Below are 72,089 nucleotides of genomic sequence, written 5' to 3'. Positions count from 1 at the left end.
CTGAATGGCTTTGGAGCTGCTATCATGGTGGAACCGTGGGATCGAACCACCGACTCCCCCACCCTCTCTGTCCTATACTGCGCCGCTAGCTCCACAACATCATCATCTCCAAGCGGGTCCACCCTGACAATCGCATTTCCATCTTGGGCCATTTCAGTGGTATGTTTGCGAATCGCTTCGGCGGCAGGTACAAGGAAATTGAAAACGTGTTGCAGAGGTGTATTGTGAGCAACAAAGGAATTCACACTTGGAATATTTTGATTTTTCGTAAATAGGTAGGTGAATCGAATAATGCCAAAAGCCCACGGTTTGCCCGTATTCCAAGGATCCCAATTAATTTTTGCCATTTTAAAAACTTTTCAAAATCATCCGCCAAAACTGTCTCTTCAACCCCCATAATGACTTACCGTTTCATTTCTGATCCAACGCCTAATCTTCCCCCCTACGGGATGTTGCCATGTGTACGTCCACGATCCCCTGTCTCCTCTCCTTACCTTGTCTTTTCTACTTCAACTCACCACGTGACACGCCGCGTCTCGAGCCCCACGCCCCTCCACCTCACCCTTCACGGTCGGCCCTCCCTGCTGCCGACCATACCACTCAGCCAACACCGCGGTCGGGCCCCCTCGCGGTCAGCCCTCCCGCTCGGCCAAACGCAGCGGTCGACCCTCCTCGCTGTCGACCATCCCACTCGGCCAACACCGCAGTCGACCCTCCTCGTGGTCAGCCCTCCCACTCGGCCAACACCGTGGTCGGCCCTCCTCGCGGTCAGCCCCATGGTCGGTCCCCCCTTCCCCCCTCACCCTCTGCGGACGGCCCTCCTTGCTATCGACCATACCACTCGGCCAACACCGCGGTCGGCCCCCTCGCGGTCAGCCCTCCCACTCGGCCAAACGCCGCGGTCGGCCCTCCTCGCTATCGACCATCCCACTCGGCCAACCTTGCAATCGGTCATTTCCGTGATCAGCCCTTCCACTTGGTCGCCCTGCGCAGTCGGACCACCTCCCGGTCGGCTCACCCCCCTCGATCACCCCTTCCGGTCGACCTCCATCCTGCCAATCCCTAACACACTCATCTACATCATTAATATTCCCTTCGTTGGACTAAAGCGGCACTCGGGACTGGGGGACTACTGACATGCATAAGCCCATAAAGGCCACGAATCACCTATGGACAACCCAAGCCCATCACTTGGAGCCCAGTGCATAACCCAGCTGGTGAGGTCCAGGACAGCTGGAGTCTAACATGGCATAAAGAGCCAATGACATTCAGACACATGGCAAGAGAAGGACAAACCACATCAGCAGACAAAGATCTGTAAAGTTATTGCCACTGCACATCACCATTAATGCAGTCCATCACAGCATTTGTTACGACAACACCTCTCCGCCGGAACAGGACCGCTTTACCCTGAGCAAGGTAAGCTACAGCATAGGCTTTCGGCGAGGAGAGCAAGTCAGAAGGGACAGCGAAATGATTGCCAAAGGATATAAGCGAACGTTGAAGACAAGAAAAAGGTTAAACTCTCTATCTCTAATCTCTCCCCATATACTCTACTTCTCTTCCTAACTTGCTCGTCAGAGGATTCACTGGGGGACTATCCCGTTCCCCGTTGAACTTGCTTGCAGGTTATCCAATGGGCTCGATCATTTGGGCTTGGGCTTGGGCTTGGGCTTGAGCTTGGGCTTGAGGAGCTTGGACCAGTTCGCTCCATTTACTAGGATAAACTGTATCAACACATACAACTTTATTTTTTTAAAGAGTACAACAGTTAGCACCACGTTACGTGGCTAACAATATATATCGTATCCCCGTGACCATGCAGTTATCTTCCCAAGGAGCGTTACATGATGAGATCGATTTTGAGTTCTTGGGCAACTTGTCAGGAGATCCATACATAGTCCACACCAATATTTTCACCCAAGGTAAGGTGAACAGAGAGCAACAGTTCTATGTCTGGTTCGACCCAACAATTGCCCTTCACACCTATTCCATCGTCTGGAAACCCCGACGCATCATGTACTGTTACTATTAATTTGCCTTCCTCGTTACCTAATTAATGTCGATTTATTTTTTGTCTAATATAATCTTCTCTTCTTTTTTTTCTTTTTTTTTGGTTTGTCAGTTTCATGGTGGATAATATTCCGTTAAGAGTGTTTGATAAAAACGAAGCAATTGGCATTCCATTCCCGAACAGCCAAGCAATGAGAGTTTACTCCAGCATTTGGAATGCGGACAACTGGGCAACACAAGGCGGTAGAGTGAAGACAGATTGTACTAAAGCTCATTTTACAGCCTCTTACAAGAATTTCAATGCCAATGCTTGTGTTTGCACTACAACAAAAACATACTTTAGTGGCACTACACTAGTGGCATATTTTTAGAAAATGCCACAAAAAACGATATTTAGTGGCACGTTTTTGAAAAATGCCACAAAACGACAAACATAAAAGGCTCTAGTGACATTTCAATGAACAAGTGTCACAAAACTACAACAAAAACATACTTTAGTGGCACTACACTAGTGGCATATTTTTAGAAAATGCCACAAAAATGATATTTAGTGTCATGTTTTTGAAAAATGTCACAAAACGACAAACATAAAAGGCTCTAGTGACATTTCAATAAATAAGTGTCACAAAACTAAAACAAAAATACATTTTAGTGACACTATATTAGTGGCATGTTTTTAGAAAATGCCACGAAAAAAATATTTGGTGACACATTTAGAAAAATGCCATTGAACCACAAACATATAAGGCTTTAGTGGCATTTCAATAAAGAAATGTCATATCAATTTTATGGCATTTTATTAAAAGAATGACACAAGAAATTTGTTTAGTGACATTTATCAGCAGATGTCACTAAACTTTAGTAGCAATGGCATTTCCTAAAAAATGTCACTAAGCTAGGTAGGTGCAATTTACTTTTTATGGCATTAGGCAAAAAGTGTCATAGACAATATTTATAGCATTTTGAAAAATGCCACTAAGCCAAAAACTTTCCAAGCTATATAATGGCATTTTTTAGAAAAACAAAAAATGACAATATATTTTCAAAAAATTTAAAATGAACAAAATAAATTAAACTCAATATAACATATTTTTTTAACTGTACTTGTTACATGTATAAAATTGATCAACGACTTTATATGACTAAACAGGAAAAAAAGAATCCAAATTGCTCTCTTGTACAATGATAAAGTTTCATGAATTTTAGTCCCTCTAGTTTCAATTAACTCGATTTTCACTCTGAAATTACAAATTTATCTCAATTTCTTTCAATTGCTTATAATTGTTGGGTAAATTACATCAATAATCCTTACATTTTGTTCTTCCATATAGTTTTAATTGATTCACTTTTGACACTTAATTTTAGATTTTACCCAACAATTTACATTTATAATTGTTGGGTAAATTAATTATTTTTTATTTCTTAACCAAATTAATTTTTAATTTTTAAATTTTTTTTCTAAAAATCAAACTATACATAGCCTAAGAATCTTTTGATAAGTCATTTCTTATGTTGGTAACTTATTTAATTATTTGTTAATTTTACGACATTTTTATCATCTGAGGCCTGTTTGGTAACCATTTCATTTTCAGTTTTCAATTTATATTTACAAAAATTTTAAAAACTGTCATAAAAACTTGTTTGATATTTTTTTTTTGGTTCATAAATTGTTGTCTCAGTTTGTAAATTTGAGAAGAAAACGTAAATTCAAAAAATGAGTTTATGTTGATTTTTAAACATAAATTAAAAAAATTTACTAACAAAATTTTTTTTCAAATAATTTTTTTTGACAAATAATTTTTTTCCCAATTAATTTTTTTTTTCCAACTAATACTAAATGAGGGGGCAATTGGTAATGCTACTTTAAACCTTAGGGAGGGGATTATAATTTCTAAAATGTGAGGGGTGTTAATGTAATTTACCTAGTGAAGGCAAAGATGGTATTTAAAAAAATTAAATTGTTGAGGGGGAATCTGTAATGAAACTTTAAATCTCAAGGGGAAGTGTAATTACCAAACAGTGAGGGGAAACTGTAATAAATATAAACTTCAGAAGGGTGTCAATGTAATTTACCCATATTTTTAAATGACAAATATACATATAAGTGACATATGTCATACTTTAAAATAATAAATTTGCTCAACTTGTTAAGTTAACCACAACAAATTCAGTGATAATTTTTTATTAAAAATATTAACAGTATTATTAATTACACTAAATTGACACAAAATTAAAAATTATAAGTTACAACTGATTCAATAAAAAATATAAGGACCAAATATTTACTTTTTAATTTAAGATAAGTTTTTTCCCTTCTATGTTATACAACAAAGTTAAATAACGAAACTGAAGAAACAAACCAAATTTGATACAGCAAAATCTGCATACCAGATTGACATAGAGACAGAGAAGGAAGTCCAAAAATTCTGAAATTGGTGAAGTAAATTTGATTTTGGCGGGTTAAAGAGGCGGGAGCCAAATCATGAAGCAAGGGTTTATCAAATGCCATCCTTATCTACCATCTACACCACAAATTTCCTGTGTTTTCATCTTCTACGATCAGAGTTCATTAGGTATTCTTTCTCTCTTTCTCATTCTCATTAAACACACACAATACCTCTATCTTTCTTACTTATTTATGATCTTCTTGTTTTAGGCATATAACGTGATACAATCTGAAAATCTAATTCTGTAACTCATGAATTTATTAATTTTCATCTTTTAATATAAAAGGTTAGTTGTAATTTACTATTATTGTTTGTATGTTGTGATTGTATATAATGTCTTGTGAGTGTTTGTTTAAATGCTTCAGTGGGATTTTGCATTAGGTTGCTCTGTTTATTTTTTTTTTTTTACCAAATTACTCAGTCAAATCACATAAACAAGCATTAGTATACTAGACTATGTGGTCAAGTTTCTTAGTTTAACCCTCAAGGTATACTTATAAAGTAGTTTCGTTGATGAACTTATTATTGTTTATTAAGATTTATGAGTGGTAGATGTCAATGATTTGTGAGATTTCTATAGGCTAGCTTATCATTAAAATGAAAATAATAATAACAATGATTCTCTTTCTTGTGATTGTCAAGGTGAATTATTAAATTTCCAATCTACATTATCTGTAAATAGTATACGAATTAAGATTATACATTGTATGGCCCTGTAAAAAATGAATTCTATTAGATCATGGAGTCATTATTGCCTGTTGGGTGCAAAAGATATATTAAGTATTAAAAAATGGAATAAATTAAAGAGAGGCACATAAGTGAAGTATTGGGTATTTGATTAGACCAAGAATTGAATTCCATTCAAGATAGGAGCATGTACCAGTGGACACAATCAAATTTAACAAAGATGCATTGACTAATGGATGCAATCAGAATTCAGAATACTTCACCGAAGGGAAGAGAAAAAAAAAACAAAAAAAAACTAAAAAACTAAATAATAGATAATAATAAAAACTATAGCAACACTACATTAGGTAAGGGTTATTAGAGCATGCATAATAAGATATATCTTTGTATTTATCTCCTAGATGTTGCTGAACTGAGGTTTAGAACCTTCTAAAAGATGCCAAGCAGAGAGAGAACTTTGGCTATTGAAAAATAAAATAAATCACTGATGTACACAGGGCATTTGTTCTGTACAACAGTGATTTACAAACTACAAAAGCCATGAATATAGATCAAAACAAAAAATTAAAGGAAATAAAATGCATAAAAAAGGGAAAGGAGGAGGCCCACTAGCCATGGGGGATGGCGGCGCGGGTGGGGGTGTCGAGAATATTGCCCTCCATAAGAAAACCAAACAGCAAGTCAACTATCATTCAATGTTCATCAAACATAGCAATTAAATATGAGTTTGGAAAATTAAATCGTTGTGTTAAACCTATACTCGAGCCACAAATGACCCAACAAAACCATATGCACCTTACAAAACTAAATCATAAACGAAGTCAAGAAATTGATCCGGGTTTAGTCTAATCATCAACAAAGCCATGCTCTTCTTCTTGAATCTCTTCCCCACACAGCCGCCCCTCCACACATGCATGAATTTCACCACTCCGGAAAAAACCTAAGAGATCCAAAATATCAAGAAGCTCAAGTCCCATAACTCTCTTGCCACTCTACAATGTAAAAGAACATGGGCCTAGTTTCTCATCACTTTTGCACATGCCACCCTAATTAACATAAAGATTCCTACACAGAGATCAGCATCTGCACTGCACTAGGCCATGACTATAGCTTTCTATTAGATGCAGTTGTATAGAGCCTTAGACCATTGACAATTTGACAATGTCAACCTACCTTGACCAACAAGACCAGTTTGGGTTATCATAAAATAAGATATATACCTTATAGTTCTAGTTAGTTCTTTTGATCCACCAAACAAACCTAAAAAACAGTCACCAAAACAGCCACCAAATCAAATAATAGGATGCTTGGCAGACCAACAGGTGAAGCAGAGATCAGCACAGATAGATAGACAAGCCAATTCAGATAACAGCCACCAAATCAAACAGAACAAAGTAGACCAACTTACCAGACCAACAGACCACAACCTAAGCAGCCAAGAAACAAAAGGTAGCAGAAGCAGAATTAGCAGAATCAGCACATATGGATAGGAAAACAAAGATCCACCAAAATCAGCAAACCCAAATCAGTCACTGGCCTCAGCAACCAGACAAGGCCACACCAAAGCTGAGGCAAAATTTGACCAAAGAGACCGAAGAAAACACGTCAACAACAAAAGCACAACAAGATCTACCCATAACTTAGCATATCAAACCAGCAAATCAGTTAAGACATCTATCCTGTTTAACAATCACAAAAACTTCCAGCTAGCTGCTTCCATACAGAATCTGGAACAAAAGCAGCAGCAACACCACAATCAGCAGACTCAAAAGTAGGTAGCTGCTTCCATACCTGACAGCAGAGCAATACCTCAATTTCTGATGCAATACCTCACTTGCTGCAGGTTAAATACCAAATCATTTATAGATACTCAACTACTTTAAGTAAGGTCAATCACAGCACAAAAATCAACTACTTAATTCGATTTGATTAAATCAGTTCACCATACAAGCACAAAACAAATAGCCTCATGACCATATATCAATACAGCCCAGTATATCAGTAGTCCACAGCATTTCAGCCTAAGATTACTTGACTTGTATTGGACTGTTGAATTGTATAATAATCCTCACATTGGTATAATGGATTGATTTGTTGTAGGTGAGCAAGCATGAATGTTCTTGAGTCATTTGCAATTCCCATTGCATATGGTTATTCTCTTGAAAAACAGGGCTTTATTCCATTGACATTATAACTTATCATCTTACCTTGCTGTATGCAAAGATTGATGACTCTAGTACACCAACCTGACATGCCATCCATATTTTGTACTGTACACTGCTCAATTTATTGACACTTGCTATGCTAGTTGAAATTTTTTAATTTTCTGGTTTGAGAAGAAGTCCTGTGTACTGTGTATCTGTCTAACAGACCTTTCAAATTTTTAAAGTTAAAAATTGAAGTCTACAATAGGTTTGTACTAGTCACTTGAGTGCATATCCTCTCCGTTTGCATTACTCTGCACAACCGCATCTCAAAAACAATTAGAATCAACTGAATCATCTACTGGGTCAATTTGATTACATTGAAGCCTTGTAAGGACATCTTGATTGAATTTTTCTTTTATTACAAAAAAGAAAAGACATTTAAGGACACTCCAAAATTGCCCCAGAAAACCAAAAAGCTTTCTCTGACAATAGCAGGCTAAAAAATATATCCTATGCAACGTTCTAGAAAAGGAAACTCTCACAACCCGAGAGCCTAGGAAACAATCAAACAAAACAATAATTCTCACAACTCGAGAGGCTATTTTTAGTGGTTTTTTAATTTCTTTTACAAAAAAAGCGTGTAAAATAGTAGAAAGAATGGGTTGACTTTTTGAAGTGAATTTTTGATTTTTTTGTGTTGTTCCCTAACAACACCTAACTAGCCTTTAAAATTTACCAAGGTTGGCACCACAACTATCCACAGGTACAAGGTTTTAAATGGCTAAGTGAATACACATTTACAATTTGAGAGAAATATTTTTGCAATTTTTTTGGAGATGTTGATGTACCTGCAGAGCAGCAACCAATCACGTGGCCATGAAAATGTTTAGGAGTTTTGGTGATTTTAACAAGTATCCATCCAAGTGCTGAACCAATAATAAATGTGAAGAGGATATTCAGAGGCATGAACCACCTACACATTAAACCTAAAAATTAAATAGCAAAATAAAGAGGTATTTTTTAAAAAAAAAAATTAAGAAGAAGAAGAAGGTAAATAGAGAATATACTCACAAAGAAACTAGATCGGTTGTTTTGATTGTATTGGACAGATTGCTAACAATAAGTGCAGGGGGTGAACACATAGAATACCAGCTGTTCACAATCATGAAGTAATCGGATTAAAAAACCAAAATTTTGAATCAATCCTAGCTTCAATAGCAACAACATGTGCTATTTTGCTAATTTACTAGTTACTAATTAGATGTAATCGGTATAGAACCTTGATGTCATTTTCTTACACTGTTATATAGAATGAATTGCTATTGAAATAATGTACAATGCTTTCTTCACATTCCCAATGCTCCACTACCATATGATTGCTATTGAAATAATGATATTGCATTGATTTTGTAATACTTAAATTCTTTTACATGTTTTCTCTTGACATGAGTTGGCTTATAGTCATGCACCAATATATTATTAGAGTTTTGTTCTACATTGTTGTTAGTATCTTATAGTTCTTGCAAAATAAAGTTTAGTTGTTTTTGTCAATCATAACTTACAAATACTTGTTATTGATATATTCATTTTTTAATGTTCTAGAAACACGTTGGACATTTGTTTAGTCGAGATTGTTTACTTATGGATAAGACATGGATGTATCGATCAAGATTAAGTGATGCATACCAGAAAGGAGTTGACATGTTTTTGGATTTTGCATTTACTAATGCAAGTTATGAGGATAAGATCATATGTCCATGCATCAAGTGTGGACTTACACTTCCCGTCACTCGGTCAGTTGCATATGATCACTTAATATGTGATGGCTTCACAAAGGGTTACACTAAATGGGTTTTACATGGTGAAGCATCATCTGTTGCTACAACAGTTGTTGATAGGCACATGCAGAATAGGCCACAATTAAATATTGATACACATGGATTAGTACACGAGGCATTTGGAATCTCAAATGACGATGATAGAGTCGATGGAGACAACCCTGAAGATTTGGGAGATAAACCAAATCCACAAGCAGAGAAGTTCTACAAGTTGATACATGATGGACAAAAAGAGCTTTATCCACAATGTAGGAATTTTACAAAGCTCTCATTCATCCTTCAGTTATTTCATATCAAGAATTTAGGCGGATGGAGTAATAAATCGTTCACCATGTTATTAGAGTTATTGAAGGAGGCATTCCCAGAGGGTGTAACACTGCCTAATACTATTCATGAAGTTGAGCAGATAGTCATGGAGTTAGGACTTAGTTATGAGAAGATTCATGCATGTCCCAATGATTGCATGTTGTATAGGAATGAGCACAAAAATGATTCTGAATGTTATGTTTGCCATACATCTAGGTATGTAACAGAGCAAAATGATTCAGGCAACGAGGCATCCTCTAAAAAAGGCAGCTATAAAACACCTTCTAAAGTTCTACATTACTTTCCTTTGATACCAAGGCTACAAAGGTTATTCATGTCATCCAAAACAGTATCATCTATGAAGTGGCATAAAGAAGGTCGCACCAATGATGGTTGTATGAGACATCCTGCCGATTCTCCAGCTTGGATGACTTTTGACCACCTACATCCTGATTTCGCAGCAGATTGTAGAAATGTCAGACTTGGGTTGGCGTGTGATGGTGTGAACCCTTTCAGAACATTGAGCAGCACGTATAGCACCTGGCCTGTAATTCTTATACCGTATAATTTGCCTCCATGGATGTGTATGAAGCAGACCAATTTTCTATTATCATTGATTATCCCTGGTCGTAGTGCACCTGGAAATAATATTGATGTGTATTTGGAACCTTTAATAGATGAATTAAAGGAATTATGGGTGGATGGAGTAGAGACGTATGATGCATCAATTAAACAAAATTTCCAATTGCATGCAGCATTAATGTGGACTATCAGCGACTTCCCTGCTTATGCTTATTTGTCAGGGTGGAGTACTAAGGGGAAGTATGCATGCCCTTCATGCCACAAAGACACATGCTTTCGGTGGTTGAAGCATGGCCGAAAACATTGTTACATGGGTCATCGTCGATTCTTGGACAAACATCATGCATTTCGAGATGATGAGCGATCTTTTGATGGTACTAAAGAAAAAAGAACTGGACCCAATCCTTTAACTGGTTCTATGGTATTGGATATGTTACATGGCTTCAATATCACTTATGGAAAGATGAGTACTAATCCAGAATTACCATATAATTGGAAGAAACGAAGCATATTCTTTGAATTACCATATTGGAAGGATAATCTAGTGCGTCACAATCTTGATGTGATGCACATTGAGAAAAATGTATGTGAGAGCTTGCTTGGAACACTACTGAATTTAGAGAGGAAGACAAAGGATAATCTAAATGCACGTCTTGACTTGAAACTTCAAGGTATAAGGCCTGAACTCCATCCAAAAGAAAATGCAGCAAATAAAACCATCTTGCCTCCTTCTTGTTTCTCATTAAAGAAACAAGAAAAAGATGTTTTCTGTAAATTTTTGAAGACTGTTAAAGTTCCTGATGGTTATGCAGCGAATATTTCACGATGCATTGACTTAAAGCAACGTAGAATCTTTGGACTTAAAAGTCATGATTGCCATATTTTGATGCAACAATTACTCCCTTTAGCAATTCGAGGAATGTTGAGTTCACATGTAACTTCACCTTTGATTGAGTTGAGTAATTTCTTTCGAGAGTTATGTTCTAAAGTTGGTTTGGCACAAGACTTTATGCGTCTTGAAAGGCAAATTCCGATAATACTTTGTAAGTTTGAAAAAATATTTCCCCCTAACTTTTTTGACATTATGGTGCATTTGGTGGTTCACTTAGCATCTGAGGCTAGATTAGCAGGACCTGTGCATTATCGTTGGATGTATTCTGTTGAGAGGTAAAGTTTATATTAAATTACATATTTCTTTACCATCGTTATTATATTTTACTTTTGTTATTATCGAACATCATTCAAAATTTTGTTTTTTGAACTTACCAAAACATAGGTACTTGAGTAGATTAAAGTCATATGTGAGAAATAGAAGTCGGCCGGAGGGTAGTATGGCAAAAGGATACCTTGCAAATGAATGCTTGACATGTTGCTCGAGGTATATGAAAGGTGTTGAGACACGATTCAACCGGATGTCTCGAAATTATGATGAGGGAGGTAATGGTACCGAAAGATTATCTATTTTCTCAATGCCTGGCCGACCATTAGGTAAGGGCGTTATAGACACAATGGATGATGGCACAAAAGAAAAGGCACATCGATATGTGCTATTTAATTGTGAGACAGTCAACAAATTTATTGAGTAAGACACTCAACATCTGTAATCAATTATTATTATTATTATTATTATTATTATTATTTTACATACTTTTGCCACACCCTTACAAATCTTTTATATGGCATACAGACAACACCGTAGACTTGTTTCCATACAAAATCCACGTCTTTGTGAAATGGCCATTGATCGCATTCATAGTGAAACATTTCCAACATGGTTTGATAAACATGTAAGCAGTGTTTTGAAGTTCCTTAAATTTTGATTTGATATTAACTTCAACTTCATTCCACACTTACAAAAGTTATGTCGTCAATTGTTTGAAAACAGGTTGAGGAATTGCATAATGCAGGGGATAGTCAAACAACTGAAGAGCTTAGATGTTTGGCTCATGGTCCAAATAGAATTTTCACAAAATATAAGCGATACTTGATAAATGGTTTTAGGTTCCATACTAAGGAGATTGAGCGAAAGAGAAAAACTCAAAATAGTGGGATTATTGTCACGGCAAAAACACGAAGCTTTGCAAGTGGTAGAGATGGAAATCCGGTCTCTGGAGATGTTACATTTTATGGCGTGTTAACAGATATAATTGAGTTAGATTATTTGTTTGGGAAGAGGGTCGTGTTATTTAAAGGTGAATGGGTGTCACAATCAGGGAAAAGACAAGATAAAGATTGCACACTAGTCAATTTTGCACGATTAATGAATGATGTTGAGCCTTTTGTGTTGGCTTCTTAAGCAGAACAGGTAATGTATGTAGAAGACCTGAAACACAAAGATTGGCAAGTTGCTATCAAGATAAATCCGAGAGATTTTTACGATATGAATGTGGGGTCTTCTATGGACAATGTGGAGGCATACTTGCAGAGTGTTGTATGTAATACACAAAGTGGTGATGGGGACAATAATTTTGATTTGGTTCGGACAGACATGTCTGCTGCAATTGTAGATGCACCACTTTCTCAGGTGTTGAGAGACAACAATGTTCATGATGATGGAGATGATGATGGAGATGAGGAAGAATTAGATCTTATGTGACTGTTAAACTTATTGAACATTGCTAGTTATTTATATTTGAAAACAATTCTATAGTTTCATTTTGTTATCTTTCTTTATCATTGTTTTTGTTAATTTAATTGATTGTTTTAAGAATGAATAGTGCGTTTTTAATTTAACTATGTGATTTGCATATGTGGCTACAAAATATTTATTCACTATATGTTACATTTAGTCACTACCAAGATAGCAATGCCATAAAGGTGAATTATGAATTTTTTTTTTTTTTGGTTAATTTTCTTCAAGTATTTTTTTCATTTGCAAATAATTTATTTGGATCATTCTAAGTTTACAATTTGATTTGTCTATTTCACTTTAATCATATTAGGATTCATCTATAAAGCAAAAGGCCTATGGACCCATATCTTCAGTTTCGCACAGGCAATGTGGAAGAGTTTAGTGAGTCAGCTCCATCTGAGATACAACCAAATTCTAGTCAACCCAATGATAATGCAGGTATGCAAGTTCAAACCTTATAAAAATGTTATTATTTCTTCGTATATCATTTATTATTAGTATTATTATTATTATTATTTTATAACTAGATGGTGCTAGTGGACAAAAGAAAACTAGAGGTCCCACGCAAATGCGTAATATTTGGGGTACTCGTGATGATGAGCGCCTAACAGTCAATTGGAACAAACTTGGCCAACCTGACGACAAATTGGCAACAAAGTTATCATCGTTCATTGGAACTATTGTGCGTGATGGGAAAAATGCACCACTCACTTACAAGAATTGGCATAAAGTCCCAGCACATTACAAAGATCACATATGGGCACTTGTACAGGTAAATGACACAATATTGTGCGAAAGATGATCACATGTGAAAAATAGTAAACATAAGTAATGTGATTAAAACAAAACTCGTTATAATTTTGTTTATTTTTAATTTTTTATGTGGGAAGATTAATTTTTTATTATTGTATTCTTCTCTCTCTCTCTCTCTCTCTCTCTCTCTCTCTTGTTGTCTCTCTTTTCAGTCAAAGTTTGATCTTCCAAGTCATGCTAGGAAGTGGGTTATGAAGTGCTCTGGTAAGAAGTTAAAAGACTGGAAGGCAAACATAAAGAAAAATTATTATAAGAACCACTTGAGTTTTGACGAACAAAAGCATTATAAAGATAGTAGAGTATATGCTGATCAGTGGGAACACCTTATTAAGTATTGGGCCATCGAAGAAGTAAAGGTATACTCGATCTAATCATTATATGTTATTTTACTTGTTGTAGTTTGGACACCATTAATTTATGCATTTGTAATTTTATGCACAAAGTGATAAAAACAAAGCAAGTCGTGCAGAGCGAAAGTATAATCATACTACTGGAACAAAAAGTTTTCCACGTGTTCGAAAGGAGCAGGTTAATTCATCTTTTCATGTTGTATATTTAATATCATAAGGTATACATAATGTGACATAATGATATAATTTATATTTTGGAATATATTATTTTGTAGAAAAATAAGTTGGGACACTCTCCAACTCGTGCTCACATGTTTAAAGTATGTTATACAAAGGAGACAGGAACCCCTGAGGCAACGAAAGCAATGATAGTATGTACCAAATAATTATGTCCATTTGAACTTGTAGATTAGTTAAAATTTCCACATTATAGTGTTGAGTTATTGAAATGTATATATTAAGTTATGTTTTTTGCAACCTTATAGGATGAAATGAATGAGAGGACAACCTTAAATGCAAATTTATCAAATAAGGGCCCAAATGATGCATTTGGACAAGTGATGGGTAAAGAAAAACATGGACGAGTTCGCATGTATGGATTAGGTGTCTCCCCGTCTAATTTATGGAGAGATACATCTGGTCATAAAGCAAACCAAGACACAACAATGGATGTTATGGAAGGTGAAAATTCGGAGCTAAGGTCCAAAGCTTCCCATGTTCAGCATCCTCCGAATAACTTGACAAACACATCTAATCAGGTAGTTTTTTTAATAGAATTTATAAGTTATTGATGTTTTCCTACACTTATATATGCATACATATGTCTATGTGTGTGTGTTTGTAAAATTAAATAGTTCAAATTTGGTTAGGCCACAACAATTTCTACTCCTCTCGACATGGCAGCTCGACATCAAGCATGGTCTTTGTCATCGATACAAGATGCTTCTCTTACTCAGGTACCTATTAAGAGCTAATCTTATATATCACATTATTCCCAACTTTATTTTAGAATACCATGCAATACTTATTTTTCAATTAACCAAGGAATGAATATTGCGGACATAAATTTCATTATTGAAATCTAGACAATATGTGCTACATAGTCTAAATCATGACATGACAAAGTTTGTGCTATTTTTTTTAAAAAAATTAATTTAATTTTCTTCTAAAGCTTTAACAAGACATCTATCCATCATTTATTACCGCATGGCCTCTTTCTGATTCTCTCAAAATATTGCTTGAAAGTAATTAGTTGATTGTCATTTTTCACAATTACGTTTGATTTACATCGTTGAGGTTAGGTGATCCTGATATTGATAATGGACATGGTTTTGATTGTCGTTGATTGGTGCTTTTGGTTGTTATTGATTTTTGATGCTATTGTTTGATATGGTCTAAAGTTTTACGGTTGTTACTTTTATATAATTTGTTGTAGTGTAGTGAACCAATTAAGTAATTAAAGCATTTGGCTTGCTTATCTACTATAGAAATTCATATCACTTTCAGTTGTGATCATCTTCACTCTAGCACTTTGTACTAGTTTTTTTTTAAATATTATTTATTAATTTTAAATATACAATTACTTAAGTAGTTAAATCTTGATTTACAGGTGGGAGATATAGTTGTTTTAAAAAGTATTATTAGGCCAACAGAAACAGTTGCAATCGGAGTACTTAAAAGCACAGACGCATCTAAAGAAGTAGAAGGGGAAGAACTAGGACCTGACTATTGGGAGGTACATGTTCAAGTGCCAATCAAACCTAATGAGAGCTTGATCCGATCATATGGACTTGTCAAAACAATTGGACAAGCTATTGGAGCTCATGTTGCTTGGCCTGCTCCATTTGTGATATATTTCTTTCGTAAATACTAATTTTATTAACAAATTTATATTAACTTAATATAGTTTCAATTACCTTCATATGTTTATCTTTTGGATGCAGATTTCACAAGTTATGGATGCTAGCCGAGAATATTTATACAAGTGAGGTTGAGAATTTGGGAACTAATTTTTTTTTTGATAATTTTTCTCTTCGGAATATGCATATCACTATGGCTTTTTATGGTCGGAATAATTTTCTTTTAAATTGTTTTTACTTTAACTTTGTTAGTGTGGTAGAATATTTAATAATTTTGGATTGAAATTTTAATGAATAATTGATTGTGGCTTTTTTTTTTTTTTCATGTGATGATCTTATGGTGGTAATATTTGTTTATTATTATGAAAATTTTACAGGATGAATGGATGTTAAATTAATATATGATGTGGCTATTAATATTTAATTGTTTATAAAATTGATTCAATTTTTATAGGTATTTACGCATGCATAATTGTAGCTTTTAAAAGTGTCAATGAAAAAAATATATAAGTGGCATTTTATAGTAGTGATAGTAGCTTTGCAAAGTGTCACTAAAATAAGTTCCAAAGGCACTTATATTTATTTAATGGCACAAATGAATTGGATTTAGTGGCATTTATGAAGGTGTTATAAATATCAATTGTGGCATAAAAATCCATATCGTGGCATTTTTTAGATTGCAAGTCTTTTTTAATGGCACTTGATAGCGTCACGAATAGTGTCTACCATGACATTAAAGTGCCACTGAAAGATTTTAATGTTGATGGTGTAATGACACTTGTAGGTGTCACTAACTCTTTTTTTAATGGCGTTTGATAGTGCCACAAATAATATCTACCATGGCATTAAAATCTCATTAAAAGATTTTAGTCATGATGGTGCAGTGGCACTTGCAGGTATCTACCGTGGCACTCGTATCTACCGTGGCACCGATAGAAGTGGCACTTGTTCAAAATGCCACATGACCAAAAAATGTCATTAGAAGAATAGTTTTGTGACACTTTCAAATGTCACTAAACTAAAAAAATGTTGTAGTGTTGGTCATCTAATAATACATCATCTTGTGGCTCTAACACTAATTCGATGACAAGCACTGCTACTTGGATGAACCGACAACTTTATGTCAAGAGACTGAAATGGGTTCAAAAGAATGCTCATAACTACTGCACTGACTTCAAACGTTTCCCTCAGGGTCTCACTCCTGAATGCAACCAATCCAGCCTCCACTAAACAAAACCCAAAAAAAAAACACTCAATTATATCTTGTTATTTCGACAATATTCAATTTCTGTTTGTATTATATTTATTGGTAAATACTTTATTGTTTACAGTTTTATGTACATACATACAAGAAATTTAGGCCAAATTACGATGGTAGTCTTTATGCATTAGTTTTTGTGTCATTTTAGCCTCTGTCAGCTCAATTTTGATTCTAAATTTATGACTGTATCTCAATTTGATCCAATTGATTACAATTCTTAACATTTTTTATGAAAAATATGCACATAAATATCATGTGTCATATTTTTAAAGACAAAAGTATAAATTTACTCAACTTAGTGAGTTAATCAATTAGATCAAATTGACACAAAATCTATAATTAAGAATCAAAATTGAAAGTGTAAAGATCAAAATGACACAAAGAATAAAATATAAGGACTACCAGTGTAATTTGTCCATAAATCAATAAATCGTGCCAATTTTCAAAATTGTCTCAGAAATACACTTGGTTTGAACGGGGAGGGATCAAATTTTGATATTTAGAACAAACTCAGAACCCTCTTCACTCACTCAAACTTCAGCTTCGGCTTCAGCATGGCATTGATGCGTCACCCTTACTACCACAGTCGCCTCTGCCTTGGCCCCAAAATTTGAATCAAAATAGGGGCTCCCAAATATCTTAGTCAATTACGTTATTAGAAATTATATTGTGGCCCAATCTAGTATTGAGGCCCCAATATAAAGAGGCCGAAAAAATTCCTGCTTGGGGGGCAAATTGAAAGAGGTAAAAAAAATTCCTTGTTGGCCCAAATTGAAAAAGAAATTATACATGAACGTTGTTGGGAGAAGAATGAGAAATTTTGTAGCACGCGACTTTAAAAATATATATACTATTATATATCTAAGTTATAATCTTTGCGGCCTTTATATTATAACTCATAGTACTATTGATTATGAATTATTGTAATATTGATTATGATTTATGATTGTTATTTTGGTCTAATAGGTGCAACTTGAGATCTAGGAGTGTGTTCCCTTCAAGTATTAGGTTCAACTCCTACTAAGTGCTATCAATACCTTAAGGCCATGCCTACAAGCTTTTCCTAATTCATATGGCAGGAGCGCTTTACGTGAATCTCAAGATTAATTAAAGTGTGCATAAGCTGGTTCAGACACTTGATCATCAAAACAAATTTGCGATTTTGACTAAAAGAGATCTTTAATTTTGCTTCAAGTGGTACTTGATTATGACCTTTAATTATCTTTTTTTGAAAGATGTGCATTAACCTAAAAAGAATGTAATTGATAAATTAGAGCATACAAGCTTAATTAGTAAATACAATAAGAATAATATTTACAATAAGAATAATATTTAAGTGATATTTTATTTTAGTTTGTTTAGTTATTATTTGATATTGTTACTTTACATTTGTTGGATTTTTTTTTCTTTTTCTTTTCCTTTTCCTTATTATAAACATGATTTTGCTAAACTTTACAGCAATATGCCCAAATTTTTATCATTTTGCATTTTCTAATGTATATAAATTTTAATTATATACTAGCTAATAATTTATTTTTAATTATTGAAGGACCCCTCTTAAGAATTCACCTAGGCCCTATAAAAACTCTGGCCCTGGCTCCGAGCCATGAACTTTCCACTCACTGATAATTTGCATCTTTGACTCAACATCTTTTTAATTTTAGAATTTTAACTGAACTTTAATGATGTGATAAAGAATAAAAATAATAAAATTAAAGTCAAAATATCACATCACAATTGGATTCATTCTTATTAAAATTCCTTTATTAGAGTTCTCAATCATTTTTTAAAGTACTTCTTACGCCTTTCACACTCTTCTCACATCTCTTTCCCAATCTCAACTCATATATACATGAGATGGTGAAGAGTGATACAAATAAAACCTTTTGAACTTTCTCAAGATTTAAGGTTGTTTGGAAAAATTAATTAAATTAATTATTTGATTTTTTTAATAAAAATGTGTAAAAAAAAATAAAGATATAATATGATTCAAAATAAATTAAAAGTCAATTTTTAACTTTTAACTAAGGTCTCGTTTATCAACTATACATTTTAATTAAAAAGTTAAAAAATTATTATAAATTATCACACTATTCTCTTTATTTTTTTACACATATTTTCATAAAAATTAAAAAATTATTAAAATAGAACGAGACCTAAGTTCTCAAATTAGACCTCAAGTACCATGTATTGCTTTGCATTTCCCCGTTCAATACCAACCATTCCTACTTCCAATGTCGGCAAATTCAAAATGAAGAAACCATATATTACTGCCAATTGATCCTTGAGATGTTAAGGTTCAATCTCACTTAAATTCCTATGTTTCCAAATGTCTTTTCATTTGTTTTTTTTTTTTTTTGGATTGGCTTCTCTCCGATTCGATACGAACTGGACGATGCAATTGGACCCGTAAGGTCTATTACGGATCCCGTTTCGATAATCCAAACCATTCAATATATAGAACTCGTCGAGTATTTTATACCTGTAAAAACTCACGTTAATCGGATATTGATAGCTATTTCATTCGATCAGATTTTTATCAACCGTTTATTTTTTTACCATTCATCTTTTTTATACAAAACCGATTTGATCACGTAGCTATCGATATTCAATCAACGTAATTTTTTACAAATATATAATACTTTACAAATTCTACAAATTGAACGATTTAAATTATTAAAATGAAATTTATAATAAATTTTATGAATCTAATAACACTTTTAATTCGATCAAGGACGAAAGGGAAGCCAAATCATTTTTCTTTATCTTTGACCGAGACACCACATATTCCTACTAATTTAGTAGAAATCGACAACCGCCTTTTATGCCTGTCCCGAGTTATTACATACAAAAATGCTTTATACCCCACTAGGGGTCGACTCCCAGTGAGGTGGAGGCCTGTGATTGGGTCAAAAAAAATTTTTTTTTTTTTTTTTAGTTGTCAGCCAGTGGGGGCGCGCCACCTCACTGGGGGTGTGACCCCCACTGGTGGTATTTAGCAGGGTTGTATTACATAACGACCTTATTTTCCCATTTCATTTCAACAAAATAAACTTGGCACTAAAGTTTCGTTGGCATTGGCCAAGTAGTCAACTTTTTTATGATAAAAATTTTTTTAGTCTAGTTTTTTTAGCCTCATTTGATTTTTATTTTTGAATTTTTTAAGTTTTACGAGAGAAAAAATATGATAATTATGATTTGAATGTGACATTTTATCTTATTAACTTATATAACTTATTTTATTTTTTTGTGCTTTTTTAGACCCAAAATGTTTACCAAACGAGAACTTATATTGTGTTTGGTTTATAAATTTAAAAATAAAAATAAAACAGAATTAAATTTATATGTTTTTATTTAAATTTATAATTTAAACGCAATTTAAAAGTAATGTTCACCAAACGAGGATTTATATTGCGTTTGGTTTATAAATTTAAAAATAAAAATAAAGCATAATTAAATTTTATATATTTTTGGTTAAATTTGTAATTTAAACACAGTTTAAAAGGTTGATAACTATAAAAATCTAATGTTGAGTATATAGAAAGACATTTAGTTTACGTTGTGATCTAATTATTACTTCAGTATCAATCTATTTTATATAAAGAATAAAAAAATAGACATTTAATCATAAATCTGTCTTTATTTATTTGTATTTAATTTAATCCAAATTATTTTCTTATAGTGATCACATTGATTATATACATGATCCCATATTATACCAATTAAATTTCTATCATACAAACACATTCTAGGTACAAATCAAGAACAAATTTCTAATTTAATCGGATCAAAAATGTTATGAACCATGAAAATATACCTTGAGTCATAATCTGAAAATAAATGTGTGATACAAATTTAAAATTAACAGGATATGATATGAATCACCTACAATAATGGTAAATCATTGATTTATTTTTAAAGGTAAATTTTCTGAATTCACAATATTACTGTAATTGGATTTCCAACTCTTCACGTTTCCACTCCCAAAACGTTTCCTTTAGAAACACGGATAACAACCAGTCAAACCCGCGTTGAGATTTGAAGATGCCAAAAAATAAACAGTAATGTTAGAGGGAAAATTATTTAATAATTTCGAAACATTATGTGTTTATATTTTAAATTAATTATTATTAATAGATAAATTATATTGACATTTCTTGAGGTTTGATATAATTATTATCCATCCCTTGACGTTTTGGAAATTACATTTCTACCTTTGTGGTTAATAGTCTTATTTTACAAACCTTCTACTTATATAAAAGGTAACAATTCTTAGTAGAAAAATAGTAGAAATTACATTAAAAAAACAAGTAAAGGAAAGGGAGAAAAAAAGAAAAAGTAAAGCAAAGCAAAAAAAAAAAAAAGTGCATGAGTTCAATATCTTTATTTCATCTAAATAATTACAATAGTAGGGGCATTAGTGTAATTTTTCAAACATCAAAGGGTGATATGTATTAAACCCAAACCTCAAAGGCTGTAAGTGTAATTTACCCATTATTAATTACTCAGTTCCTATATTGTTCCTCCATCCCCAACATAAATCGTGGCCTCTACACTTCTCTACCAATCAAAATCTTATGGAGCACCACGTGTCCACACTCTGAGAATACTGAATAATCACCCATGTTGGAGACATTAATAGTCCCAAAAAAAAAAAAAGAATAATGTTATATGCACTAATTAATTTAATAACTAATATACTAACATAATTTTTGAGATTTTTGATATTTGTAATTTGTATAATAGGTGGAATCAATAATAATAGCATAACACTAGTTGGTATATTAGTGTGTGCATTAATTGGTGCATGTAACACTATTAAAAAAAATGTTAGAGACATTAAATTTTTTATTAAAAAATTATCAAATATTAATATAAAGTGGGACTCATATTTTTATTAAAAATATTTTCAATCACCTGTAGATCTCACATAATCCACACTCATATGAGTGATTTGATAAAAATTTTAGTAATTTTTTTAAAAAAATTTCTTATCTGTAGCATTTTTCAAACAAAAATGCTAGAGGCCCCAAAAATTCTACCAAAAATTTTACCAAATGTCTCACATGAGTGTGGGACCCACATGGACCCACATTGTGTGAGTCCCACACCATATGAGCTATTTGGTAAAACTTTTAGTAGAATATTTGAGATCTTTAGCATTACTCTTTTTCAAAAACATCACAACCAAAGAAAAGAAACAAAGTCAAATTGGAGTAATTAAAATCTCGCAGATTGTGCAACTGCAATTCAACTTCAACTTGTGCCTCACTTAACATTCTCCTTCTCAATTGAACCGTTCGTCTCTCTTCCTTTATAGTCATGGTCATCTCACTCACACAGTCCTCTCTCTCTCTCATGTTTGGACTTTGTTCCTTCCTTCATGGGCATATGCCAATCTCTTACAGATAGATATTCTCTTTTTCTATCCCAATCTGTCTCTCTCTAAAACCTCTCTGTCATCTCAAGAATTCATCAAAAAAAAAAAAAGTGGCATACTCTGTCATTCAAAACCATCCACAGATAAAAATTCTGAGAAAGGATAAGAGAGGGCAGTGATTCTTCACAAATCATAATAGCAATAATGGATGTATTTGAAAAAGATTACAATTTAGAGGACACCCAGAACGCAGAGTCCAAAGTTGTGGATGATCTAGTAGTGAGCGAGACTGTTAATGAAGAACAACAGAGTAGTAATTCGGAGTCTTTGGAGGAAACCAACCCTCGTCAAGGATTGGTTTCAGAAAAGTTGGATGCTTTGGATTCAGTTGGTGAAACTGAGCCTTCTCTTGACTTGACTAAGCCTGTTCATGAGTTCAGTGAAGAAGCTAAAGAAGAAGACCAAGTTGAGCATACTGATGTGGGAAACAAAACTGAGCAGTCCTTGGATGAGAGCAATGGAGTTTCCATAAATTCTGTTGTGTCCATTGGAATTGATTTGTCATCGTCGGGTCGGAATGGTGATGTTTCTCCTATTTTAACTAATGTGGTACCAAAGGGAATTGAGCTGGACATGATTGAGAATAAGAACAATGAGGAAGCAACAGAAGAAACAACGATGTTGCCAGCGTCCGATGAAAACCCAGAGGAATCCTCAAACGCTGCTTCTGATTTGGTTTCAAACCAAAATCTTGCTAATGTTTTGCAGTCAGAAGATCGCAAGGATTCTAACGTGTCTGAACTTCCAGAAAGCACAGAAAATCAGGTCTGCTCTGTTCATCTTTTTTTCTTTTTCTTTTTTTTTGGTTTGCGCTTTTGAATTGAATTCTATGGATTGATCTTTCTTTGTCTTTTTTTTGGGTTCTTGAATTGGATTCTATGGATTGATCTTTCTTTGTCTTTTTTTTTTGGGTTCTTGAATTATGTTTGACAGCATTTTATAGCTGTGACACCGCGGCCTCTGGAACGGACTTTTTGGAGGGGATGCTGTGGATTGTTTGAATTTCTGAGGCATTCTGATTAGTAATATAAGGTAACTCAACTTCAATATATTAATTACTGATATTGTTTGCCTAACCTCTTCATAATTTAATGTGCAATAAGTCGATGAATACAGAAACCAAACACAGAATTGGGTTATTTAGGGGGATATGCCATATGGGTATAATTTAGCATATGGGTATAATTTATATTCTCAATTGCCAATGTAATACAATATCACTTTCCTTGTCCTCGCTTGCATGATAATTACACCAGTAACTCTACAAAATTTATTACAGTAATCTTTACTTATGATCATTGTAATAATGTTCCCATTCATGATCGTATAAAAGCTTAGCTCAAGCAAAGACAATCCACCATTTGTGATACCGATCGAGCTAATTCAAAGTTTTCCAACAAAATTAGATTTCGAAAAAGGGTTACATGGAAGAGAACCATCATGTAACCAATAACACATGGCCAATCCTAAAATTTATCACCAAGGAAGAAATTGAAAGCCAACAACTTGATTTGTTGAGAGAAGACGTTGATGGGCACATATTTAAGGTTGCAAGTAAAAAAGAGATTGATTCAATAGAGCAAGGGAATAGAGTGAGTGTTACACTCTTGGATGTTGAAACTAGTGAAAACAAGTGTATTGGCTTCATTCAGAAGCTAAATGGTAGATACATGTTGGGATGGAATGAAGTTCTTCAAATGAGAAATATTAATGCAGGTGACTTAATAGGATTACAATATGCTTCATCTTCCAATACCTTCAAGTTCATTTTAGTGGATAAAAGTATGTGTCTCAAACTTGTTGGTGCACTTGGCTATGTTTGTTTAGACAGATTGGATTAGATGGGATTAGTATTCCTAAAACTGTTAGCCATAAGATTATAAATGTTTTCGGATTGTGTATCCTATCTTTGTTTCGATTAACTAGTATAAGGAGAGATTAACAAAATCCTATCAATATTGCAATTTAACTAATTAGTTTTAAGGAAAATGTTAGGAACTCGAAATGTTTTACTAACATTTCTACTAAATTTCTTACGTGGGTGTGGGATCCTAGCATTACTCTAGTTTAAACCTCTCCATTGCTCTTCATTTTGTGTTCCAACCCCTTCTTTTGGGATTTAGTTGTCTCTCATATGGGGAAGCTATGTCTGGACTCAATTTTTGTAGCCAAATATCAAATTATACATTTTGTTAGATTATTAATCTAATTACAAGGTTAAGTTTGCTCAAACAACCATGGCATATATATATTTATAATTTTGAAAGTGAGCTCGTCACTTACCACATCAATGCTGTTGAAATTTCTCCAGGAGTAGATTAGAAGTATAAAATTAATTATAAACCCAAAGTAATATCATCATCACATGCTCCATTGTTTGTTATCTCTAATATGAAGGTAATGACCATATGGCCCTTGTAATGCAGTACAAAGATTAGCAGTAAAGATGTGATTTTGACCCAAGGCCAAGGGTCAAATGTAATTCATCCGCTTTATTCTTTTTTATGCTATATTTTTGTTTAGCTTTAGTATTAATTTTTTTTTTCCCCTTCCATCTGCAGATTTAATAAATACATGGCTTTCCAGTTAAAGAGTTTTCTGTACCTCCACACATATGCATATGGATTCCAGATTGAATTTCTCTTGTCCCTCAACTTTTATTTTTGTATTCCTCATTTCAGTGAAAAATTGAGATTTGCCAAATTTATGATTGATTGCCTGTGTGAAAGCTTGTATGATTTTGGTTTTGAATAAGCTTTATTGTTGCTATTGCTATTGATATGCTATATTTGGTTAATTAATGAGTTTTTGTTTTGTTTTTTTCTTCTATTTTGTTTTTAATGCTAAAGGACATAACCGTGTTGGTTCCCGTTTATTGAGGATGTTTTTCAGAAGAAAGATTGAAAACATATCTAATTTTCTCATTGTAAGATTAGTTTGAGAGAGTGAGAGAAGCTATAGAGTGAGAGAGAGACTCTGAAATGTTTTTATTATATTGTGTGATTTACAAAGAGATGAAGGCTCTCTTTATAGAGAGAGAAAGGGGCATTGGATACCACCATTATCACCGAAAGCAAACACTACTCAATTAACAATATAATGAAGTCTGCTAAAGCTATGCTAAAGCTATTCTTATTCTAACACCGAAAGCAAACACTATACAATATTCTAACAGCCCCCCGCAAACTCAAGGAGGGAAAGCATCAACCAAGTTGAGTTTGGAAACAAGATCATTGAAGCGGCCAGGAGGATGAGCCTTAGTGAAGATATCAGCGGGTTGATCGACTGAAGCAATAGGAAGAAGATGAACAGTTCCACAGGTGACATGCTGGCGAATAAAATGACAATCAATCTCAATATGTTTGGTGCGATCATGAAAAACATCATTGTGAGCAATCTGAATGGCACTCTGATTGTCACAGTAGAGAGGCGTAGGAGCAGATGAAGAAACACCCATATCAGCAAGGAGCCAGCGAAGCCAGAGAAGTTCTTGAGTAGTATCCGCAAGAGCTCGGTATTCAGCTTCGGTGCTAGAGCGGGCAGTGAGGGATTGTTTTTTGCTACGCCAAGCAAGAAGAGAATCCCCTAAGAAGAAACAGAAGCCCGTGGTGGAGCGTCGATCCGTAGGATCCCCAGCCCAATCAGCATCAGAAAAGGCACGTAGGTCAAGAGAGGAAGAAGCCGAGAAGTGAAGACCATGGAACATAGTGCCTTTGAGGTAGCGAAGGATACGGAGTAGAGCAGTATAGTGGGGAGTGCGAGGAGCCGACATGTACTGACTGACAATGTGAACAGCATAGGCAATGTCAGGACGAGTGACTGTGAGATAGACAAGACTGCCGACGAGCTGGCGATAAAGTGTAGCATCAGAGAGAAGAGTCCCATCGAGAGGAGTGAGACGAATCTGGGGATCAACCGGAGTAGAGGCAGTTTTGCAATCAGTAAGACCAGCTCGAGCCAGAAGATCGGATGCATATTTGGCCTGGGACAAATAGGAACCAGTAGAATCATGAGAGACTTCAAGGCCTAAGAAGTAGTTAAGAGTACCAAGGTCCTTCATCTCAAACTGTTGGTGGAGAAATTGTTTGAGGTGGAGAATACCAGCTTGATCATCACCAGTGATAATCATATCATCCACATACAGAAGAAGAAGAGTAGTACCATGAGAAGTAGTCCGTATAAAAAGAGCAGAGTCATAGGAGCTAGAGGTGAATCCGAAGTCATGAATGGTAGAACTGAACTTAGCAAACCAAGCACGAGGCGCTTGCTTGAGACCATAGAGAGCACGCTGTAGTTTGCAAACCTGATGAGGTTGAAAAGTGGACCCAGGTGGGGGTTGCATGTAGACCTCTTCAAGAAGATGACCATTGAGGAAAGCATTTTTGACATCCATCTGAAAGAGCCCCCAGTGGCGAGCAGTAGCAACAGCAAGTAAACTGCGAACAGAGGTAAGCCGAGCAACAGGAGAGAATGTCTCCTCATAATCAATGCCATATTCTTGGTTGAAACCCTTGGCAACAAGACGAGCTTTGTAGCGTTCAATAGAGCCATCAGAATGTGTTTTGATTTTGTAAACCCATTTGCAGCCAATCGCAGTCTTGCCAGGAGGAAGATCAACAAGATCCCAAGTATGAGCTTTGTCCAAGGCATGGAGTTCATCAGTCATAGCTTGCTGCCAAAGAGGATTAGTACAAGCCTCACGATAGGAGGTAGGTTCATAAGTAGAGAAGGCAGCAGATCCAACAATATAATCACGAAGATGAATAGGAGGTTGAGTTACCCGGCGGGGTCGACCCGTAGGAGGATCGGTGGGAGGAAGAGTCGGTGGAGAAGGAGGTGTGGCAACCAGAGGTAGACCTTCAGGTAGAGCAGGCTGGACAGGATCAGGGGTGAGCAAGGGCGTCTCGATGGAGGAGGAACCTGTATCAAATTCAGCAGAGAAAAGATCGATGGAAGGATTAGTAAACAGTGCAGTAGTGGAAAGTCCGGGTAAGTGAAAGGAGGATAGCGAGGAAAACATTTGGTGTTCCCAGAAAACGACATGGCGGGAGATACGAAGACGTTTAGAGAGAGGATCCCAACAGCGAAAACCTTTATGTTCAATTCCATACCCAAGAAAGCAACAAAGACGAGAGCGAGGTTCAAGCTTGGTGTGTTCATGGGATTGAAGTAAAACAAAACAAGCAGAGCCAAAAACCCGGAGATTGGCGTAAGGAGGGGGAGTGCCATGCAGACGTTCAAAGGGAGTTTGATTATGGATGATAGGGGTAGGAGCACAGTTGATAGTGTAAACAGCAGTGAGAGCAGCTTCTCCCCAAAAGTTTTCAGGACAGGAAGAAGAGAGAAGGAGAGCGCGAGTAGTGTCAAGAATATGCCTATGTTTCCGTTCAGCGCGGCCATTTTGCTGGGACGTGCCAGCACAAGAACGATGAGGCAGTGTACCATGATGCTGAAGAAAGGAAAGGAAATCTGAATCCCGATATTCCATAGCATTGTCAGAGCGAAAAATTTTGATGGTTTTGGAGAATTGGGTGTGAACCATTTGTGCAAATCGATAATAAATGTGTTTAAGTTCAGACCTATTTTTCATGAGAAAAAGCCAAGTAAACCGGGAAAAATCATCAATAAAAACAACAAAATAGCGGGATCCCCCCATAGTAGTAGTAGGGGAGGGCCCCCAAATATCCGAATGTATAAGATCAAAAGGGGCAAGAGAAACAGAAGTACTCTTATTAAATGATAAAGCAGGTTGTTTGGCAAGTTGACAGGGTATACAATCGAAATTATCGGGAATTACATGACCCAACTGTCCACTAGAAACCAAAGACCTTAAACGAGTAACAGAAATATGCCCTAAGCGACAATGCCAAAGATGAAAGGGAGATAATAAGGAAGTAGATGTAGGAGCAGCAATCTGAGGAGAGGCAGGAACATGAAGGTGAATGAGTTCATAGAGACGTCCACGCTTACGGCCGATCCCAATAGTCTGCCCTGTCTGAGGGTCCTGTACCAAACAATCAGTAGCAGAAAAGGTGACAGTTAGACCAAGTTCACATAATTGACCAATGGAAATAAGGTTTAAGGTAAGAGCAGGGATATGATAAACGTGAGGTAGAGATAAAGAAGAGGTGGAAACAGTACCAACATGACGAACAGACATGAGGGAACCATCAGCAGTATGTATTGAGGGAATATGAGGAGATGAAGATAAGGAAGAAAAGATAGTAGAACTGGAGGTCATATGATTACAACAGGCAGAGTCAAAATACCAAGAAGAGTTACCTGGGATGACAGACAAAGCAGTAGGAGGAGGTGTACCAGATGAGGAGAGAAGTTGTTTGAGCATGGCCTCTACATCCGTTGGAGAAAAGTGAGGGGTAGATGGAGCAGGTGACTCAGAGAACCCTACAGAGGGGGCAGTGTCAGGGTGATGAGACTGATTCCCGGAAGCAGCAGCAGCAGTGTGATAAGACTGATTCCCGGAAGCAGAAGTAGCAGTGTGATGAGACTGGTTGCCGGAACGATGAAAACTTCCCCGGGAAGAGCCACCGCGAGAGGAGTGGCTATTGGAGGATGAGCGAGATGGATTGCGAAAACAATCCTGTTGCAGATGTCCAGGACCAAGTTTGTTGCAGTAGCGGCAGGATCTGACGGGGCAATTGACCAGGAGATGGGTTGAAGGAAGGCCCCGATTCTGACAATAGAGGCAAGCAGTTGTCCGCTGGGTAAATGATGGCCGGGACGGAGGAGTGGCAAGAACAGAGTCCACATGATGAGTTTGAAGAGTACCTAGACGAGTCTCCTCTGATAGCAACTCAGAAATGGCTTGTTCAAGAGTGGGCAAGGGATGGCGATGAAGCAGAGAGGCACGTACGGGCTCAAAAGAGGGGGTAAGAGCCATGAGAAATTGCACCAACCTCTACTGGTTGCGATGGTTAGTAAATAAAACTGCATCTTCGGGGTCATGCCAGGTTGGTTCTGAAAGAGCAAGCTGATCCCAAACAGAGTATATTTGAGAAAGGAAGTCATTAATGGACTGAGTGGATTCTTGACGCATGCGGTGAAGTTGGTTCTGAAGTTGATATTGATGGGCAAGACCAGTAGTCTGGTATCGTTCTTTCAAAAAATCCCAGATGTCTTTCGCAGGAGTAGTTACAGAGTCAAGCTGAAACCGGCCAAATTGAAGACTGATAGAGGTAACAGAGGTATTACGAAACCAGGTAATGATTTGGTAATTCTTACTGTCCCATTCCTCAAGTCGGTCTTCATATGTAGCAGTAAGAACAGGAGTTTCAGTAGTGGCACTGTCTTTGACTGGTTTAGTCACATCCCCGGTGACAATTCGCCAGAGCTTCTTGCCTTTAAGAAAGGAAGACATGGCTTGGGCCCACAGAACATAGTTTGAACCATTCAGAATAACGGAAATGGGATGGGAGGTGTCAAGACGATCCATAATACTAGTTAAGTAGGATTAAAGCAACAGGAAGAGACCTGTAGGAGCAAAATTTGGTAAAACAGAGTGTACCAGTGAGTCCGGAAGGTCGAAAATAGCCAGAAAAGGCTGCTGGACAGAGATGATGTCAGCGATGATGTCAGCGGCGCACGTTAGCAGAGTGCAGGGAGGAGCACATTAGCAGAAAGGCGGCGGCGCACGGTAGCGAAACAGGCGCAGGCGCGGCGCACAATAGCCGTTTTGGCGCACGCGGGTGCAATGTAGTGAAGCGGCGCACGAAAGGCGCACGATAGCAGGCGCGGCGTACGGGAGTGGCAGGGCTGACGTCAGCCGCGGTTGTGTGGGCGCGTGGAGGCGCGTGGCGGAGGTGAGTGGCAACAGATGGCGCGTGCGGGCGCGTGTGAGAGTGGTGGCGGAGCTGGTGACGCGCAGAAGGTAAAGGCGGCGCGTGTGGGCGCGTGGAGGGTGTTCTGAGAACGGGCTAGGTGCCGTTGGAATCGTGAGAAAATTCCGAGCGTTTTGATGTATGCCACTGTGTACGGGACTAAACACAAAAATTGAAAATTGCCAGAAATGTAACACTGGGCTCTGATACCATGTAAGATTAGTTTGAGAGAGTGAGAGAAGCTATAGAGTGAGAGAGAGACTCTGAAATGTTTTTATTATATTGTGTGATTTACAAAGAGATGAAGGCTCTCTTTATAGAGAGAGAAAGGGGCATTGGATACCACCATTATCACCGAAAGCAAACACTACTCAATTAACAATATAATGAAGTCTGCTAAAGCTATGCTAAAGCTATTCTTATTCTAACACCGAAAGCAAACACTATACAATATTCTAACACTCATTATATTACACGAAGTGACTAATCTCAAAATTAAACTTAAATACATATTCTCATGCTTCTCAGCCTAAGCGTTTTTACCATAGAAAATGTTATGAATCTCAAATAAATTATTAAATTTTTTACTAATGGAATCCACACAAATCACATGTGTGTGGGTCTCACAGCCATGTGAGAGATTTGATTAAAAAAAATTATAATTTATTTGAGGTCTCTACTAGTATAACTCTTTTATAATTGCACAATTTCTAAAGCAACACTATATTATGTTTCTTTTCTTCTTTTAACAATTCAAACTATTTCAAGGGGAAAAGAAAATCAAACTACTACATCCCCAAATATGCCCAATGGTATTTCTTGTGGATTACAATGGGACAGTAACTAATTGTCAGAGTCCCCTAAAATTTACTAGTGAACTATTAATCAACATAGGATGGGATTGTCTCCAGTTCACTGTATGAAATGAAAGATTCTGTCGAGTCCGTCAGGAGTATCATTTTGACGATTTAAACTGTTAATAGAGCTATTTACACAAAGACTCACTAAATTATTGACAAATATCACTTTGATTTCTTAAATTATAAAAACATACAAATAGATCCTCTAAATTATTCAAAATTATCACTTTACCTCCTACACTATAAAAGCGTGCAAATAAATCTCTTAAATTATAAAAGTGTTCCAATTAGCCCTCCTGACAGAAGGGATCAAAGTGAAACACGCTAATAGTTTAGGAGATCCATTTATACGCTTTTATAATTTATGAAGTAAAACGATACTTCTTAATAGTTTAGGAGATTTCCGTGTAAATAACTCTTTATTTATTTGTAACCTATGTGTAAAATATTTATAAAAAAATTAAAAATCGATCTGATAATCATGATTATATAATTTGTTACATTTACCTTTAAAAAAATTAAATAATATATTTTTTAAAATTATAATTATTAGACATTGCAAAATCATTATCCATCTCATCTCGTCACAAAATAAAGGTATGCATCATGAGACAATAAGCCCATTGCTCAATCATATGATGAGAACGGTAGGACAAAGTGGTAGCATCATGTCATGTCATGTGCACTAAAACATTGGCAATTTTTCTTACCTACAACATAAACATGACTGGAAAAATCATTACTACTTACTAACAGCTAATCAACACCCCTCTTTCTCTCCCCCTCCAGGTTAAGTATTTTAAGAACTAACCCAAGGGGTGCAGTAATTTGGTAAGATTTTGTATGAGGTTTCATTTTTTTTTAGGCCAATTATTCGGGTGACAATATATATGGTTGGTAAGATAAACTTTTCAGGTTTAAGCGAACCATACCCAGTGTAAAAGTGTGGGTTCAAAATCCTACATGTATGTGAGTTTGTGACTAACCGCTACGTAATTGAATAGTCCTAACAACTAGCAAAAGGTGGAGCAAGGATCCTCTCCTTACATTCCCTACTTCACTTTCTCCTTGCAATGGTCAAGATTCATTTTAAGAAAATTTAATGGTGTAGATCATTCTAAAAAAATTATTTTTTAATTTTTAATAAAGTAATCTGAGCCATTAAATTCTTCTTTTAGGATGAATATTAACCATTGCAAGGAAGAAGTGAAGTAGGAATGCAAGGAGAGAATCCTTGCTCGCAAAAGGTGACCTTTGCAATTTCAAGTTCTGACTAACCGCAGAGGTTATCTCTTAAACCTTTAAACCACCATCCTTAACCCCAAACAAAAAAACCAATAAGCATCTAAAGAAAACAAAAGAACCAAGAGATTTTAAAAAACATAAAGGAAGAAAAGAAAAAGAAAAAACTCATATATATATATATATGGTGTGCCATGGAACCTACGGATCACACTGTAAAGAAAATGTCTAGAAATATAGAAATCAATCACACAATCAGATACAACCATTTCACACAAGGTAAATTTGACATTTTTGTGGAATTTCACAATCATATAAGATAGTTGCGTCCAATTGTGTGATTGATTTTTGTGCAAGTAAACTACACTGGACCCATAAATTGATGATGAAAATCATTACCCTCCAAGTTTTCTCTGGCCATTATCCAAAGCTTCAAAGAAAGTAGCAAGAAGCCTCATGGAGTTGAGTTGAGACTGCAATGCGAGTATGTAAGAAGCAGTCTGATCAAAGAGTGTGTCAATGCCAACAAGTGAGTCAGCTCCTGGGACAATCCTCTGCAATGCCATGATCTTCCTCTCTACCTCTGCTTTCTCATCTTCTTCTTCTTCTTCATCATCATCACCACCACCACTAGTATTACTACTATTACTCCTTGATTCCTTCAAAATCTTCACATCATCTCTTCTCTTTTTTCGGTTGGTGGTGGTGGTGGTGGTGGTTCTCCGCCCCCTAACACGGCGGCCACTGGCCAATGATTCATAAGCAGCTCCTCCTCCTCCTGCATTACCCATCTCACACTTGCTCTTCTGGTTGTGGTGGTGGGTAATTATTCTCTCTCTTCTGTGAAATGTGGTTAGAGTTCTTGGGTCTTTAGTACCATTCTCCTCCATAGAGAGAGAGAGAGAGAGAGAGAGAGAGGTGGCTGCGGTGGGTTTATGAGCTTTGTTGTGAAGAAGTGTAATGGGGTGGGGGTGGTGAAGGGGTGAATTATTGGGGGGTAGAGAGAGAGAGAGAGAAATGTCAAATGCCAACGCAGCTGGGGCCAACTTGTTTTGGCTTCCCAAGCCACCCCCCCTGGCTGGCTGGCTGGCTGGCTCTGTGGATTGGCCCGGATGGGAGACATCACAACGCGCCTAGAGAAGCACGTGTGATTGGGGGTGTTTTGTGCAACTATTAAAATAAATTATAAATTATAATTTAACCGATTATAGATTATAATTTTAATAATAAGTAATTAACTTATTTGATGCATCTATAAGATTATAAATTTAATTTGTTGAGTAATATTTGATAAATAAATTCTGAAATAGCTTTTTGATATATAAATATCCTTTTTATTCTTGTTAATTATAAATTGAATTAACTATAAAAGTCCACATTTTCCATTAAAAAAACTAATCCATAATCCATTTTGTTCTTTTTCTATTTTCAAACAAAAAAATATTTAAAGATATAATCGTTAATTAATATGTCAACGATAGAAGCTGATATTAAAAATAGGGGATAGACAGTTTCTCAAAATCAATTTTTTTGAGTTGAAATAAATTGCTAAAATTAAAAAAAAATTAACCAAACAACTTAAAATAATTATTTCAAAATTAAAATCTATAAATTGGCTAAAAAAACACACAAACACCCCGTTGTGTATCCTGAAATAGTTAACTTGTGCTATGCGTGAGGTGTTCTAAATTCTAATACAATATACTAAAGCCTTGTTTAGGAAGAGATTAAGGTCAAGTTTAGCATATTGCAAAAAAATTAAAAAATTAAAAAATTATTCAAAAAGTTAAAAAATTAACTCTATTTATCAAAAGTCAACAATTACGGCTGCATAACTCTCAATCCTAATTTTTCCCTACAAATCAATTTTTACAATTTTTTATTACACATTTTTTCATAAAAGTCAAAAAGTTAATCCAAACATCCATATTTTCTTCCTCAATTTTTTAGTCTAAAAAAAAAATACACTTATTTAGGACACCCCAAACACCCCTAAATTAATTAAAAAATAATATAAATATTAATTTATTTTTTTATATCTTTTTTTAAAATGTTAAAAAAATCAATTTTCAAAAGAATCCTAAACATGTTTGTGAACATGATTTTTTTTATAAATTTTATTTTAAAAACAAATTGAGTTGATTTTTTTTTTTTTTTATACTTGAAACTTCTACAAGAAATTAAAAACAAACTCAAATTTTTTAAAAAAAAATCACTGAAAACTTATTATAAAAAAAATTACGAACAAATATTGAAAATTGACTTTTCGTCTTTGGTATTTTTTCTAGTTTCAAATAATTTGTTAAAATTTTTAGCGGCTTACAATCTAGAAGTGTCTAAAAAATATAAAAAATAAAAACGAGATACTTTCCCTAAAGACCAATAAGCATATTTTATGAAAATTAGCTTTTTGTGTTAAGCAGATTTTTTAATTGTTTAAGAATTTAAAGGCTTCTAATCCAAAATCATCTAAATAGTTAAAATTCCAAGTTTTTAAAAAAAAGAAAAAAAATTACTAAGGACAAAAAATAAATACCAAAAAAATAAAAAAATCGTTAGCTAACCAAACCCTAGGCCTAGGCCGTGTTAACCCTTTTTTACTCCTAGGTCTATGCGAGTGGGGAAGCGAAATAGGGGGGGGTGGATCACCTGTGGGGGAATACTCGGAGGAGAGGAGCGGAGAGGAAGGGAAGGCAGTGATCGAAAATGGGCCCACAACTCAAAAACAAGCGGAAAAGGGCACAATATATGCACATGTGATCACATGATTTTCTTGATCCCCACCAACACCCATGTGCTTCCCTCTCTTTCTCTCTCCTCGTCCTCTCTCTCTCTCTCTCTCTAAGTATACACATGATCTATGTATAAATAGTTTCTATATTATAAACCTAACCGAGATTGACACGTGGCACTTTTGGCATGGGACCCATGAGAGGAAGGTAGTGGTGAGTGTGAAGGGGAGAGAGAGAGAGAGAGAGAGAGATAGAGATGATGTTTCCAAGAAGGAAACCAATTGGCGGTTTGGTCATTGGGATTGTGTGCAAAGGGATTTGTTTGTTGGGCATATGGTGATCAGAGCTTACCAAATTTGTGGGCATTTTTTTTTTTTTTTTTTTTTTTTTTGTATTCTTGGACTATTATGTGTTGAAAATTTTTATTTAAGTAGTTAAAAAACAAAAAATAATTTATTATTAATCAAAAATACTACATAGATAATGAACAACAATAAAGGACGATATACAAACCGGTTCATGATGAGATGTCACATAACAGATGCATCCAACAACCCATGACCTTGTGCCACTGCTCTCCAACTCCCATAGTAGAGGTAGTAAGTTCAAGTCAAGCCTCATGTGAGATGTTGGGAGAGAGATCTCCTTTCCCTTTCCCTTCCCCTTCCACGAGATCTAGGTTAGAGTAAGTTTAGATTTGTGACCAAAACACAAATGCGTCCAACAATAAAACTAATAAATGCCCATATAAGGTCGGACTCGATTCAGTTTCACGCAGCAACCCAACCCAACCCAACTCATACTAAACAGAACTTCGATCTCAAAAATCAACTTGTGATGGGGAATCAAAGGAATGGTGTATGCAACTAGACTGCATTAACTCGTTAGAACTAAAATTAAAAATAAAAAAAATCTTTATTCATGAAAGGACACTATAAAATGTGGATTTAAGAGAGCTTTTTATTCACAGAGACCAAGCCACCCTCGTGTTTGCAGGTCAAAATCGCTATGATCCAAGGTTACACCTCAGATATGTCGAGCAACACCACACACGAGTACGCAAGGGAAGAGGTTTGAGAGAGAGTGAGAGAGAGAGAGAGAGAGAGAGAGAGAGAGAGAGAGAGAATTTAACTTCTAGTTTCACTAACCTATAAGACAACCAGGGAATGCTGGCTCCTGAAAAAGACACTCACTTTCTGTACATGGATTCCTCCATTCCATTCCTACACATCGACAACCCTCACTTCATTATTACCATTTCTCTAATACATCCTCAAGTGTCCTCGAGTGTCCATACTGCACGGTCCCTACTTTTCTGTGAGCAGCTGAATTTGCAGCTGAAGTAGCAGCAGCAGTGGCAGCACCGGCACTGATTCCACCGTTTGCCACTCCAACACGCATCATATAAAATGGGTTGTTGTCAATGTTTACTGCTATATCCGGTGCTAATTTGGCACCTATGCCAGATTGAGGGACTTGTTTTGATCGCATCTCCGTCTCTGTTGTAGATCTTCCCAGCTTTCCAGAGCCACTCCTGCGGTAGCTGTAGGCTGGAGGGCCAGCCTGCGAAGGAATGACTGAGTTTCCTATAACTGTTCTAGGGTCACAAGTTTCTTTCAGAACATTTCCATTCTCATATGGGCCCACAACTTTTCCAGGTTTGGCTGGACAACAAAACAAATTTCAAATATTAGAACCAAAGAAACAAATGAAAAGACTTGACACGTGAAGAATTGCAGAGAGGAAGAGAGTACCCAGAGATATCCTCTGTGGTGCCTGTGAAGCTCTCGATACTCCATCTGAATCTCTAAAATTCTTATTGCACGACTGTTCCACAATTTGCCGATCTCTAAAGGAAACAACATTTGCTTGTACAATGGTAGACCTGTACGCATTAACAGGATGAAAATTTTAACATCAACCAACTCCAAACAGCAATCAAAATGTCTCATACCAAGTGTTTCCTATAGAAGCCAGAGGCCTGAATCTCTTGATTCACACATCCACAACACAGCTCGATACCACTCCTCAGTTAGCCAGCAAAAAATTTTATTGGGCAAAATTAAATTTGATCTGTGGATGGGTTGGTGAGTGACTCTGAAGCACGGATAATCCTAGAAAAAGAAGTCTATACGTACAGTACTTGATATTTTTTAAATGTATCCATAATTTAATTTTTTTAAGTATCGGATACTTTTTAGATACTTTAGGTCACGTATCCGAAAAATTGTAATTATTGCATAGCATTATAATATAATTGTTAGGGTAAATATAAGAATAGTTTTCAATACTTCACTTATTTCTTGGAGGGAAAAAAATTTAGTGAAATTAAAGTAGCATCCTATTTTGCAGAAATTACTGAATTGGCATATCCTTAATGAATCATACATGTCCCATATCCTTATAGTAGTATGGACAGATAATAAAATATAACAATATTAAAACCAGATTTCAACAATTAAACAAGTAAAATTGCTGACACTATTTTTGCATATTAAAATTTTGAAGTGTGAAAGAGAAAAACAAAAGGGGGCAATATAAACAGTTTAGACATGATTTGAAATTAAATTTTTATAGGACTTGCTGAAAATTAACAAGTAAATTCACTATTGCCTTTTTAACTAATACCAGAATAACGAAACTATTCTCAGAATACAATACTAAGACCTATAAAAATATATATATTTTTTACGGATGTACCCGTATCTTATTTTAAAAAATTGTCATATTGCCGTATCCGTATCGTATAGTATCCATGATCTATATTCCATATCCGTGCTTCATAAACCAGTGGTCAAAGGTTCAAAAGAGAGTGGCAAAACACATAAGAGGCACTGGAGACACAAAATGATTGTTGGAGCCAAAGAGCAGGCCAGCCAAGAGAAAGAGAGAGGCAATAGAGAGCTCAAAGTACAAAGCTCACCAGAGATGTTGAATTCCAAATGTGATGTAATGAAATTACCACCTTGTATATATATACATAGAGGAGGTAAGTACATGACCGTAACTAACTACAACAACCATATGTTTTGTTTTTAGGAATCTTGTCAAAAAGCAATCAGACCGTTAAGGTTACATAATAATTATGGAGAAGCCTAGTGGCAAGGTGTCTCCCAATATGATTGGCCTAAGCAACTTGATCCATGCGGGGCAAAGCACTATGGCAAAGTCTCCATCTCTAGTCTCCAAGCCACAAGGCCCTAGAGTTTCACACCCTTGATCCTACAATCATCGTTCTCCTAATTGGCAAGCTACTAATGTGAAGATCATATGCTACCAAATAGAGTTTATTACCTAGTCCAAACCTTAGTTCCAAAGGTGTGATGCATGCTGAAACCTATTGTATACCTAGACCCTGCCTCGTTGGCTAAGTTCATGGGTAGCATGGTTACTGTATCTGCAATAATAAAGCAACATAACTAAAACAGTAAAGTAATGAGATGTGCAGTATGAACACCGCAGTAACATGGCACGTAGTAAGACTACCACAGGACTAGATGGGTTGGACTCTTGACCCTCGTGTCACACATATGGATATGAAGTCTTCGTGGGTTGGAATTTAAGCATAAAAGATGTGGTAACATAATACAATGCAAAATCCCAGCCATTCCAATGTTCAATAACAATCATCCACCACCCACCCCAACCAATAAAATGTAATACAAAATAAAAATCCATCATAATGATTTGTGAGTGCAAGTGTATGAAGCATGAAAACTTCGTAGCTGTATCAGTTATCAATACTCCTCAAATATTCACGAACACTACAGGCATGTTTGGTTTGTCTCTCAAAACATGTTTTTGGAGAAAAAATTCTAAAAATATGTTCGGTTGAATTTTTTTTTTTAAAAAAAAACCCCAAAATCACATTTCTCTTTACTACACAACAAACAATCATTTTTTTCTATCTCCTCTCTCCTTAATCACTTTTTCTCCTACAATCATCTATTCAACTACAAAAAAATATCAAATCATCACAAACTTCAAAACTATTTTCAAAATATACAACCAAACAAATTTTTAAATTTCTAAACTCTCTCCAGAAAATTATTTTTGAAATAATATCTCAAAACACAAACCAAACAAGGCCTACATATCTAATACTTCCTAAATGTATCCATACTTTGAAATTAGTTTTCTTTAATTTTGGAAAATGCCAAATACTCTAGGTCACATATTCGAATTTCAAACTAATATAAAATTCAAATTATAATAATTCTTAGCATTAAAATATAATTGTTACAATAAATACAACAATAATTTTTTAATACTTTTCTTACTTTTAGGAAAAAAGAAAATAGTAGATCAAACTAGTATCATACTTTTTCAGAATCTATTGAATTGGCGTTATCTTAATGCGCCATGCATGCTTGTCATATCCATATCCATACTCCATAGAAACTAGAAAGAAAATATAACGACACTAAAATCGGTTTCAACAATCAAACAAGCTTATGTCCATCACTTTTGCAAATAACAATTTAATGTAAGTGGGAAAGAAAGAAGCACAAGGCAATATAAATGGTGGCTACTGACTACTGGCTCTTAAACTAATACCTAATTCGTAAAACATGGTTTCTCACCATTCGTTGAACTTTTATAATACATCACTAAAATTAATAAAAATATTTTATTTACAAATGTATCCATCCTTGTATCTTCTTTTGTTTTAGGTTTTGTTGTATCACATTATCCGTATCGTATTTGTATCTCACACTTGTATCCATACTCATATCTCTCCCTATTATTTGGAAATAAGCTCATTGCCTCTGTTGTTTGAGAACTAAAATGCACCATCAAACAGTCCATCCAAGTTAATAGGAAGTGTGAAACACATACCTAGACTTAAAGGGGGTTTATGTGCTCATATCCAAATGCCAGGGGGTAAACTGCACGTGTGGTAAAGCACATGGGAGTTAAGTGCATTTTGAGTCTCAAAAAAAGACGAAAATGCTCGTTATTAACACAATGAGGTTACTTGTATACAAGGGTATTTTAGTCTTTTCACTTATGTCTTTAAAGGTACAAGAAGTACACTTTAATCCACAAACCATACAGTGTTATGTGCTTATTTCTAAATGTCAAGGGGTAAACGTAAACCACACAGTATTTAGCGGGAGGTAAAGTGAAATTTGCCCTAAAATTTAATTATGTTCGACACTATTTATTCACCAACGCTTTCTTTCAAATTGACTTTTGGAAAAATTTCATGAAAATTTAACTATAAAAATATTTATCAACTCTTATTAACATGGTTCCTGCTGTGCACGAGCAGTAGTTGCCAACAATTCTATGTGGCTGTTCTACATCTGACTTGCATCCATCTTACTTTCTACATCAGTTACTTTAACTGATATGTTGGCTCATGTCATGCATGAAAAATATTTATTATTTCACTAGCTTGCTTAAAATGTCTGATCTGATCTGACTATACATACAGAGAAGTAATTGATAAATTATTCAGAATACTTTACAAAATGTAAAGCTTCAAGCACAATGAACTGAGAAATTGTAATGAGAAGTTTACCTGGGGAGAGACACATGCTTTCTCTCAAGCGGAATCACTGGCCCACTTTTACCAATATTTTCTTCAAGATGAGCAAACTGCTTCCGAAACTGATCAACAGCGCTGCATACAAGGTGCACTGAAAAATGAGAAGAAAGAACAGATGTGCATAGGGTCATGAAAAAGGAAAGATATATTTAACATGAACAGCAACTAGAAAACAGAAACCTTGGATAAAGAAAATTTGTCCTTTCTATTCCATTCATGTAGTCCTTGAGCAACTGAGGATGGTACTCTAGTATCTCACGGAAAATTAATTCACGTATGTCCTCCTTTGTAACCCTCCGCCTTTCAAATTCAAACTCCATCTTTGTAATTGGCTGGCAAGATGGTTCCCTCTCAACTTTGGCCAGTCCCTTGAAGTAAGGATCAGCTAATGCCTGATAAAATGCCCCCCCAAAAAAAATAAAGAAAGAAAGAAAATATATCCAGCACTTAGTCGTGTTGAAATCTAACCAGTCAAAAACATAAGCTGTATTACGTCATACAACACAATGAAAAAATGGAAAATGAAAAAGAAAAAGAAGAAAAAGTAGCAAAGAAGGCAGACACAAACATTGTAATATAGAATTGTTACGGTATAATAACAAACCTCTTCGGCAGTTGGCCTGTCCTTTGGATCAAAAGCGAGCAGCCTCTCCAGTAGTCGTCGTGCAAGAGGATCTGCATTTGGAAACTTCTGTGAAAAAGGTACGGGCTGTTTTTTCCTCATGCTAGTAAGGTATCTCCTAGCCTTTTCATTTCGGACCTGAGCACAAAGAGGAAGAAACTTGATCCCCAAGGGCAAATTTACAAAGTAAGGTTTAGAATAGAGCAGTACAATCCAATATTATGCTAACTGAGTAACTTCATACTCGCGAAATAGTATCCATTGAAGGCGTGCCAAGAAGATCTGTCATCAAATCCAGCTGGTGAACAACATTTTTTCCAGGAAACAGTGGCCTCCCTGTTAAAACCTCAGCAAAGATGCAGCCTATACTCCATATATCAATTGCGGGTGTATACTGCATCCAATGCCAACAGTATACTAAACACAGTGGTGTAAATAAAAACAGTGGCTTATCATATTTATCTTAAAAAGAAGAATTATTACCAGGCTTAGCATACTTATCTCCACAGAATATTCCAAATATACTTTAAAAAATCAAAATAAATGTAATGTGTCCACAATAACTTCCTTGAAACTGTCAGTAATTGAGTTCTTCATAAATAAATAAATAAAATTTTAAAAAAAAAACATGAATACACTCAACAAATAATTTAATGACAGTTTTTAATATTTATACCTGTGATATGATACAACCAGTTTGATAATGAAATCTTGATTTACTATATTTTGATATTCTAATTAAAATGTGGTCCATTTTGAAAACATTGAGTACATCAGTTATCTTAGTAATTAAGTAATCCTAAATGCTACTTTAAGAATGTCCACAGAGAGAGAAGAAAAAATAGGTATGTTTGTAGTAAAAACTGAGTGAAACAATTAGATCTCTCCTTAACCCATAAAGTGTTGAATAAACATCTTTGTATAGTGTGGAGTTAGGTGTAGGGAGAGGATTGGTTTGTTTGGGATGCCTCTAAAACATGGGATTGGAGGCCAAAACTTGATAAAAGATTCCTATGGAAGGCAGAGAGGTGGACTTTCCAATTTGGAATATTTGGAAGACAAAAGCCCCTTCTTAGGTGACTTTCTTTGTGTGAGTAGCTACAAATGGGAATATACTGACCGTTGCAATTTTATTAAGAGAAAATTCCTTCCAAATTGGTATTGCATTGCATGTGAAGGAAGATGAAAAGGCAGTGGACTTCTCATTCATTGTGGGATGGTTAGGTAGACTTTGAACATAATGCTTTCCGTTCTTGGGGTTCTTGAGTGCAATTCCCAAGATCGGTGGTGCAATAAGTATAATGTTGAAGAGTTAACATGAGCAAAAGAATAAGATTAGTGTGGAATATAAGTATGCAACACCACCAAGTTTGATACGGTGATTGTGGGAGGAGAGGAGAATTCAATGCATATTCTAAAGAGAAAATTGTTTAGCTTTATTTTATGGTTGGGTGACTGATAGGTTGAATGCTTCTTTAGATTTCTTTTTGGAGGTTGTTGAATCTATGGAGTCTTGAGGTGACAAAGGAGGACTTCCTTTTTCCTTCCTTAGGTGTAACACCCAAGTCCTAGAGATGTGCTCTCTCAACTTAAGGTCGTCTATTTAATTTTAATATTATCCCCCTAAAAGCAATCTTTGTCTTCATCGTCTCTTTCAAGCAAAGTTTTAAAAAGCAGTTGCGGTCACCATAACGGTTGCAGTGACACAGTAGCGGTTGCGGGATATAAAGATCGTAGTGTAACGATTGCAGTAACTGGAACGTGAATTTTTTTAATTTTCACACAATTTGAAAAAAAACTTACCGATACGCATATTTTTTTCCTTCAAAATCATATTTATTGGAGTTTAAAATAAATTTTGATCAAATTTTGTTAATTTTTAAATATGATCCAATATATTTCATATTTTCAAATCACTATAAAAGAAGTTTTTTACATTTTATTTCAATAGTTAATCATTTTAAGAGTAATTGATTTTAAATGTTTACAAATTATTTTTTACCAATAGCTGAACTAACTAAATAAAAAATATTCACACTTATTAAATGAAAGGATTATAAAATAAAAATTGTGCCATAAATTAAATTTAAAAAAAATTATAAAGAAAAAAAATTCATATAAAATTTTTTCTTTGGGTTTGGATCACTTGAGTATTTTTTTTATTTTTATTTTTTAATTTGTCTTTTTTTTGAGAAAATAAAAATATTGTAAAAGAGTATAACGGTGTCTAACGGACCTTTACGATACCGCTACGGCTATTACATAACACCGAAACAGCCGTTACACCTGTGAATTTCCATCACACCACTATAGAGGCCGTAACGGGTGGCGGTAACCGCCACAACCATTACATAACGGTTACGGCCGCTTTTTAAAACCTTGCTTCCAAGGCAATCTCTCACTCCCACACATGATACTGCCCCAGCCAAAAAAAATATATATTAAATAAATAAAACCTAGGGAGCAGCTCAGTTCATGGGAAGAGTTAATGAATCTCATCGTGCAAAAGCATTAAAGTCCAACAAGAACACTACATCCATATCTCTCTCCTCTCTTGAAAAATTCCATTTTGGCCTATCATAAAAATTATCTAAGCAGACCCCAAATCCTAAATCATCCAAAATTTCTCCACTAACAAACAATCGAATCTCATTGCTCCTGCCATAACAAACAGAAAAGGATACAACCAGAACCACTTTGGACTCTAATGTGGCAAACTTCTATTGATCACAAGAGAAAATTTAACAAAGTAGCATAATTGACCATACAACAATGCAGACCAGTCAATCACCAGTAGTAGTCAACTATTTATATTACAATTAAATTTGCAATAGTTAAGACCTCTTCAAGAAAGTCATCACTTTGTTCTGAAGTAACAAAAACATGGTAAATTATTATTAGCCAAAATTAATAAAATAATCAAGGTTGCAAAATAGTAAGGGCCAAGATACTCAAAACATTAAGTAAACCCTCCCTTTCATAGAAAGATAAGTGATACTTAAAAGAAAAGAGGAAAAAAAAATAGAGAAACATCAACTGCACCTCAAGTGGCTACTTGAGGGAGAAACAATTATTCAACCTCGCAAAGGTTCAAGCCTAGTATGAATCTTTCAATTACCATGGCCATCTATTGTTGCCATAAAGTTGGCCCATTTTACGTTCTTCCATGCAAGATTATGTTAACCCATTTTAATAAGAGAAGACAGATACATCCCAAGGTCTAAACTGTCACTCACCTCAAACAGGTGAGCTTTCATTAACAACTTAAGCTCAAGCCTGGTGATATTCCATAACCAGCATTATTAAGTGTACGCACAATTATCCCAGTTCATATTTTATTTGGGTGCTTGGGCCAAAAGTACAAAATTAAATTTTCATTGTCTAAAGGTCCAGGCGCTGATTATCTTTGTCCATAAGGACAAGCTATTACAAAATGACCAAACTACCCATCTATATATTATAGACGGTGAAACCAAGACCAAAATCAAAATCTCTCTCAGCCTCTCTCTCTCCTCTCTCTCTCTCTCTCTTCTATCTTCTCTGATATGAACCTTGCTGGCGCCACCGCCACTGTCACTTCCTCCATCTCACCCTCACCTAAAATCGTCTCAAGTTCCGTCATCATCTCCAGATCTGGTCGGAGTTCGCAACAGATCAAAGTTCTACCTCTCCTCCGGCGTCCATTTGATGCATCTCCGAATGTCAGGGTGGCGGTCAGCGTGAGTACCACAGCGGCATCGATCCACCACCCCAGCATTTCTCTCTCTCTCTCTCTCTCTCTCTCTCTCTCTCTCTCTCTCATTCCCCTTTTCTCTCTGCCAGATCGTCGTCCGGAAAGCACTAAACTCATATCTAAGTTGAGAAATGTGAATATTATTGAGAAAGTATTACAACCTGATTCTGCTGTAAGTACTGTGATTAAGTTCTTTCATACTTAAATCCTCCTTGGAACTTCTAATCTCAATTCTATCATGTTTAGAGTAACTATAAATCATTACAGCTGTTGCAGAACATGCATTTTTTGTTGTTGTTGTTTGGCCTTATAAAGTAATATTATTAGCATGCATTTTTTTTCTTTGTTTTATTTAAATCTTCAGGCTGGGGACGATTGTAGTCTTTGCTCAATGAAAGAAAAATACAGCTTTGTAGGGATCCAATTTGCATGCTGTCATTCGCACTTGCTAGATCGTGTCTCAAATCAAGTTGTGGTGGTGGTACTGTGAGAATAATATATATTATTCTCACAGGTAGTTGTTGAAGCTGTGGATCTTATATCAGAGATATAGTTTTTTTTTTTTTTTTTTTTTGCTATTGAGATGAAATTTTTTTTTTTTTTTACATTTTTTTGTAAATCTGAGTGTTTTTTTTTTTTTTTTTTTTTGTAGTTGTAGATGTAATTGTTGATGATGATGATGATAAAACAAAATGTAATTCTTCTTGTTGTTGATTGCAACAAATAGAGAGAGTAAGTCTGGTTTGATTGCTCTGCCAAAATTTGTACAGACATGAAAAACTCGTACAGATAAAATTTGGATAGAAAATTTGTAGAGATAAAAATATTGAACAGATAAAATTTGGACAAATAGAAAATTTACACTGATAAAATTTGTACAGATAAAAAATTCACAGATAAAATTTGGACAGATAGAAAATGTACACAGATAAAGTTTGGACAGATAGACAAAAAATTTGAACTGATAAAAAATAATTTAAACGGATAGATATAAATTTGAACAGATAAAAAAAAGTCAACAGATAAATTAAGGGATAAAATTATAAACAAAATGTCCTTCAAAACAAACAAAATGACTTTTCACCAAACTACTTCACAAATGGTGGACTTCTCACCAACAAAAAATATCCACTGGACCTAATGCCTTATAACCTCCTTAGATTGGATTTATTACCAATTTACTTATTTTATTTTTCACCCTATAATGGCACCATCGTATGTTTCATAATATAAAGATAAAATGTGTAGTTTGCAGCTCAAGTTTGTCTCCAACATTTGGTGATAGTGAGGTAACTTCATCACCATTCCTAGTCAATGGTTGGGAAGAAACCAGTAATATACAGAATTTCCTAGTGAAAAGCTTCACACTTTGCCTATTTCCTTTCATTATAGGCTATTATCACTCCCTTTGATATGTCTTACATGAACAATGCTGATGTTTGTTTCTCATGAAGAGTGGAAGCGTGGGATATGGCTTCCACTGGTGCTTCTAGTTTTTGGGGAAGTGGAGGTGGTGCAAAAGTAATATTAGAAGGCTCATCCCAAACGCCCAAGAGAGAGAGGATATCACACCAGTCTGTAGAAGATCAAAGGTTATTTCAAGCTCTGTTATCAGAATCTTAGGATTCGCAATTCAATTCACAATTTTTACAAAATCAATCCGAATCTATGTGTGAATTTATTTTGAAAGTGAATCTCCAGTGAATCGCACGACTCACAATCAATTCACAATTCGATTTACTTTTTACAATTAATGCAATTCTTGAAATTATCATGTCTGACATATTTTTGACCCCTTTTTTTTTATCTTTTTAGTGAAAATGACATAATATAACTTCTAATAGCATTTAGTACCAAAATAACCAATATGTATACATGATTTATTGTTATTTTCGAGATCATGAAATTTTTAATAAGATCCAATTAGATTCAGTCAAACCCAACATATTTTTAATCTTTATTCTCATTTTTTTTCCTTTAAAAAATTATAAGATATGTACAAAAGATTTTTAAGATTAAAGTAACTTACACCATGAATTACTATTGCATTTTATTAAATTAAATATAGTTGAATATTACAAGGATAAGGTCAATTATACCTTTTTAAATGTTTTAGACTTTAAAATAAAAGATCCTAAATTTTAAAAAATAAAAATAAAAATAATAAAAAATTATTACTTGAAAAAATATGTATGATTATTGTCCAAATATTTATATCATTGTTAAATTATTGTTACATTAGAAATTGAGAGTTTTTCTTTGTTTATTGTCTCTATTAAGAATGGTTGATAAGAAATATTTACAAAAAAGAAAAAAATGTAAGATGGTGATATTACATAAAAAAATTTATTAACTTGTTACCTATTAAACTACGTGATCATCATTCAAAACAATATTTTCATTGATTTACGTCTAAATATTTCATATTCATAAGATATATTTCACATTTAAGTGTGTGATATATTTTTCTAAGTAATTTAGAACAATGACCAAATCTTTATGATTAGATTCGATTCGCGATTCGGTAAGAGGTCTCTTTGATTCACGATTCGAATCCCGGTTTAACCACTATGATTTCAAGGTAAAACAATGAAGGCAAATATATTTACATTTCAATCATAAGCCATCAGGAATGAGGTGATTAACTACAGGCCAGAGACTGTACGGCAGAATACATGTACATACTTCAAAATCTAAGTTCTAAATGGTTGGACAGTAGAAAAACAAATATCCAAATCAGCATACATTATTATATGACCAAAGTTACGAATCTGAAATTAAATATGATATGCTTGATATCAAGTGGACTAAACAAAATAATGCAACAAATCCAAAACAATACAAGCTTCAGATGGAAGAAACATATACCATGTTTCATTTATGTTTTCTGTTAGATATAAATAGGTTCAGAACAATGTATCTGAGACCATACCTTTGAGAAGAATGATCCACAGAGTTCGGGAGCTCTATACCATCTTGTAGCAACGTAATCCTGTAAATGTATCATAAAATATAGAAAAAGGAAAATTTTTAGATCCCACAATTATAATCTATTAATAAAATCCCAAAAACAAAAAATTAATAAGAATGGTGAATATAAGTAGCGTAATCACACCTAAAATTACTGAATTACATACCGTCCAAAATATTGTTGTAGGGGTGTCACTGAATGCAACTCTCGCCAACCCAAAATCACATATTTTGAGTTTACAGTTAGCATTTGCCAATATATTCTTTGGTTTCAAATCTCGATGGTAGACATTTGCTGCAGCCAAATAGCTAACTATTAAATATGTTTAACAATACCTCAAACCCAGCGCACTATCCACCACCACTACATGGCACATGAAGCAACACAAATCAAATAAAATGCAAATTAATTTTTTTAAGAAAATATAGTAATGTTCTCCAATACATAAAGGAAGCTATCATTAAGGCAAGGCAACAGAGAATAATCAAGTTTATCAGTAAATTTGCACAGGATAGAAATTGGAGGTGATCAGCTCAAAAATGATCCTAGAAGCATAATTATCACAAGTCATTGACAACTTTTGGGATCCCTAGCTAATTATGTTAACTTTATTGTTCATTCAATTACATAGTATTTTTACTCTCTTTTTTTATAAGCAACTACATGGTGCTTTTACTTAAAACGTACAGCCAGTAAAGTGGCAAAGGAGTACAGGAGCCAATTACCTGTGTGAATATATTTCAAAGCACGTAGTAACTGATAAAGGAAAAACTGATAGTGCTCCCGGGTCAGGTCATCGTTAGCCTTAATGACTTGATGAAGATCTGACTCCATCAATTCAAAAACAACATAAATATCCTTGAAGTCTCTTCTTGAAGGTGGAAGCATAATGTGTTTAATTTCAACGATGTCTGGATGCCGTAGAAGTCTGAGCAACTTTATCTCACGAAGAATTCTAGCAGCATCTGAGATGTGTTCAAAAATATCATGTATTTTCTTTATTGCCACTTTTACACCAGTATGGGTGTCAATGGCTGAGCAAACAACACCATAGCTTCCTTTCCCTATAACCTCCTGAATTTTATACCTATTGGCATCACCGTATTCAGAGAAGAAGTCCATCTCTGTTGAATTCTACACAAACAAAACAAAGTCAAATCAGAACATAAAGAACCGCAATAAATGTCTAATTCATTGTACATTGTGCATATCCAAAATAAATAAAAAGGAAACACACAAGATGCCAAGAGTTATGGAAAGAAAAATTAAATTCAAGTTCCTGCATTGCAAAAATAATTTAATTCCCAATCCTTCTACAAGTTTACACTTTTTTAAAAACCAAATACATCAACCTTATTCATGCTGCACCGTCTCTTCCTTTTTTAGAAATCCTTTAGTTTAACACACTCCTCACCATGTTAAGATAAGAAAGGTGTGATATTTCACAAAAAAGAAACTGAAAATAACATTTTAAATCAAGCAAATATGAAAATTTGACTGAAACCTATCCATGCTGTGAATTATCACTCCTTACTTAAATTGTCAATCATTATGATCACTGAAAGAACACAAACATTTCATGGGAAAAAACACATCACAATAATATTAACAGCAAAATATAACATTCACGTGTATACACAAACCCCAAATACAATAATAAAAAAAGAAGAAGATCACAATTAATGGAACTTCAATATTGTAAAAAACCTTAAATTTTACGTTCCCTTGTACTAAGATAACTCCACAAAAAAATCATATATTCTTTCCGTTTTCTTTTATCCCCTATCAGGCCAGGGATGTTTGTTTAGTCTAGAGTCTACTTCTCTAGCGTTGTGTTTCGTTGGGGGATTTGAGAAGCTATTTGGGGAAAAAAAGAAAAAAGTGTGTTGAAGTAGGTAAAATATAGGTATATTTTATTCACATTTCAGCTACTTTTTTCCTTTCCCTTTCCCTTCCCAAATCCCTAACCAAACACGGCTTAAGAGAACTTTATTTCTATGAAACGGTCAACAGAAGATAGCCAAGTTCGCAATTGTGTGAGAAAAGATTAATGATATTTGAGATTGGAGAAAATATTTCGAATTTCAAAGTCGTGTCAGCCTACAAACCCCATAGTTAAGTCACTCAAATCTGTGAACTAATAATTAAAAAAAAACTCAATAGAGTGTGAAAAACAAAGATTAACTGGGAAAATATATTTATATAGAGATATTACAATAAAAGGAACCAGAAAGGAAGAAACAAATAGAATTAAAAATCGAAGAAAATACCCACTTCAGATAACAGAATCGTGTCCAAGGAGAGGATATAGAGGAGGAGAGGGAGAGAGAAAAATGAAAAAAAAAAAAAAATTTACTTCATAGACATGGCAATTAATATGCTTTAATAGAAACAGCAAAAGCATTTATCTCTTTTAGATTAGTTCTAGAATAAGAATGAAACCCCATATCGCCAAGAAAACCAAAGGTAACGCCATCCATTAAAAAAAAAAAAAAAAATCAATTTTACAGAATAATCCACACCGAATCAATACGTTACATGTTAACCTAACGCAAACCCAACATTCTATCAACCATAGCACAACAAACAAACAATCATTCCAATTATCCAACAACAATCATAAATTTGCACAAAGATCAAAAAAAAATTCAATAATTCATATAACAATATGTGAGTTATCAAAGCTGACCTTCTTTCCGTGATCTTGCTGCATTGTTTGTTTATTGAGTACTGAAACAAGTGGGTAAAACTATTGGAACTGAATTTATTAGTAGTGAGAGTGAAATTGAGAAACGAGAATTAGCCACATTTGCCCCAGCGACCTCGACTTCGGATCACAAACGAACAATCCCACCTTACTCGCTTCGAATTCTTGACAAAACACGGAAACCTAATCAGATCCCTCATGCACTCCACCAAAATACGACCCTTCAAAACCTCTCCTCCGCCAACAATCATAGATTGATGATCAACACTCGGTTCAAACCAAGCTTTCGCATAGCTGCTTGCTAACACCCCAACCCCAGATCCTAACCCTACTCTCTATCTCTCTCTCTCTCGCTCTCAGACATACAAACCAAACCAACCACCACACTCAACCAATATATGTATGAGCATGTAAGTCAGTAGTTATATATATAAAAAGCCCTAGTATATTGGACACAGTTTCGTGGATCTGAAGGAAACCTAACTGATCTTAAATGGAGTGGAGAAGCTGTAGATCTGAACACCGACAAGAGAGAGAGTGAAGAGAGAGAAATGGAATATAGAGATACAAGGCATAAATCTAGGGCATATATATATGACTGGATGGTGTATTTCTTATCCGAACGGTATATATTTGTATACGCTGGGAGGTGGATTATATACGGAAATGGCAGTATGGCGTAATTTATAAGCAATAATGTTACCTCCCCTTTCTTTTACTTTTTTTTCCCTTTTGTTTTTTGGTATGGAGTCGAGGAGTGTATGGCATAAATTGTATAAGGTTAGGTTTGCATTTCTTAAAAAAATTAAAAAGTCATTATGTGATTTAAGTTACAATATTTTAAATTTAATTCATATTTTATAAAAAGTATACTTATTTAGAACATTTTAAATAATCCTTAAGGTCAAGTTTGGCATTCTCAAAAAAATTCAAAAAGTCACTATCTTATTTAAATCACATCATCTTATTTAAGTCACATCACCTCTCTATCACATCACTTCAAACCTAACCCATACCCAACTCATATTTCATAAAAAGTCAAAAAGTGCACTTATTTAGAACACCCCAAACAACCCCTTAAGTGTACTTATTTAGATAAGTGTATTTATTTGGGTTATATCAACCATTTACTTTTATGCATGTTTTTTCATGAAAGGTTAAAAATTATATTTTTTTAAATCATTTAAAATACCCCTAAAATAGTTAATAAATAAACTAAAATAGTCAATAAGATACAATATCACATGTAAATTATAATCATTTTATTTTTTCTCTGATAAGTATCAAATCAATTTAAAAAACCAACTATTTTCCCAAATATAACTTTTTTTTTTAGCTAAGTTAAAATAAGAGTGTTACTATTAGCACCCCATAAATTATTTTGGATCCCCAATTTTTAACCCTTTTTTTTTTGGTAAATTACAAATACACTCCCATAGGTTTGCTTAAAATACAGATTGCCTCATGTGGTTTGAAAAATTACAAATTACTCCTTGTTAGTATTTTTTATTTAACAGAATTAACTAAAAAAATAAAATTCATAATTGTTCTTCTATAAAATAATAAAATTACCTAAATTATTAATTGAAACATATTTCTAATATTATTAAAAACTATTAATTGACTTGATGATTTATTAATAAAATGGTCGATTTGTTATGAAATTATAAACATCAAGGAGTGGAATGTAATTTACAAAACTACAAAGGGCGATTTGTATTTTAATCAAACCTCAAGAGGTGTATTTATAATTTGTCTTTTTTTTATTACAATAATAACCTCAAATAAAATTACTATAAATGACATCATTAATTTTTTGACACCTCATCTCACAATTAAACTTTCACACCTACTACAACATGAATTAGAGTTTATGAGAGCACCCACCACCATCACCACCCCATCCATTTTCCTAAATCCCACCTTCAAAACCTATCCATCCTTAAAACCTTGAAAATCTTTTGACGGTAATATTCCGGCGATAGCAATGGTAATCATTTGATTACTTACACTTCTCCGGCAATGACAGTGAGTGGAAGTTTTTCTGGTAACCACAACTCTATATGACGAGAGAAATACAACAATAAAAGCTTAGAGAAGCTTCAAAGCTTTGATGTTTTTAACACAGAGAAGATTGGCCTTGTAAGGGTTTCTCTTGAAAAAAATGACAAAAATAATAAAATATGTTCGTCATTTTTTCGGGACTGAACTCCCGAACATATAATCAAAATTAAGGAACATAGGCCTGAACATTGTTTATCTGTTTGGGAAGGCATTTCCTAACAAATAAGTAATGTTCGGGAATACAGATCCAAAAATGAAAAATTCTTAACACATTGAATGGTCAAAATTGTTAACGTTTGTAGAAGTTTTCATTTTTCAAGTTCGGGAATACAAGCCTGAACATTACTTATTTATTTGGGAAGGCACTCCCGAACAAATAAGTAATGTTCGGAAATACAGGCCCGAACATGAAAATTTCTTAACACATTGAACGATCAAAATTGTTAACGCTTGCAGAAGTTTTCATATTTTCAAGTTCGGGAATACAAGCCCGAACATGGAAATTTCTTAACACACTGAATGGTCAAAATTTTTAACACTTGCAAAAGTTATCAGAAGTAGCCCAAATCCATTATCATGTTGAAAAGCTATTTCTTCATCGCGTAACTTTGATAATATTATTGCGTAGTTCTCTGCTGAACTCAAAATTTTATATTATCTACCAACAAAACCAATTATTATAATTTTTTTCTTGCAAGAGAATAAATTATTACGAGAAAACTAAGAAATTATGTATATGTATATATGTATAGAGAAAGAGAGAGAGAGAGCGTACTAACTGTGATAATGATGGATGAGGCACCAAAGATAGTAATCACATTGGCTCTTCTTCTTCTTGGTGGGTTTTGTTAGGGTTTTTTGGAATATGGGTTTTTTTTTGGGTGTGAGGGTGTGCATGCAATGGCTGAAATGTTTTCACAAGGATAATTTTAGTATTATTTGGGGGGAAAAATAATTTTTGAGGGTTTTAAAATTTATAAGTGGAGGCCCAAAGAAATTAGAGATCCAAAATAATTCATGGAGTACTAATAGCACCACTCTAAAATAACCAAAAACCTAACTAAAGTAGCCAACTTCCAAAATGAGGCCTATGTTTGGTTCAAATATTTTGGGGGAATTTTACAAGAAAGAAAATGTAGTTAAAATGTCAATAAAATAAACATATATTTCACATAATTTTACATATGCAGCCTTAACGTACTCTTTAAAAAAGCCTTGCTTTAGGAAGTTGACTATTTTATGTTGCTATTTGGTTTTTTAGCTATTTTAGTTGTATTTGAGAAGATCAGTGTATTTGGTTTCAGTTTTTTGAATTCAGTTTTTTAGAAATTGAGTTTTTTATTTTTTTTAGTGAATATTTTTAAAATTTTAAGCAATTTTTTAAATTTTTTAGATGCACATTACTTAGATGTATCTAAATAGTAAAATATTTGTGAAAATTTTAATAAATACACAAAAATAGGGAAAATGTACTAATTTTATTTTTATTTTATTTTTTTTTGTATTTTTGGTATTTAGTGAATTTTTTAAAGATTTGTTTACAAATATTATACTTTTAAGTGTATTTATATTAGGTGTGTCTACGAATATTAAAAAAATTGCTTAAAATATTTTAAAAAATCATTGAAAACAAAAAAAAAGGAAAATAAAAAAATAGATTTTTCTGAAAAGTGTTTTCTGAAAACTAAAACCAAACAAGCTGAGTTGTTGTTGGGTTCGTTTGGTTTGTATTTCTGAAAAAATTTTGAGAAATTTTCTCTACAAATAAGTTTTTAAAAGTAATCAAACCAAACAAATTTTCCCAAAAAAATTTCTCAAAACTTGTAAACCAAACAAATTTTTCAAACAAATCTCTCTCTCACACACATCAAATCAATCACTTTTTCCAAAACTCTCTCTCAAAATAATTTTCCAAAACATCTTTTGAAAAAAACCAAACCAAACAACTTTTCGTACTTTTTATCTCTAAAACACATCTCTCAAACACAAACCAAACATACATTTTTTTTTTTTTTTTTTGTAGTTGATTTGATGATTGTAAGAAAAAATATAAAATAATTATGAGTTGAATATGACAATTTATCTTATTAGCTATTTTAAGCTATTTTGTCTTTATTAACTATGTTAGTCCAAATAGCTCTTCCTTAAAAGGGCATTATTATAGCTTAATATCATCATAATTTAATTACAACAATGCTATAGATCCCAAAAAAACACAACCCCCACTTATCTGTGATTAGTCCAGGAAGGAAATAAATAAATAAATAAAACCACATAATTGGTCCACATCATTTTGAGGATCCCCAACCTTGAGGGTCCCGAGCATTTTTTATTTAATTATTTAGCTAGTATCATCATAATTTAATTATTTCAACAAGTTAGTTATTATAATAATTATTTTAACAATAATAAATATATGTGTGTAAACCATAATAAATATATGTGTGTACATTTCATTAAGAGAATGGGTCATGGACCTCTCAGAAGGGTGGGGCCTATATGTACTATTCATAAAATGGGACACAGATCTCTCACAAGAAGTGGGACATATTGTAGGCTCCATCTTTGTGAGAGGTCAATGTTCCACTCTGCGAATGGATTCTGTGTTCCTAACATTATTGTTTTAACCAAATTATTCGGGATCATTTGAAGAGCTTTTAGACACTTTTTAAACAATTTGTGTGAATAAATTGGTAAAATAAATAGTAGTATTGAAGTATATAGATTAAAAAAAGAGAATTATGCAAAATAAAGAATATAACATTTTAATATTTTACTTTAGCAAAATAAAGAATATAACATTTTAATATTTTACTTTAGTAAAAAATGAAGAGTATCATTGAAGTTACTCTAAGAGCATCCACAACAAACTAGCTATAAATAGGTAGAAGAAGAAAAAAAAGTCCAACTGACTAGTCAAAACACTAACTGAAATAATTTAAGAATAAATTATAAATACACTTCTTAAGATTTTTCTTAAAATATAAATTGTCCGCTTTAGTTCTATAAATTATATTATACATTTTCAAAATTTTAATTGTATAATAAATGATTCATTTTATTAATAAATTATTAATTCAAGTAATAGTTTTTAATGATATTATAAATATATTTTAATTAATAATTATGATAATATTATTGTTGCGTAGAATAGTAGTTAGAAATTTGTTTTAGTCTATTAATTTTGTTCAATAAAAAATTCTAACAATGAGATATTTATTTTAAAATTAAATGAGGCAATCTATATTTTAAACAAATTTTGGAAATGTATTTGTAATCCACTAATAATTTTATGAATAGTACTAACTAACTACTCCTGTTGAGTTACTATTTACTAATTACTTACTATTTTATTCTTAATCCTTTTAGTCTTTTCTTTCTCTTCTATTTTAAAAAGAAGATAGTTAAACAAAAAATATTGTTAGAGTGTTAATTAAAAAACATGATTAGCTAAAGTAATAATATAAAATTTTTGCTTAGATGTTTTGACGAGTATTACTCAATATGCTCTAATTGTAGCTTAAAAAAAAAATTTGACACCTCAAGCAAATTCATTTGTACCCTGTTACTTATCATACCACACATAATTTTAATTTTTTGATTAAATTCTCAATTCACACTGTTAGTTTTCAAATAACCCCAAAATATTATTGTCTTCTCCAACTAGCAAACCCTAATTCTAACCCTAACTATTACCACCCCCTCATTTGCCATAGTCTGAATTATACCATTTTCTTTGGATTCCAACTCCTACCATCACCCAATCCCCATTTCTGTGGAACCCCCATCCATACCAATACCAAAGCTTCGCACTATCATCACCTCTACTAATTTTTTCCGGACCTCTATTGTGGGATCTTTTTATTAGTGATGCTTCAATTTACGGATCTAGGGATCCTACTATGCCTTTGGGCACAACAGGCTACTATACTCCCTTGTGGCGTGTCGTCCCGAGCCTCTTTCGATAATCTGAACCGTTTATATTGTAGGGTTCGTCGAATAAATCATCCATACAAAAAACCAAGTTGATTGAATATCTACAACCCTATAAACAAAGCACATTTGTTTTTATAAAAATTAACGGTCAACATAACTTTCATAATTTTTAAAAACAATTTAATCATAGGGTTATGAATATCTGATTAACTTGATTTTTTTACGTAAATAATATTCTTGACAAACCCTACAATATGAACGGTTCAGATTATCGAAAAAAATTTCGAGACAAACTCCCACAAAGGGACACAGCAACACTCTCAAGTCCTCAATTTACAACATCTCTTCCATACTGAAGACTTAGTAATTGTTTGGGATGTGCTTAGGAGTGTAAAAATGGCCTGTGGCCCGTGGGCAACTCGAAGCCCGCCCGTGACCCGAGGTGGTTCTGGCCTGTTTAGGTCCGAGCCCAAGCCCAACCCGAGGCCTTAGGCCTAGGCCTGAGCCATTGTTTTGAAGCTCGGCTCGTGGCCAGGCCCATCGGCCCGCTCAAGGCATGCTTAAAAAGTTCGGCCCGCACCAAGGCCTAGTGTTATTTTTAATGGAAAATAATAAAATTTGGTGGAAATTTTTTTTAAAAAAAATTGTTTAGGCTCGCCCAAACACAGCGCTTCGGCCCACTAGCCCTTCCAAAGCCCGAATACCCCTGGACCTAGTTTGTTGGATCGTGAGCCGGCCTGGTCCGACCCGATTTTTGACAGGAGCTCGCAAAGCTCAACATGGGCTCGGCCCGAGCCCAGATGGGCCCGGCCGGGCCAAAATTACATCCCTAGATGTGTTATAAGTGTACTTTTGACTTTTTGGTTAAAAAAATAGAGAAAAATATGTATGTTTGGGAGTAGTTTTTTTACTTTTTACGAAAAAATGGGTAATAAAATATTGTAGTAAAATCAAAATGACCATTTTATCATTTTGACTTTTTAACTTTTTGGGCAGTTGAATTCAAAGGGCAAAATTATTCTCCACAAGCTATTCTTGAATAGTATAGACTTTTTAACTTTTTTAGGCACTTTCTAATTTTTTTGACTTTTTTAATTTATCTCAAATAAGGCTTTACTTTACTCTGCTCAACTCTTTACGCCTTGTTTGTCATCTCCTAAAAAAGTCAGAAAGTCATTATTCTATTTAAGTCACATCATCTTATTTAAGTCACATCACCTCTCTACTATATCACTTCATATTCAACCCATATTTTATAAAAAGTAAAAAAATATACTTATTTAAAATATTTCAAACAACCTCTTATTATCCTCTTCAGTAGAACCCACACCATCATCTTTCTCATAATAGCTCTCACCATTTCCTTCGCAGTCCTTCAACACACAAAGAAATAGAGACCTAGAGGACAATAGAAAGAGAGAATGACGGAGAAAGAAAGAGAAAAATCAACAAAGGTAAAAGAAGAGTGAGTGAATGAGTTGGGAGTGGCATAAAGGAACGGAGGGGTGAGAGTGACAGAAGTTGGCGGTGGGGTGATGGTAGAATTAGAATTTAAGAGGTTAGTAATGGTAGAATTAGAATTTTATTTGTAATTAACATAATGAAAATAGTGCAGGTACAAAGAAAATATGCGGGATTATTAGCTGCTTTCCATTTTTATAGCATATTATATTCATTATTTTCCTTTTTACTTGTATAATAAATTTCATCACTCATAATTAACCTGACACACCGTATAATAAAAATAAGAATAACAAATACATTTATGATATTTGTCTAAAATATAAATTACCTCTGTAATTGTAAAAATTACATTCTATCGCTTCAAGTTTTTAATCACATAATAAATTATTTCTTTTATTAAAAAATATTAAGTCAGTTAACAATTTTTAATAATATCATAAATACATTTCAATTAATAACTTTAATAATTTTACTGTTGTATGGGATAGTAGTTAAAATTTTTATTTATTTGTTAATTTTGTTAATTTACAGGAATTATTTGTATTTTAAGGTCTGGCATCCCTTTAAAAAGTTAAAAAATCACTATCTTATTTAAGTCACATCACCTCTCTACCACATCGCTTCAAACTCAACTCATATTTCATAAAAAGTCAAAAAGTACACTTATTTAGAATATCCCCAACATAGTAAATTTAAAAAAATGTACTTATAATTTGCCCTAAAAATAAATAATAGTCATAACATTACTTGGGGCTATTTTGGAAAGATGGTTAAAAGCCATCTTCTAACTTTTAACCCATTTTAAGTCCCATCATTTCTCACATTTTTTACACATTTTTAAAAAAATTAAAAAAAGTTAAAAAATTAGGTAGCGTTCGGTAGAGTTTTAAAATTATGATTTGAGAATAGAGTTATATTTTAAGTTTGTGAGTTTCTGAATTATGATTTTAAAAAAAAAAATTGTTTAGTTTTGAGTTTTGAATTGGTTTAAATTTTTGATGTAGCATATGAAATGAGAAAGTTGTTTGGTTATGAGTTTTGAAAAGAGTTTTCTAAACTTATAACTCATAACTAAACACACAACTCAAAACTTTATTGAAAATTCTATTCAAAACTCATAACCAAACTCTTCTTAAAATTCAATTCAAAAAAATAATTTGTCATTTTAGTCTAAAAAAATAATTTGTATATTTAAAAAATATCAAAAATAAATATAATTTTTTTCCCCATATAACAAGTAGCGATTGGCGATTGGCAATTGAAATAAATAAATAAAATATTGTTCCAGTCAACCGGTCAGACGACTGGCGACAACTGGATAGACAAAAAATTCAAAAACTGTATGGTTTACCAAACATGTTTTCAAAATGTGTTTTGAAATTAATTTGGAATCATAATTTAGAAACTTAAACCAAACATAACATTAGAATGTAAGGGCGAAGTTAGTTTTAGAAAGCTAAACTAAACACAACTTTAGGTAGCGTTTGGTTGTGTTTTGTAAATGTGATTTGAGAGTATGAGTTGTATTTTGAGTTTGTGTGTTGTGGAATTATGATTTGAGTGTAGAAAATTTGTTTGGTAAAGAGTTTTGAAAATAGTTTTGGAAAAGAGGTTTGATTTGAGTGGGGAATTATTGATGTGACATTTGATATGTGATACAAAAATTTACAACTCATAACTAAATATATAATTCAAAATTATTTTAAAGCACATAAAAAATTTAAATATTTCCAGAAAATATTTGTCCCGATTATGTAAATCAATTGCAAAAAAAAAAAAAAAAAATCTGGAAATCAGCCGGACATCCGGGTGGACATCCGGGTGGTCTACTGGGTGGACAACCGGGTGGACAAAAAAGGCGCCTGTGCATCAGAGTTCTCTCTGCAGAGTGTAGAAAATTGATTTGAAAATAAAACCAAACATCATGCTCCAACACATGGGTAGAAAATTGATTGCAGGGCACAACCAAACAGAGCCTTAATTTTTAACTATCTTCTCAAAACAATCTTTATTTATGAGTGGTATAATTTATGTAAGTAGAATTTGATAAAAAAAAGTTAGGACAGAACCGGATGGTACAATTATGTGGAAAAATTATTCAATAATCCCGGAACACTACATGGCCATCCTCCAAGTTAATCATAAATTACTTAACCCAATGTTGTGTTGGAAAATTGATTTTATATAGGCTTATTTTGGGCCATCTTTGAGCCCAAAATTGAATGGGGTCCACACGTCTTTTGGGGTGGGTCCGAAGAGGTGACGTGTTCCTTGCCGCGTGGCAAGTCACACGGTGAAAACGACTCGCCAAAACCATTTATGAGTGAATGAGAACTTGATGTCGTTTTCAAGTTCGTGGAATGAACATTTAAAGAAGTAAAATGTGGGTTTCCTTGAAATAGTTATCTCACATTGGAAACTTAAGAAAACTAATGTGTATATATAAGTTCTAGGTGGCAACACTTAGGTTAGGCCCCAAGGGGCACCCCAAGTTTGTAGAAACAAGGAATTATGGACAAAGTGAACTTTAACCCAAACCACCATACGCGTACCATCGCCGCCGTCTGTCTAACGTGGCAGGGGTGTGTGTGGATCGAGTCGGTTCTTATATTAATTTTTTCCAAAATTCTTATCGAAATTAATTGATTTATGAATTTAATTTTTCTGTCCATTTGTTACTTATTCAGTCCAATTTTTCAAACAAATTAACTGTCCAAATAGCATCTGTTGCACCCGGACAGATTTGTTTTTCCCAAACATATTTAAATCTACCTAGGCATATTTGAACAGATTTAAATTGGGTTTCAACATACCTGAGTTTGAATTGCACATGTTCATTTGATTCCACAACAGATTTATTTTTGAACAGATTTAAACTGTTTTTGACAAGTACAAAACTGCCTAAAACTGTTAGCAGTTTGGACTGGTTCAAATCTGCTGAACAGATTCAAAACTGGCAGCAAATCTGTCTAGTTTAAATTTTGCACCTGTTCACTTTAAATTCTACATGTTCGGGCAGTATGAATGGTCACCAAGTTGCCTATATATTGAGACCCATTTCCAGCAGTCTTGACATCCAGAAAATCATCTTTTTGTAGTCCATTTCTTACACTGTTTCCATTATTCTTCATATTAGTTATTTAAAAATAAATTCAAAGAGTATTAGAACACAAGTTTTTGTTCGCCGCACAAATTGTTTGGGGTGCTACTACAATTTGTGAAGATTATTGTATCTTGGGAGATAGACGCCTTTTGTCCGTAAGCACCGTAGCGGGGCGAATCTGTCTTAAGGACAAAGTGTCTTACACTCGACTTGATCTTTTTATTATTCATTTGATTCGGTAAAATAAATTCAGTAAGTTATTTATTTTATTTGTTTGATTTCGTTTCAATTTATTTTTTACACAGAAGATTGTTTCAACATATTATTCTTTCATCATCAATATAAATCGTGAACTTTTATCCTTTTTTACTAATTAAAATTTTAAAAAATATCACGTGTTTATATTTCAAAAATATTGAAGAATCACCCAATTATGTGATGGAATACGCATAAAAAGCCGTAGTATATGTGATCGGTGTATGTAAAATTACAAGATAGTATAACTTTGTTATTTTGCATTGTGGATTGCGTTTTTTTTTAAATTTTACGTATCTGTTCCCCCGAAAATTAAGTGGTACAGTGGCAGTTGAAATGTTGCTGACACATGTTATAATACGTGGAACATTCCCAATTACATATTAAGCCGTGGGCCCACTACACAAGTATGAATACGTGGAACATTCCCAATTACATATTTGGCGTCAATACTTACGCACGGATCCAGTATCACTGTTGTGTGTAAAGAATAATAGTGACCGTTGCGTAGTCTGTGAGATTTATTTTGAGTATTATTTTAATAATTTAAATTTTTAAAATTCTTAAAATAAATTGAGAATAATATATTTATAAAAAATTAAATTAATTAAATATTAATAACCTCTGCATTAAATAACATTTAAATATTTTGTGTATTATTTTAATAATTTAAATTATTAAAATTTTTAAAACAAATTGAGAATAATATATTTATAAAAAATTAAATTAATTAAATATTTATTTAAAATGTAAGTAGTCCCAATTTTATTTTTCTTGATTTATGGCCAGTCTAAAGGGTTTTCAAAAATTCTTTTATGCCTAATTACAAAAAGGGAAATGATTTGTAGCCCTAAAAACCTCACCCCTAATCCCCCTAATTTCCATTTTTGGCAACTTTTTCCTTTTTTTTTTTTTTTTTTTTTACTTAATATGGAAATTAGGGGGATTAGGGGGATGTTTTTTAGGGGGATGTAGCATGACCCTTAAAAAAAATATTTAATCACAAATGTGGTTAGGCCCAATTGAAAAAAATGAAGGGTGAATTATACTAATGGTCTCTGTAGTTTGGAATTTGTGTAACTTTAATACTTAACTTTTCAATTGTGATACATTTGACCTTAAAGTTTGAATATCGTTCCAAATAAGAACAATTTGAAGATATTGTTGCTCAATTTCAAAGATAAAGTCGTCAATTTGATAAAATATAAATTAGATTGACAAAAAATAAAAGTCAAAAAATTATTTTTAAAATTATAAAAATGATTTCAACTCACCAAAAATAAAATTATATAAAAATGATAAATCTTAACATTTTAATTTTTTATTTTTTTACCAAATTAATTTTTAGTATGTATTTGGATGATGATCATGTAATGAGTGTTTATTTTTGTTGATATTTTTGGATGGTTATCATGCAATATATGGTTGTATTTGTTATTAACAGATATTTTTGGATGGTTATTATTTAATAGATGGTTATTACGCTTTAAATATATAATTAATATGTTTAATATATGAAATATTTTTTGTTTTGAATTTTTTCATTTAATGGATTAGTTTAATAATGAAATCAAAGTTGTCACTTTGTTTTAGGGGTGCAACTTGGGCGGGCTCAACCCGAGTAACTCGAACTCAGCCCGAATTTTTTTAAGGCTTGGATAAGATATTTTCAAATTCAGTACAGGCTTGGGCAAAAATTTAGAAGCCCAAATTAAATTTGGGTGGGCATGGGCAAAAATGTCAAACAACTCGAGCAACCCGAGCCCGAACTATACATATATAGATATATAAAAATATTAAATATACATATAAATTAGGGTGAAGCACCAATAAATCCCAAATTATGGACTTATGCACTAGTTAATCCCTCATCTTTTCTTTTGAATTGAAAAGTCCTAAAACACTAGAAATGACACATTTGTCCCCCCTCACTCACGTGTTGATGTGTTAAACAGGGGCTAATGTGGGTTTTACTCCTGGTGAAATTACATTTGTGGACAAAAGAGCACTATAGGCTTTTTTACTTTTCTCTCACTTTCGATCAAATCTTACGTTTTGGAAATGGAAACATTGCGATTCCACATTTGCACATTTCCATTCTAATGGAGTGAGTACTTAAATACGATCGAGGGTTTTCCGAAGAGCGATTGCACGAATTCCACATTTGTCAATTTGGGCAGAACCCTAATTGGATGAAACTCTATCCTAACGGACCACCTTCAATATGCATATCAATAACATCAGAATCGCCACCGCCGGTGAGTGCTTAACATCATCTTCTCTGGCTAGGTGATTTCTAGATAAAAACGTTAGGGTTTTTTGTTGAGTACGCCGTTACCGCCAGTGTTGGAGTAACAGAGGAAGACAATGAAATGCGAAGGTGTGTAATGTTTGGTGTTTTTTTGGTTTGATGCGTTTTGCAATCTTTGCACATGGTGTATTTTTGCTTTCGATTTGTGAGTCGTAGTGCAATCCCTAATTTGTGATGTAATGTGCAATGTGAGGTTAGGGTTCATTTTTTCTTGGCATATTTTTCCAATTCGCATTTGTAACATTGAACGGATGTTATTGTGGGTTAAATGTTAAAAAATGTAGTTTTATTGGTAATGGATGGAATGTGGAACTTGATGTTAATGTGTTACGAAAATTGGGAAAAATAATGTTCTATTGTGCTGATGGCCATGTATGTGAGGGTAGAAAATGCCCTATTTTGTTCTGGTATTTTTGACATCTAGGTTGTGATTTTGACATCAATTATCCATTCAATAGTAATGTGTGTTCACGTTGTAATGTCAGATTAGTTAAGATCATATTGGGGTTATGTTGACTAATGTGTGGTTGGGGTTCTGGTAGTAATGTGGGATTACATTGACAAATGTGTGATTGGGGTTCCCAACATGATTGTAACCCCGATCCGTAATCAGTCACTAATCAGTAATTAAAGATGCTAATTAAGTGAATAAGGTAAATTATGGGTATATTATGTGATTTGCATGACCTTTGGCTTCCTATCTATTACTGGTGGAAATATCTGTCTAGAAATCTGCTTTAATATAAAGATTGAAAGCCTTATCGGCATCTGAAATCGGAATTAGTTACATTAGTGTGTTATTTGGAATTTTAGAACACCATGGCAAATTTTATTAAAAATTAATAAATATATCGCATGTGATTAAGTCAAGCCTTGGTGGGGATCATTTTGGATTAATTGAATTTCGTGTTAATCTGAATAAATTAAGGTTACTTATGTTTGATTTAAATAATGCATGATTGGTGCCTAATCTAATCCTACTAATGATCCAAGATGTGATTTAGTGTATAATGTGTTAAGGCATTTTTGTAGCATTGAGTGTAGGGAATTAAAACCCTTGTGTGTGTGTGTGTGTGTGTGTGTGTGTGTGTGTGTGTGTGTGTGTGTGTGTGTTAGAAGGTTGCATGTGTGTGCACGTGTATTTGTGCTCAAAGTGAGGGGTGTGTCATGTATTTTCGGCTGAGTAAAGGAGTGTAAGAATTTTCTCATTTGGTCCCTTGTGTTAGAGAGATGGAGTATAGCTAGAGAATGAGAGAGTGAGCACAAGAAGTTGAAGAAGAGGACGAAAACTAGGAAGATTCACCCTATACTCCTGAAATCAAGCTCTAGGTAAGAGTCCTTAGCATTATCCTCTGCAAGTTAACTTCCATGCATCACGATTTCAACTCATCTTGGAACCAATTTCATGAAATTAGCAAGAGAAGTGGGTCTTTGGGCATGTAAATGATTTGCATATGTATTCATGGTAGAACACCTCTGATTTTACTATCAGAAGTTTGGGTTTTGAAATTCTTGCATGCATGCAAGTTTTGGGCATGTTTATAGTTTCAGAATTCATGAGGTTGTTGATCATCATTTGCATGTTTTGAAAAAATCAAGAACATAGTTTAAAAATCTTCCATGCAAGAGTTTTTGAGTTCAAATTGGTAAATTCATGAGCTTTGAGCAAAAGAATTTGTAAACAATCAAGTGTTCATGTTTTAGAAAGGTTTTCGAGCATTAAAAGCAAGCCATGCATGAGTATAGCCATGGAAATCACATTCTTAAGCTCAAGCTCTGTTTTGAAAAACACAGAATTTTACAGTCCGCTCGAGCGCACTCGAGCGGAGAATGCGAGCTCTCAGTATTTTTTTTCAGGCATGAGCTTTCCGCTCGAGCGACCACTTGGACGCTCGAGCAAACCCTTTTGCATGTTGTTGATCCGCTCGAGCGTGGGAGTTTTAGCTCGAGTGTGGATTACGACCAACCAGTACTTTTTCCAAGTTTGCAGGTCGCTCGAGCGAAGGAAGTCACGCTCGAGCGGCCCCTCTCATTTTGCATATCTGCTTGAGCGAGGAAAGCTACGCTCGAGCGGGGACCTCATTTTCAGAAATTTTGCCTAAGTGTCCCAATGCATGTTTTGGCATCCTCATTGCATCTTAGGCATTCCTAAGCCTTACTTAAGCCATAGTAATGAGGATTAAGGGTTAGAACACACTAAGAGCAAACGACATAAGTTATGTACGATTCGAACATGTGTTTCAAGTGTGTGTTCATATGTGTGTTCATGTAGGTCACGCGTCTCAGAACAAGTGAAAGGCCGCCTTACCATCTAGTTAGGGCTACCAATCATCTGTGAGTAATAACTTTGTAAAGTTATGTTTAATGCTAAGTATTTTCTGAATATTATGATACGAAGTAACTAGTTCTCTGAAATGCCATGCTATGTTTGAAATGAATGAATGGTTGTCCAAGATTCTAAAAGTTATTCGTGGCATCCTTAGCATCATATGATATGTGTCCCTTCATGGGTCATCAGGTCCCTTTATGGGTCATCAGAAATGTCTCTGTATACAAGAGTCATCAGAATGCCTTCAAGGCCGTCCCTTGACGGGCCATCGGATTTGTTAACGCTAAGGGATGTACCACGTATGATTACATGCAAAATCTGAATATGGAAATGATTACGAATATGTATATGAATCTGATTCTGCTAAGAATTTGATTTCTAACTCTGTGATGGACATCATTCATTAAATCCTTTACTCTGTTATTATTCACTGGGTTTTAACTCACTGTTTGTATATATGTATATATAGGTGGGCATTCTAGAGATCGAGCCCGAAGGCTTTTGTCTGGAATTGTGTTTCTGTTGTCAGCCAACCATTGCGCCTCACGTAGAGGTTCCCGAAGTGTCCTGTGTTCAGTCCTGTTGATTCTGTATATGTGTGAGACTGGATTTGATTATGTTGGTTGTACTTAAGATACTGTAATGTGTGTGGGTATAATGTTTGGTTGACTATCGGATATGTATATAAAGTTTTAAATACTCTGTTTCATATAAGTCAGCACAGCTCAATAGACAACTATATTCATGTATTTGCTTCCGCTAGCCCCTTAATTTTGTTAATCTGTAAGAGGCCTTCGGTAATCTAAGGATTACTGGCCGGTTACGATGCTAAACCTATAGGGGCGGATTTGGGTCGTGACAATGATATTGTTACGTTGTCAGGATTATATTGGTTAGTACTATATGTTGTCACTTGTCTGGGTGGTTTCCTACTTTGGGAAAATGATTCCTTTTACGTAATGTTGATTTTTATGTTGGGTACGTCGTTGTCATCACCCGTTACATCATGTGAAACAATGTAATGTTATGCATAAGCAATGCTTCTTACTTCATTTTAATATTCATAATGAAATGGACAATTTTTGCTAGTTTAAGACAGTTATATTATTGATGTTATGTGCAGACACAACTGGCTCAATGTACACTTGTTGCTAGCCTAGAATAGGCAACTAAATTCCATTGACAACATATACAGAAAAACAAAAAATGATGACGTAATTCTAAATATACGGTGATACATTCACATCAATAACACTTCAAAAATCACATTTGTGGCCCCTAATATTTTTGACATTCACTCTCACTATCGCAAATGTAAAAGACACAGTAATGACTAGTGTTGACGCACTAAGGTAGAACATTGAACATATTGAGACTTAAAAAAATGAACTTTAAACATCCGCATTAAGGGGGTTGTGTGTGGTTAGGCATTGCGGTATGAACATGTGCGTAGGGCATAATTTTGATTTTAATTTCGAACATGTGGTAATGTATGTAAAAGGGTAAGTTATTGGTCGTGGTATGTCACGTGTTTGCGAATATATGTGTTAAATGCTATTAGATTATTGATGTTAAATGCTACACAATTGACACAAAAACAATGGGTGGTTCAATTCCAAATCTAACTTGCAAAAAGTGGACCAGCAACTGACAATATGGCGACGCGAGACAGTGATGGCACGTTGGAGTCAGTGATGGATTGCCCGCAACAAGAGCCTAACATGTAAATGCTTATAAATTGCACCGTCATCCCGTTTCCAAATGACCACAATTTTATCTGTGCATGATAGTTGACAAAGTGATCTCTTTGTGTTATAGGTCCAAATGCGCAATGTTGGTGTGTTTCATCATGCGGCAATATGTGAACATGGTCGAAATTGACACTACAATGGACGGGCTGACCCCCGTTGTTTTCTGAACAAGAATGGTGAATACGTCTGTGAACGATCCAAGGAGAGGACTGCAATCTAGGGGACTATGATGCATCTCCAACACCCCATCTTCACCCCTTTTTCCTTCATCCCCAGCATTTAACATCTACATATTGAATGTTTATTTTTTGGTTTTAGCATTTCGAAGCCAGTTTGAATGACAGTTGCCGTTAGTACTTAGAGTTACGTAGTTTGGTGGGCTACATTTTTTGTGATTGATATTGACACTGTTAATTTTTATTTTTTATTTTGTTGGCATGCGGATAATAGAATGTGTCAGCCATTTTGTGTTGACACGGTAGGATGATTTTGCATTTTGTGAACAGTGTTCTATGAACTTCAAGTGGATATTCATGAATGATATTTGTAACCGATCATTATGTAAAAAGTGTGACATTCTGACATTCACCCGTTATTTAAATTTCCATATGGGTTCATGCATGTTACGCCACACATAAACGTTGGGTTTTTGTTTATGATATCTAACAAGGTTGAAAAATTTGGCAATACGACTACGTAACACCAAACATATGCTGTAAAATATATATATTAGTGGCACAGCAATCGCCCTGAAAAACAACCTAAGGCCATCTTACTAGCGTGCGAGCGAACATTGTGGTCAATGCACAATAGCAAAAATGATCCCCCATATCCAGTAAACAGTACATTATGAAAATAAAACATCATACATTGCATTGTGAAATCAACACATTCAAAATAGAGTGGACTACCATGATATATTGTAATAAAAACATGCATTACGTGCGCATGTAATCACAGTGATGTAGCAAATGGCTCACCGCTATCAATGTAATATATCCATAAACCAAATGTAATTATTAAAAGTTAAGTTCTCATAGACATGTAATGATAAAATTAGTGTGTGCTATTGCAATGTCAACAAAGCAAATCATAATGTAAACTTTAAAAAAAAGGTCATTTAAATTTAACGGTGCAACGCCAAAATGTAGAATGCGCCATGGCTAGATCGATTCCTTACATGTCTTCCTATTATGGTTGCCAATCTTCCCACATGGGCCACAACGAATACAGTGCACCACATCACCCCTTAATGAAATCCTCTTCTATTTCGGCCTCCCCGGCGGGCGCTTGACAACAGACAGTGCTATGAGGTAATCAGCTGATGTGAACATGGGTTTATCAACCATCGGAATGAGATAAATGGACAACGCCGGCACTGGGAAAAGCACAGCAAACCAACAAGATTTCCCAAATAAAAATTGATTCCCTCGTCATAGAAAAACCACATTAACAATTGAATCCCTCCCTTCCACCGTAAATCACTCTGCACAAACCGCACAAAAAATATAAATACAAAAATGTTATCTTTCCAAACCCAGACACTACACATCAGCGAAAGAATCCAGCCGAATCCTACAAAAGGGTAAATAGGTAAACTCTAACTATACTATATTAAACAAAAATATTCCTTACCAGCCAAATAGGACCAAATGGTTCATAAGAAAAGCCACAGGACTAAATGGATCAACGTTCCCCAGAATGGGATTTATTGATAATTTTTTCTATAAATTACTAGCCATTACATGATATTAAAGTATTTTAGATTATTAAATCATATTGAATATATATATTATATATACAAATAACATAAAATCTTACTTTTTTTTATTTTCACTCATAATTGTAAGGATTACTATAGCGGCATCTCTCTTATATTATATAAATTATTTGTGTTGATAGTATTAATGTTTTTCTATAAAATTAAAAAAAAAAATTGTAAATAGAGTCAAATTTTAATAATTTAATAATGTAACTGCAAAAAAAAAAAAAAATTGAAATTCATTTACAATTTAGGCAACTCGGGCAATTCAAGTTTAACTCGGGTTGGGCTTAGGCAGACAACCTCAGGTTACAATTTAGGCCTGAGCAGATCTTAGCACAACTTGGGTTGGACTTGGACAACCTCCCAACCCGTTTGAACCCGCCCGAGTTGCACCCCTACTATGTTTAATTTTTGAAAAAATAAAAACTAATTTAACGAAAATAAATATCAAAAAATTATTTCTACCCTTCTAAAAGATAATCTTATGTAAAATGATGTGTATTTAATTTTTTGTTCACCAGTTTAATTTTTAGATTTAAAAAAAAATTTGAAAAATAGATTCTGAAAACCACATCAAACATAACTTTCCAAAAAATTTCAACTTGTTTCATTAAAAACAATATCATTATATTTCAAATAACATATAAGTCAACCAACATAAAATAAGTTATATGACAACTTTGCCATTCAAATAGAGCAATAATGTCTTCAATTGTCCTTATTTGGAACGAGATTCAAAATTTAGTGCCAAATGCATCATAATTGAAAGGTCTGAGACCAAAGTGACACAAATATCAAATTATAGGAATTGTTAGTGTAATTCGCCTAAAAATGAATTAAAACATATACCAATATAATTGGCCCAAATAATGTTATAAATAATTTTGCAATAAGTTTTCTACCTCATAAACTATCAGATTTTAATGGAATAAATAATTTTACTCTATTTTTATTTATCCTATGTCTTTATCATATTTTAATTGAATAAAATTTTCCTTATTTTTTTGCTCTAATTTTGTCTCATTAAATTGTGTTCCATAATTTCTTTGCTATCAGATAGTGAATGTATTGTGTGTTTTGTGTGGAAAATTGATTGTATATTCATATTTTCTTTTCATTTATGTTTGCTTCACACTGTTGATGAAGCAAAATTATTATTCTACTTTTCAATTTAACTCAATGTGAAATCATTTATGTGTGCTCCACACAGTTGAAACATTTCATTAATTAAATTTGTTTTGTTAATTTGAACTACACCTTTTGGTATTTTTTTTTTAATTTTTTTTTGTACTCTGGAATAAATACATCTTTATATCTATTTTTGTATCAATCGGCTATAGTGGTACCAACAGTTTATTTTTATTTATTTTTTATTTTTTAATGAATGTAGACCCTTTTTTTTTTATATTTTGCCTTAGGCCTCTGAAAACTTAAGACCAACCCTGTGGAGAGGTGGTATTAAAATTTAATTTCATGAGATTAGAGATAAAAAAAGACTATTTGCTTCTCACTTTAGAAAAATAATAAAGTCACTTTTTATAAAACAAGGCTTTTATATAATTTTATAGATTTAATCTCAACAAATTGATAGTACGTAAATAAATATAATTTTGTTTTACATCTCTAATCTAATATCATCATATTAATAATCTCTTTACTCAATCTCATCATATCAATAATCATCTCACTCAAAAAAAAAGGGGGAGGGGCTATACATATAGTTTTGTTAGATAATAATATTGTACAAATATAATTTTTTTTAAAGAATTATTAATAACGAAAAATTTAAGTTATATTTGGTTTGTACTTCAAATCATGATTCCACACTAATAATCAACCCTCTGTTTGTTTACAGTTTTTAAATAATGATTACAAATCAATTTCAAAACACATTTTGGAAAAAATATTTTAAAAAAATTTCAAAACATAATAATATTTTCTTTAATATTTTAAACAAAAAAATATTTTTGGAATTTTTTTAATTTTTAAATTAAAAAAATTATTTTTGTCAATAATTATTTTTTGAATTGAATTTTAAAAAGAGTTTGATTATGAGTTTCAAATAGAATTTTTAATAGAGTTTTAAGTTGTTTATTTGGTTATGGGTTATAAATTTTTGAATTAATAATCAAATAAATTTTCACAAATTCAACACTTATTTCAAAAATTCAACACTCAATTCAAATCATAATTCAAAATTCATAATCATACAAATTTTCTCTTTTTAAATTATAATTCTTAAACTTACAAACTCAAAAAATATAATTCTACACTCAAATCATAATTTTAAACATAAACCAAATGCTACCTTATATTTACGAGCCAGTTGGTTGGTGGTTGTTGGTTTTACGTATATGTCTCTTAAATTTATTGGTTGGTAAAGTTTAAACACGAGTTAAAGAGGATACTTCATGACATGTCTATTAAAGCCTTCAAAATATTTGATATGTTTTTTATTTGCCATCTTGAGATATTTA

At 33.9% G+C, this 72,089-nt stretch overlaps 4 protein-coding genes and 1 long non-coding RNA gene across 6 annotated transcripts; 2 read left to right on the top strand and 3 right to left on the bottom strand.

The window, feature by feature from the left end:
• The first annotated feature begins 13,900 nt into the window (after window positions 1–13,900).
• Window positions 13,901–14,440, top strand: LOC145797122 (uncharacterized). Its single transcript, XR_014338214.1, has 3 exons — window positions 13,901–13,993; window positions 14,091–14,186; window positions 14,301–14,440. It is a non-coding gene; the product is annotated as an uncharacterized LOC145797122 (long non-coding RNA).
• Window positions 14,441–22,120: 7,680 nt separating this feature from the next.
• On the top strand, window positions 22,121–25,176 carry LOC114286864 (uncharacterized). 2 transcript variants are annotated; one of them, XR_003637687.2, is made up of 4 exons: window positions 22,148–23,140; window positions 23,309–23,407; window positions 24,092–24,157; window positions 24,937–25,176. XR_003637687.2 is itself a non-coding variant. In XM_028230091.2 (3 exons), exons 1-2 carry the CDS (start codon window positions 22,520–22,522, stop codon window positions 23,396–23,398), a joined length of 711 nt encoding a protein of 236 aa, XP_028085892.2. In that variant the 5' UTR covers window positions 22,121–22,519; the 3' UTR covers window positions 23,399–23,407; window positions 24,937–25,176. The 2 variants fall into 2 exon arrangements, 1 of the variants encoding a protein (XP_028085892.2); XM_028230091.2 differs by lacking the exon at window positions 24,092–24,157 and having other exon boundaries at window positions 22,121–23,140.
• Window positions 25,177–27,879: 2,703 nt separating this feature from the next.
• LOC145797121 (uncharacterized) lies at window positions 27,880–29,583 on the bottom strand. The gene is made up of 2 exons (XM_082883488.1): window positions 28,658–29,583; window positions 27,880–28,379 (listed from the first exon to the last, which is right to left on the bottom strand). The coding sequence occupies exons 1-2, from the start codon at window positions 29,274–29,276 to the stop codon at window positions 28,342–28,344; spliced, it is 657 nt and encodes a 218-aa protein (XP_082739614.1). The 5' UTR covers window positions 29,277–29,583; the 3' UTR covers window positions 27,880–28,341.
• Window positions 29,584–32,476: 2,893 nt separating this feature from the next.
• LOC114286865 (uncharacterized) lies at window positions 32,477–33,205 on the bottom strand. The gene has a single exon (XM_028230092.2). The coding sequence runs from the start codon at window positions 33,203–33,205 to the stop codon at window positions 32,711–32,713; it is 495 nt and encodes a 164-aa protein (XP_028085893.2). The 3' UTR covers window positions 32,477–32,710.
• Window positions 33,206–35,935: 2,730 nt separating this feature from the next.
• MPK20 (MAP kinase 20) lies at window positions 35,936–51,380 on the bottom strand. The gene is made up of 10 exons (XM_028208068.2): window positions 50,617–51,380; window positions 48,653–49,061; window positions 48,094–48,221; window positions 47,889–47,948; window positions 41,468–41,617; window positions 41,206–41,361; window positions 40,782–40,993; window positions 40,575–40,676; window positions 36,802–36,932; window positions 35,936–36,711 (listed from the first exon to the last, which is right to left on the bottom strand). The coding sequence occupies exons 1-10, from the start codon at window positions 50,638–50,640 to the stop codon at window positions 36,299–36,301; spliced, it is 1,785 nt and encodes a 594-aa protein (XP_028063869.2). The 5' UTR covers window positions 50,641–51,380; the 3' UTR covers window positions 35,936–36,298.
• Window positions 51,381–72,089: the final 20,709 nt, after the last annotated feature.

The sequence above is a fragment of the Camellia sinensis genome, chromosome 8, assembly GCF_055761805.1.
Source record: "Camellia sinensis isolate YWXY chromosome 8, ASM5576180v1, whole genome shotgun sequence".
Classification (NCBI taxonomy): Eukaryota; Viridiplantae; Streptophyta; class Magnoliopsida; order Ericales; family Theaceae; genus Camellia; species Camellia sinensis.
Note: the sequence above shows the minus strand (reverse complement) of the source record. Positions and strands in the feature narration are given on the sequence as shown.

Excerpts from the sequence above, each read along its gene's own strand:
- LOC114286864 (XM_028230091.2), top strand. The coding sequence starts at position 22,520 with ATGGATGTATTTGAAAAAGATTACAATTTAGAGGACACCCAGAACGCA. Across the intron at positions 23,141-23,308 it reads CAGAAAGCACAGAAAATCAG|CATTTTATAGCTGTGACACC; the intron begins GTCTGCTCTGTT and ends TATGTTTGACAG.
- LOC145797121 (XM_082883488.1), bottom strand. The coding sequence starts at position 29,276 with ATGGCTCTTACCCCCTCTTTTGAGCCCGTACGTGCCTCTCTGCTTCAT. Across the intron at positions 28,380-28,657 it reads TGCTTTGTCTGTCATCCCAG|GACCCTCAGACAGGGCAGAC; the intron begins GTAACTCTTCTT and ends TGTTTGGTACAG.
- LOC114286865 (XM_028230092.2), bottom strand. The coding sequence starts at position 33,205 with ATGGAGGAGAATGGTACTAAAGACCCAAGAACTCTAACCACATTTCAC.
- MPK20 (XM_028208068.2), bottom strand. The coding sequence starts at position 50,640 with ATGCAGCAAGATCACGGAAAGAAG. Across the intron at positions 41,362-41,467 it reads CAATGGATACTATTTCGCGA|GTCCGAAATGAAAAGGCTAG; the intron begins GTATGAAGTTAC and ends CTTTGTGCTCAG. Across the intron at positions 36,712-36,801 it reads ACCACAGAGGATATCTCTGG|CCAAACCTGGAAAAGTTGTG; the intron begins GTACTCTCTTCC and ends TTTGTTGTCCAG.